Source organism: Nicotiana tabacum, chromosome 14 (assembly GCF_000715075.1).
Source record: "Nicotiana tabacum cultivar K326 chromosome 14, ASM71507v2, whole genome shotgun sequence".
NCBI classification, from domain to species: Eukaryota; Viridiplantae; Streptophyta; class Magnoliopsida; order Solanales; family Solanaceae; genus Nicotiana; species Nicotiana tabacum.
Genome location: NC_134093.1, coordinates 3,865,759 through 3,937,847, shown reverse-complemented (window position 1 = coordinate 3,937,847; position 72,089 = coordinate 3,865,759). Strand labels below are relative to the sequence as shown.

Here is a 72,089-nt window from a genome sequence, read left to right as displayed (position 1 = left end):
TATCGACTACTTTTATAATTTTAATGAACTTTTACACATAAATTTTATTTCGGGTCGAAATTTATGGGTTCAATTGAATTCGTTACTAGTACACTACATCCATCCGGCCATGCTCGAACATGAAACCTCTAGCTAAAGAGGAAGGAATAGTTCCCGTACCATCACAATCTTTGGTGGTTCTCTCTATTAATTAAATAACTGTTGCATTTTTCTTGAGGGGCGATGCATATGTGGTTCAGAATTGAACATATCATGCTATATTTGCATTTATCTATCAGCAAACATCTTTTGTCTTTCATTTAAATTTTTTTTTCCATGAAAAAACCTAACCTAGTGTCTTAGAGTTATTTAGTGTCTCCTCAATATATTACTTTAAGAGCATCTTACATTGTTTTCATAGAAGTGTTGATTCACTAGTGCTAGCAATTTATTTACACAATAAAACATATGATACGTATGAATTGAAGGGTTTTTTATATTGAATACAGAGTTTTACTTTACTACTCACTTCATCTCAAATTATTTATCATGTTTCTCTTTTACAAACCTAAAACATTAATTAGAAGGAATTTTGAATTATTTTACCCTTATCTATATCTTAAAATATAATCTATTTTTATTAAATATTTATTCTATTTATGTTCATCTCCTTCTTCAAGAATAATTAATATTAAGGGTAAAATGTAAAAAAATAATTAATTTTATCCTAAATTTCTATAATGACAAATCATTTAAAATAATTATTTTTAGAAATCACGACATATAATTTGAGGCCGAAGGAATACAAATATGGGGTTCAAATTCTTATCACATTTCTCTAAAAGAATGTTTTTTATTTTGTAACTTGGGTATTAATGACAAGTGGTTGGGTGGTGGGTCTAAGAAAACTTTGCTAAGTCAACTGACAAATCTGTCCCATGCTTTTAATTCGTCGGGCAGCAACAATATGTACGTGGCTTTTTTGACTCATTTAGTGTGCGTTTTTTTTTTTTTAGGTCCGATTAATTTAGATTTGCATTTGTATCTTTATTTTGGAAGTAAAGTATTCAGTATCAAACACAATTATATTTCATGTCTCAAATTGGAGACCTTTGTAATACTAGCTAGGTTAGGATATACTTTCCCTCAGCCACCTAAAACTAAAGAATGAAAACTTTTATCTAAGTATTATCAAGATAATAATTTACCAAACTAAAAAGGTTTATATTATATGTTAATTCACCATGCAGTGGTGGATCCAGAGACTACTAGCCTGTTTGGCCAAGTTTGTTTTTGGGCCAAAAATATTTTTTTTCGCCAAAAGTACTTTTGACCAAAAATTGAGGTGTTTGGCCAAACTTTTAGAAGGAAAAAAATTATTTTTGAGGAGAAACAGAAGCAGTTTTTAAGAAGCAGAAAAAAGTAGCTTCTCTCCAAAAATACTTTTCTGAGAAGTACTTTTGAGAAAAATAAACTTAGAAGCAGTTTTCAAAAGATTGGTCAAAGACTAATTACTACTCAAAAGTGTTTTTCAAATTAATTAGCGAAATATAAACTGCTTCTCACCAAAAGCACTTTTTTAAAAAGTACTTTTGAAAAAAATACTTCACAAAATAAGTTGATTTTAGAAGATTCGCCAAACAGGCTATACGTCGGTGCGTCTAAATCAGATCCCATACAATTCATAGTCTCATATTATATTTAGGAGTATATCCGATCCACGGATTCTTAATTATCTAATTTGCAATTTGGCAAGCGGCAGGCCCTAATAGAGACCCAACCTGTAGTTTTTTTAAATAAAAAATTTAATGTATTAGTATAGGGGAGAAGGAAAGCCGAAAGGAATGCTACGTTACTGACAGAGTTTGAACTTTTTATCTCAAGTGTGAAAAATAGAGAATTCACCAAGTAAGCTAGCGTTCAATCCGACTTAACAAATAGTTTGGACATAGGGAGGCCTAGAATTTTGAAAGAGAACAGTGGTAAAGCAGACTTGGGCTTCTGAGTATCTGATTACACATGATTTAACTTATATATACTGTAAAAATTGTAAAAATAGCACGGGCTAGCCTGATTTCGAACTGGTCGTTCAAAAATAACCAGCATTTGCAAAGTCATTGAAAAATAGTTACTATTTTGTTACAACACGGAAAGTTCCAGCATAATATACTGGAGATCGGTGCACCTGTGTATGAACTTCCAGCATATTATGCTAGACCGGTATATTATACTGGAACCCCAGTATATTATGCTGGAAGTCCAATATATTTATGCTGGAACTCCAGCATAATATGTTGGAAGTCCAGTATACTTATGCTGGAACTCCAGTATAATATGTTGGAGTTCCAATATACTTATACTGGAATTCCAGTATATTATGCTGGAGTATTTTTCCGTATTTTGAACTGTATTTTCGTTCAAATTTATCTTTACATGAAAAGTGACTAATTTCGATTAATATTGAAACTGTGACTATTTTTGAATGACCACTTGTAAATATGACTATTTTTGATTTTCTCCCGTAAAACATATACCATATCTGTGCATTTTAGCGTATTGATCTAATTTATAGACGGCCTTCTAACCTTGTCAAAATTGCAAGAGTTGTTTAGTAGGCATGTTTTCTCTAAACTTCTGGTGTTTATTAATTAATAGGTTGAACTCCTAGATAACGTATACAAATAAAACTTTGACAACTTCTGTGGGTCTCCAATTAATGTATTCTGCCAAAATTTTATCTAAACATTTATATGTTATTGCATATTTGCATGTTACTTTAATTTTAAAAAATCGAATGTGTTTACTTTTATGCAATGTCGGTGTAACGAATTTTGCCACTAGTAGATCAGATCATTTAATAAGTAATAGCAAGTTATTTATATATATAATAAGTATTGATTCGTAATCCAAATTAAATGATAATAACATTCTATAATAGATCAAATTAGAGTTATTTACAGTGTGTCTAACTTATATTCAAAAGGAATCCAAATTAAATGATAAATAATATTCTATAACAGATCAAATCACAGCTCTTTACTCGTGTATCTAACTTATATCCAAAAGGAAACAATATTATACTTTCATATATGGTGTACATAACGAGTAATATCCTACTAATAATTTTTGTCCAACTCAATTGTGAAATCAAGACTATTCATTACTCTCTTCACTTCCCAACTAAATACTGGTCCATATACTCCATAAATGCACCCCTTTGTTTTGTCCCCTCACACCTCCAAATAATGTCCTTCTCTTTTATCTGAAATGCATTCAATTCTTACTATAAATAGAGACCAATTATGCATCAGTTTCTCCATCCTTAAATTTCAAAGTATCATAACTAAGCTTGGCTACAAAAAAGAAAAATGGGTTCCAAGGCATTTCTGTTTCTTGGCCTTTGTTTGGCCATTTTTATAATGATAAGCTCTGAGGTTTTAGCTAGGGAGTTGTCTGAGACTTCCACCACTTCAGAAGAGGACTGTAAGAACCCTCTCATTATTTTCTCCCTATTATTATCTGTATAATTATTTAACCTTTCAAATTAGTGGTTAACGTACGTGCAACTTGTAGTAAAGGTATTATTTCCTCTAAAGCAAGTACTTAGGTTTCGTTTGGTAAGGTGTATAAGAATAGTACTAAATATTGTGTATCAGTAATGCTGAGATTAGTTATGTTAGGATTATTTTTTGTGGTTGTTTGATTTGGTATATTAAAGGTTTTGAAATGACAATTCTGTCTTTATACATGCTTATCTATGTATTAAAGACTATGGTATTGCTAATGCTATGATTTTTGTTATATATACGAATAATACTGAATATGGTGTATAACTAATATAAATATAAGTTAAAAAACACTACAGAGCAAGAAATTAACAGTACTAAAGTTAATACATGTATTATTTTTCCTAATACACCCTATCAAACGACCCCTTAGAGTTACACGTCTGGTGTTCCTAATGCTAGCTTGATCATGAATCTTAGCAAGTTTTATAGTATTTCATTTGACCTTAACATAGCAAATATTATAAATGTGCTTGTATCACGAAAAATTACATATAAGTAAAGGATTTAACAGTATAAAAGAATCTTATGTGATCTGATCTGCATTCGACCTAATACTACAAAACAATTTCACCATCGACGTGTAGAAATTAAACTTGTAAGATTATGGATTACGGCAAAATTGTGTTAATTTTCTAGTTTAGAGTTGAAAGAGAAGGTGAAGTTGTCCCTTTGACCTATAAATCACGGGTTCGAACCGTAAAAGCAGCCGCGAATACTTGCACTAGGATAGGCTGTCTACGTCACATCCTTGGGGTGCGACCCTTCTCCGGATTCTGCGTGAATGTCGATGCCTTATACACCGGGCTGTCCTTTGCTAGTTTAGAGTTAGTACAAGAATAAAACAGCTAATAAAAATAACATACCTTTTTTCACACAATTGATGCAGCAAAGAAATCCGATAACAAGAATGAAGTGCATGAAGCTCAATATGGTGGCGGATACCCCGGTGGTGGCTACCCTGGCGGTGGATACCCTGGCGGCGGATACCCTGGTGGCGGCCGTGGTGGCGGTGGATACCCTGGTGGCGGCCGTGGTGGATACCCAGGTGGCGGCCGCGGTGGTGGACGTGGAGGATACTGCCGCTATGGTTGTTGCGGCCGCCGCAATTACTACGGCTGCAGCAGGTGTTGCTACTACAAAGGTGAGGCCATGGATAAAGTGACTGAAGGGAAGCCTCAACACTGATCATCGTGTAATATATAAAACCTTTGTAATGGCAAAGCTGTAATAGTAATGCTCTTTCTACTTCAGAGCTTGCTGTATTAAGTATGAATAAAAGCCATTATCTAATATGTTTGTTACACAATTGCGTGATAATATATTTCCTTAGTGTTCTTTCTCATTTCCTGGAAAAAAAACCTCCCCTTCTGTCTTTGGTCATAGCTTCCTTAAAATATAAAATTTGCACAAGACATACAAGAGTTAAATATACACATAACTAATGTATTCAAAGACTTCTAATTAGAGGCGGATTCAGAATTTAAATCTGATTAATTATTTTCAGACTTTAGGTTTTCATTGCACCATTACATTTCTGAAATTATTGGTCCAAAATTTAGTAACTTTTATGATTTAACATATTTTTAACTATGCTCAAAATCGAGAATATTGGGTTCAATTGGATTCGTGCATCTACTACTACTTCTGATTTGTGACGAAAAGATCGAGCCCTGGTGTCGATTTGAGGTTCTCTAGAAAAAGAAAAAGTTTTAATGCATGTAATTTTTGCGGCAAAATATCACGTCATTAAAAAATTTGGATTGACGTCGGGTAAGTTTACTAAGGACAAAACGATTCTTATCAAGAAGTTTTCTATATTCAAGACTCGAATCGAAACCAAGACCTTTAATATGAAGATCACAGAGAGGGCGGATATGGGATGTTAATTACGAGTTGATACGAATTCAATGGAGATGTACTCTGAGCCACCTGCTCCACTGACCCAAAGTCTATTTACTTCCTCCATCTATTAGTAGTTATTTTTACTTTAACATTTCTCGAAAAGTTATTTAAAATAAAAGAATTTTGTATTCTCTTTTGTTTTTTTTTTTCTTTCCTCCTATAATTTAGATTAACCTATAACGAATACTAATGGCGGAGCTAAAGGGATATCACGAGACGGTATCCCCTTCGCCGAATAATTGTATTGTGCAAATACGGAATAAATTATTTTTTTTCTGGCTATATACTATTGAATCCTTGTGACATGAGAGAAGATTTTAGTATAGTGGTAAAAGAGGTTTAAAAGTTATTTTATTACATTTACAAATACTAGGTGTGACAGTTCTGTAGTATCTTTTAAATTCCCCTATACAGGAGCGGAACTTGGTGGCGGGAATGAGGTTCGGCAGAACCCCCTTCGCCGAAAATTACACCGTATAAGATTTAAAAAAATACAATATATAAGGTATTGAATCTCCTTAACGTTTTTAGGTATTTACTTTTTAAAATTTTTTGAATCCCCTTGGTAAAAAGTTTGCTTTCGCCATTGACTAACGCGATGCTCTACATAAACTTTTGATGCAGCAACGAATTGAAGCAACAATATTGAAGCCAAGAGAGTCATGTTACATGGGCCTGAAATGACTCTACTGTTGTTGACTGGCCCTGATGGTGGTGCACTAGCTGAAGACTGAGCAAAAGACGGGGATAGCCCTGATGACCCTTCCCCGAATGCTGACCTACCGCCACAAAATGAATTCCCAAAGTTTCCCACGGACCGGGCCTTATTGCTACCATCTCGCTCTATTTTGTTCTTCAACTTACGGTTCTCTGTAGCTTGAGGAAATGCTACCATCTTTCCATAGTTCATGTCATAATTCAACGCAGTTGTAGCGGCCTCATTGATAACCAAGGGGCTAAGGCCCTGCACAAACCTGCACACTCTAGCCTCCATAGTGGGCAACATGTGAATAGCATACTTGGACAGGCGCACGAACTCCATATGGTACTCCGACACACTATTGCTACCCTGTTTTAGGTTCTCAAACTCCACGACACGGGCTGCCTTAGTCTCGGCAGGCAAGAAATGATCCATGAAAGCGCCCGCAAACTCAGTCCACCTCGCTGGAGGGCTCCCCTCCTCACGGGAGTCCTCCCACATCTCAAGCCAAGAATAGGCCACCCTTTTCAGGTGGTAGGAGGCCAACTCCACTCCCTCTATTTTAGTACCACGCATAACTCTGAGGGTCTTGTGCATCTCATCAATGAAATCCTGGGGATCCTTCTCGGGATCAGTACCCGTGAACACTGGAGGATCTAACTGAAGAACCCTGTTAACCCTGGAACCAATAGAGTCCCCTTGCTGACTAGAAGAAATGGGAGTAACATTCGACCTCTAGGCCTGGGAAGCCACTATCTGAGCCAACATCTGTATGGCTTCCCTAAGATCCCCATCAGAAACACCGGGACCAGAAGCTGGGGCTGGAGGTGGAACCGGAATATCAGTTGGAGGATTTGTCGCACCCTCATCAGGTGTAGGAACTGGTGCAGCCTGAGCAGGAATAGTAGAACCATGCGGTGTAGTAATTGGGGGAATATCCTCACCCCTCTAGTGTTCACCCACATCATCTATGATAGAATCAATTTCCACTCTGGGGGTAACATCGGCTTCTTCGCGTTCGCGAATAGGAGAACGCGTTCGCGAATAGGAGAACGCGTTCGCGAAGGTTGGAAGACTTTTGTCTTCGCATTCGCATGCAGTGGTCCGCGATCGCGCAGAGGTAAGGCTAGAAGGAGCATCATGCATTATTTCTCTTCGCATTCGCGAGTGCACAGACGCGCTCGTGTAGAGTCTGAAGATCTTGGTCACTGCGTTCGCGACCTTTATGTCACATTCGCAAAGCACGTTTTGGCAATTGAATGTTTTGCTCTTCGCGATTGCAATGGATGATCCGATCGCAATGCATAATTCACTGGGCAGAATATAAAGAATTCTATTCCGAGGGTTTGACTATTTTTATCATATCTTGAGTTGTAGACCTCGGATTTGAGCGATTATTTTGGGGTTCTTCACTTGTTGGTTGGGATAACTGTTATTTACCCGTATATGATTTTATTTCATGATTCCATCTTTATTTTTATAAATTATTAAATTAGTGGTTTAAGTTGGGGAAAAATAAAAATTTGTGAAAACTTTCAAAAATGTAAAATGATGATTTGAAGGACGAATTGATGTCGGAATTGGATAAATTTGGCATGGTTGGACTCGTATCATAATGGGTTCAAATTTTATAAATTTTATCGGGTTCCAAGGTGCGGGCCCGGGGTTGACTTTTTAGTTTTCCTTAAAGATCGAAGCTTTATTATCCATAATTGTTTCCTATGGTTTTTATTTGTAATATTAAGTTATTTAGGCTAGATTTGAGCCATCCGGAGGTTGTTTCACACGAGAAGGTCATTTTAGAGTATCGGTCTAGCTTCTTTGAGGTAAGTATCTTGCCTAACTTTATGTGGTGGATCTACCCCTTAGGACTTGAGTCATTTGTGCTATTTGTGTCATGTGGAAGCCGTGTATGCAAGGTGACGTGTACGTACTCGGGCTTATTTGTGGAAATTAAGCGGTCTAGACTCTTAGACATCTTTTATGTACTTATTTGGAATTTTCTAGCACATGTGTGAAACCAAGGGAGTCTTTCCCACTGTAGTGGAAACAGATTCACAGGTATTATGTAACTTATTTAAAGACAAACAACTTCGCTACTCATATCTTCTTCATGACTGCAGTTTTCTTCTTGATGCTATTGGAGTGTCAGAAATGACACATGTATACTGGGAAGGCAACACTGTAGCAGATACCTTGGCCAAGTATGGAAGCACCAGACAACATGTATCAACGGAGGACGATAACATTATGTACTGGGAAACACCTCTAGCTTTTATTTAACCAGTTTTTATTAAAGACAAATTAGGAAAAACCGCAATGCGGTGTATCCCTATGCTATATAATAACTAAATTGTTCCTATGCTTTTAAAATAATAGACTCTCCTTTTTTCAGCAAAAAATAAAAGATAAGAGAAAATAATGGCAAAGCGAGGAATTTCGTCAAGAATGTTAAGGAGTATTCCACATTCAATATAATGTATACAAAGTAATATTTGACCTATATACACAGTACAATTCTTAAGCGAAAGGTGTTTAACTGGCCTCCCTTGACCTATGTAGCTCCACCATTGGGAAAAAGTACAACTAATTTACAAGTAGTTGTTAGTGTATTTTAAATTCACTAATATATGGGCGGAACTAGGTGGAAGGAATGAGGTTCAATGGTGTCATTCAGCGGTTTGAGACCCTGAGCAGCTTCACTTCAGGTATTATGACTTGTACGCGTGGTCGGAATTTAATTTCGGGAAGTTCGGAGTTGATTTGGAAAGAAAATTCTAATTTCGGATGCTTTAAGTTGGGGAATTGACTAAAGGGTATTTTTTTAGTAAACGACCTCTGAATCAAGATTTGAAGGTTCCAAGAGGTTCGTATGATTATTTTGGACTTGGACGTATGTTCAGATCGGATTTTGGATGACTCGGGAACATTTCGGCGCCTATTGTGAAAGTTGGCATTTTGGAAGGATTTTATAAATTTGGGTTGGAGTGCATTTAAATTTGGAAGTATTTTATAAATTTGGGATTTTTAAGTCTGTGAATAGCTCCGTATGGTGATTCTGGTATTGGGAGCGCATTCGGATGTGGATTTGGAGATCCGTAGGTCAATTCGGGGTCATTTGGGGAAAGTTAGAAATTTGAAGGCTTTTGAGAAGTTTGACCGGAAGTGGACTTTTTGGTATCGAGGTCGGATTCCGATTCCGGAAGTTGGAGTAGGTCTGTAATGTCGAATGTGAATTGTGTGCAAAATTTGAGGCCAATTGGACGTGATTTGATAGGTCTAGGCATCGGATATAAAAGTTGGAAGTTCAAAAGATCATTAATCTTGAATTGGGGTGCGATTCATGATTTTAGCATTGTTTGATGTGATTTGAAGGCTAGACTAACTTCGTAATGTGTTTTGGGAGATGTTGGTATATTTGGTTAAGGTCCGGGGGCCTGGATGAATTCCGGGTGGTTAACGGATCTAATTTGGAGTTGAAGAAAGAGCTGAAGCAGCTGGTGTCTGGTACAATCGCACATGCGAGAAAGGGCCGCAGGTGCGGCGTTATGGTCGCAGAAGTGATCCTGGACGACTTGGGAAAAAGGGCCACAGATGCGGAGTTGGGGGCACTGATGTGCATCCGCATGAGCGGTCAAATCTCCACAGAAGCGTGACCGCAGGAGCTGGTTTTTGTCCGCAGAAGCGGACTTGGCTGGGCTTGATGGAAAGCCGCACCTGCGATGGAGAATGTTCGCAGGTGCGGAGCCGTAGAAGCGGCTAGTGGACCGTAGATGCGAAAGTCATCTGGGAAGAAGGGTTCTTTTAAAATCGGTATTTGGCCCATTTTCTCTCATTTGTCATTTCGTTGGGGCGATTTTGGAGAGCTTCAAGGGGAGATTTTCATCAAGCATCGCAAGGTAAGTGATTCCCACTTATTATAAGTTAAATACATGGATTCTATGAAGATTTAAGCATGAAAATTAGTAGAAATTGTGGGGTTTTGGTAGAAAACCTAGAATTTGGTATTTTGAATTTTGATCATGAATTTGAGCATGGAATGGGAAATAAATTATATATTTGAGTTCGTGGTGTCATGGGTAAAGTTTATCTTTGAAAATTTTTGAAATCCGGGCACGTGGGCCCGAGGGTGATTTTTATCGACTTTTCAAGCGGAGTTAGGAATTTGTTATAAATTGGATTATAATAAGTATTAGAGTGTATATTTATGGATTTGCACGTTTATTGACTAGTTTTGGAGCGATGGGCATTGGTGTGAGCCGTTGGAAGGGCTTTGGAGCCGATTATGGAATCTCGGAGCGAGGTAAGTCTCCTTTCTAACCTTGTAAGAGAGAATTAATCCCATAGGTGAATTAATTTAATATGTTCTTCTATTTGTGGGGGCTACGTACGCACGAGGTGACGAGAGTCCGTGCGTAGCTACTATTATGCTCATGTCCGGATAGTTTAGGACCCAAATCATGCTATACTTGTGATATTTGCAACCTTATTGTTATAAATTGCTTAAAACATATTGAACTTAGTAAATGAATTTTTAAAAGGTTAAACTTCCCTTTTCTTGGCCGTTAAATGAGAATTGACATTTCTTGGATAATTGCTCCTTAAAGAATTCTTGATTGACTGTTGAATGTGTTTATCTTTTTTGGAGCGGGCCGAACGCCTCAGCAGATTAAATAGATGCATCTATGGTTCGCGCCATTCGACCCTTGGCAGTGCACAATTTAAATATTTATGTTGGAGCGTGCCGTAAGACCTCAGCATGATTTGCGAATGATTTAAATGATTTTTTTGGAATTTACAATAAATGATATTGCCTCCTTCGCCTGAGATAAATTGTTAAATAATGGAAAATAAATTTGGAGAGTTCTTAATTATAAAAGAACTGCTTATTTACTTCAAAATATTGGGCTTGCAACCATATTATTTAATCCATGCCTAATTTAATTATATTATTTTATTTATTTATAGCACATAGTAAGTATCGAAGTTGACCCCTCGTCACTACTTCTTCGAGGTTAGGCGGGATACTTAGTGGGTACGCGTTGATTTATGTACTCATACTACACTTGCTGCACATTTTTGTGCATGTGCATATATGTCTAGTGGCCTTATGAGTGCAGAGGCGCGGTTATTGCGGGGACTTAGGTGAGCTGCATTCCACATTACGAGTCCGCAGCCAGCAGAGTCTCCCACAGAATATTTATATTTTCTTGTCCAATTTGTATTTCGGACAGATGTTGTATTTCATTTTACAATCTTAGTTGAGGCTCATGCACTTGTGACACTGATTTTGCGGCAATTATGGGTTGCACTGTATTGGAATTGTTAAAAATATTATTATTTATTTTGTAATTTTCATCTTTTATCATTTAATTGAAGGAAATATGATTTCAAAAATATTAAAATGAGAACCAAGTGAAGTATTTATTTTTGGCTTGCCTGATAGTGGTGTCCGGCGCCATCACGACCTTTAATGGATTTTGGATCGTGACAACATGGTATCAGAGCTTTAGGTTCACGTAGGTCTCACGAGTCATGAGCAAGTCTAGTAGAGTCTTGCGGATCGGTTTGGAGACATCTGTACTTATCTTCAAGAGGCTACAGGACTGTTAGGAGCACTTCCCTTTCTTGATTCCTCATCGTGCGATTTGAATCCTTTGAGGATTATGCCTTCATTTCCTTCCTATTTGATCTTATACGATGTGAAGCATTTGTTATAAATTTGGAATCGAGGAATTTTAATGGCACTACTGATGTAGAGCAGGATGTTTCTCCCTGCGTATTCGATTGAGCTAATGTCATCGCCTTGCGGAAGGATGTTCTGTCATCTCAGCTCAGTAGCTGTATTTTCTGATTGTTTTGGGGTTATGCACCAATTGCTATGATGTTCATGAGTTATTATCGCATAATATTAAAGTAATGATAGGATGCTTGTCTATGTGTAGGGGCAGTGAATGATTTGAAATGAGGTTTTTCTCTATGCCTGATTTAGAGGTTCAGTGTTTTATTTCCAGCGGAGGATAAGCAATCGGATTAAGCACCTTCCACTTCCAACCAAGAGGTTGTGAGTTCGAGTCACCCCAAGAGCAAGGTGGGGAGTTCTTAGAGGGAGGGAGCCGAGGGTCTATCGGAAACAGCCTCTCTACCCCAGGGTAGAGGTAAGGTCTGCGTACACACTACCCTCCCCAGACCCCACTAGTGGGATTATACTGGGTTGTTTTTGTTGTTGTTGAAACGCAATCGGACTAAAAATGTTGAGGCTTGGGTTGATGGAGTAACGAGAATTGGTGTTTTCGAGCGTGTTAGAATCTTCATCCGTGATGTGGTGTCGCTGTCCTTGCTGAATGTGTTAAGTTTGCTAGTGTTATAGTTTCTTCAATTCGCCTTCGGGACAAGGTATTGTGAAATGGTGACGGAGAAGCGGTTGTCAAAAATAATTGGGTGTAGCGATTTTGGGATCGAATCGGTATTTCTAGGGTTGATAGCTCGAGAAAAAATGATCTTCGGAAAGGTTTAAAGTTGGTAGCGATCGATCGGGTCAAGTGCTACAGAGATAGATTTTAATTTAAGGAAACAACTGGGAAGCGAAGGATGAGGAAGGACATGTGGGAGGTGTCTTGCGGTGATTAAAATTCTAGAAGGCCAAGTGTGAGAAACAAAAGTCGAGTAGTTGCTTAAAGGAGAGGGTTTGACCAAAGTGAAAGAGTGGCAGAGTAGCATATGAGTTCTATGGTATGATAGTTACACGCCATAGGGAAAGTTTGGAGTGATTTGGGATTCATGGTGGATAGTGACTAGGTCTGCAGGCTTAATTTGGAATATTGGCTACTATATTGAGGAAGATTGGTATGACAGGAGGGAGTTGTTTAATAGGAAGCAGGATACAACATGACTTTGGATTGGAATGTATTTTCGCACCTTTAGTTTATGTCCATGAGGAGTGAACGGACTTGTACAGCTGGTGAATGGGCACGGGCTCATGATGGTTTATTGGTTTCATGGTAATTATACTCGGTGCGGCATTGTTGGAAGGTGTCGGCATGGAATTTCCACATGTAGCTTATCTCCGTTGAGCAGGTTAACGGTTGCGTGGTGTTGATGGAGCTTCTACGAAGAATTTTACTGGTTACCCGGTGAGAGGTCAAACATGTGAATATGGCTAGTGATTCAGAATGTTCATGAAATGGTAAACAAGAAGATTTCGAGGAATTTGGCGGGTCGATTGTGTGAGGTCATGTCAATAGGGGATAAGGAACCTTGGTAGGTTCTAGGGTTATGTAATGGTAGCTTCAAGCTAAGTGGGAGGGCCCCACCGCCTACTATTGGATTGCATAGTTGTCTACTTGTGAGGTTTCTAGTTATAGGCATATTGGTGGGTTATTACGGCTAAGGAAAGATAACGTCAATGGTGAATTGAGCAAAGGATATGAGGAATATGTGCTATAATTGGCCTTATCAATACATGTTCAGGATTTGGGAAAACTCGAGATTTATGCTTCGTGTAGATGTGATGTACTGAGAGGTGATTCAGCCGGGTGCTTCTTTGAGAGGGCGTTTATGTGCTAACGGAGCCTTGGAGTTGATTATATTCAGGACTAGGTCAGAGTGGGTGGCTCTCAACAACGGTCCTAGGGATTCAAAGTTAATGTGTGGTGTCTAAGGATTTCGAGTTCATAGTATAGTTAAGTATCAAGATTTTGTAGTGGATTATGAAAGGGGTTGGGAGCGTTCTACGTTACCTTCGGTCTGCGGTGTAGCATTGGAGGAATGGGGGAAAGTAACTTCGGATTCATAGAAGAATTTTCAGAATGGGTGTACCAGTTGGTGTTGTTATTGTGCGCTCAAGGAGGTTATGAGATGGTTCGTGGGTTTTGAGACAATGTGGTCTCGTGAAATAGGGTCACTCAGGACAAGTGTGGATTTAGTTCGTTAAGTTTGAATGGAGCTATTTTTGTTATTTCTAAGGCAAGTAGAGAATAAATTGGAAGGAAGCGGGATCGGTTAGTAATGGTTGAATCAGCATGACTGTGGCAGTGATCAGTTTCTTTAGCGTGAAGTTTTACATGTGGTTGCGACGGTATGTGCGAGGCTTGACAGCCACCGTAATTTGATTTATTCGGAGGTATTCAGTTATTATGGCTTATTATGAGTAGATGAATCCCGGAAGGGACATGGTGGTTTAGACCACTACGTGGGGTTGTATTTTCTGCGGTTGTGAGAATTCAGTTACGTGTTGCAATGGATCTTCTGAAATGACCTAAGTAAAGAGGTTTTTATATGACGAAGTGTTTATTCCATTAGTGGATCAGGGGTTATTATGGAATTCTGGTACTCTCATGTATTGGCATGTTAGGTGCAGTGAGCGGCATGAGAAATTAAAACTGAGAATCAAGATTATGGTTCGGCGTTGACAAGAATGTCAAGGGCTCGGATGAGCATGGAAGAATTCAGATATTTAGAGTAAGCTGGTATTGTCTTTAGCATCACCTGAGATCTGTGTCCCGTGTAAGAGGCTATGTGTACTGAGTTGTGGATTCTGGATTTGCTTTACAACATTAAAGTGGCTGGCAGTATGGAGGTGCATACCTGTTGCCTGGTGCGGAAGGTCATGGTAGTCGTCCCACGGGAAGATTGTGTAAGTGTGACATGTAGTCACCTGATTGATTATAAAGATTGTGGTACTATCGCTAATGTGAGAATTTATGCCTGAAGGGCGCTTGGTTCATTTGATTGTGAGTTGTGGAAGTTTGTTCCGGATTCAATGGTTGTTCTTGCGTGTCATGGGAAAATGGTCATTGTGGATCCTTGAAAGGGTATTAGCCCAGTGCGGTACGATCTAAATCGTCTTGAGGTCCGTGGATGGATCTTAATGTGAATGTGGGCTCTATATCAGGCTGGATGTGTTTATTTCAGTATAACGTTGTTTTCGGAAGGGTCTTCGGGCCTTGGATGTTGTTTCTGTACTTAGCTATTCCGTGTAATCTATACTATACCAAGTGGGTTGTGAGGTGGTTTGATTATTCGCACTCGTATTGAGATCCCGTATGGTTTGTGGTATTATGTGAGCAGGATGGCTCTCGAGATGCAGGTCATATATCGCACCTTAGTAGTGCTTGAGTTTTGTAGCGCGTGACGCTACCCGTCTCCTCAGGATTTGTATTATGCACTTAGCGTGCTTGTGGTTGATATTTGGGTATTTCTTAGGTATGAGCATTTTAGCTCGGTAAGTATTTCCTTATAGATTATTATGTGTGGATCGGGTGGCATGCCACCATAGGTATGTTGTTTGGATCGGGTTACATGCCGTAATGGTATCGTGTGGATCGAGTTGTACGCCACAACAGTGTGATGTTGAGTACAGTTTCCCATATCTATTATTGTGTGTTTTGCTTCTCATTTCTGGGGAAGGTTCATAGTACCTTTTCGGTTGTTTAATTAGTTACGTGGGTTGAGAAGTTCTTTCCAGAGTTTGTTCTCCTTATGTACCACATTCGAGTTCGTGGATTGTTGGCACATGGTGGCATCATATGAGACCTTTGGTGGTGTTTGTGGTGGCTTATTGCCGGAACAACTTGTACTGCGTGAGACAAGATTTTTGGACCTGGGATCAGTGCGATTAGATTTATATGAAGTATATTAAAGGGCAATTATTGTTGTGTGGTTCAAAACGAGGTCGTGGTTCTTGTCAGGAGAATAGACTCAATGATTTGTTGACTCGGCAGTTGGTTATGAGTTTCTACACCTCTTCCGTCGTGGCAGTATTGCAAGAGTTGGAACGGGACTTATATGTGTCATGAGGTGTGTTATGAGCATAGGATTCGTGGAATTTTGGCTATTAGTATTAGAGGATGTGGTTATGGTCATGTAAATTATGCGGTGCATGGTGTGGATTCAGCAAAGGTATGCAGGCATGTATTTGTGCATCGTGTAGTGATTGATACGGTGTTCAAATGATGGGAGCAGGCCTGGCAGAAAATTCCGAATTTTGGAATTTGGCTCTAAGGCTAATTTGACTAAACAAAAGGGGAATCTTCAGATTTGCCCGAGCAAATGTTCTCAACTGAGTGGTGGTAGCACGGGTAGGTGCACGAGGTTTTAAACATTGATTTCAGACAACTCCAAAGTAGTTCTTAGCACGTTCGCGGACGAACGTATGTTTAAGTGGGAGAGAATGTAATGACCCGATCGGTCGTTTTGAGACCCTGAGCAGCTTCACTTCAGGTATTATGACTTGTACGCGTGGTCGGAATTTAATTTCGGGAAGTTCGGAGTTGATTTGGAAAGAAAATTCTAATTTCGGAAGCTTTAAGCTGGGGGAATTGACTAAAGGGTGATTTTTGAGTAAACTACCTCGTTATCGGGATTTGAAGGTTCCAACAGATTTGTATGATGATTTTAGACTTGGACGTATATCCGGATCGAGTTTTGGATGACCCGGAAATGTTTCGGCGCCTATTTTGGAAGTTGTCATTTTGGAAGAATTTTATAAATTAGGGTTGGTGTGCATTTCAATGCTATCGATGTCCATTTGGAATTCTTGTGTCTGGGAATAGCTCCATATGGTGATTCTGGTATTGGGAGCACGCCCGGATGTGGATTTGGAGGTCCGTAGGTCATTTCGGGGTTATTTGGCGAAAGTTAAAAATTTAAAGGTTTTTGAGAAGTTTGACCGGAAGTGTACTTTTTAGTATCGGGGTCGGATTCTGATTCCGGAACTTGAAGTAGGTCCGTAATGTCGAATGTGACTTGTGTGCAAAATTTGAGGTCAATCGGACGTGATTTGATAGGTCTCGGCATCGAATGTAGAAGTTGGAAGTTCTAAAGATCATTAATCTTGAATTGGGGTGCGATTCATGATTTTAGCATTGTTTGATGTGTTTTGATGGCTCGACTAAGTTCATAATGTATTTTGGGACATGTTGGTATATTTGGTAAAGGTTCCGGGGGCCTCAGGTGGATTCCGGGTGGTTAACGTATCGAATTTAGAGTTGAAGAAAGAGCTGAAGCAACTGGTGTCTGGTGCAATCGCACCTGCGAGAAAGGGCCGCAGGTGCGAGCCTGCAGGTGTGGCGTTATGGTCGCATAAGCGGTCCTGGACCACGTGGGAAAAAGGACCGCAGATGCGGAGTTTGGGGCGCTGATGAGCATCCGCAGGAGCGGTCAAGGCTCCACAGAAGCGTGACCGCTGGAGCGGGTTTTTATCCGCAAAAGCGAACTTGGCTAGGCTTAATGGAAAGCCGCACCTGTGATGTGGAATGTCCGCAGGTGCGGAGCCGCAGAAGCGGCTAGTGGACCGCAGATGCGAAAGTCATCTAGGAAGAAGGGTTCTTTTAAAATCAGGATTTGGCCCATTTTCTCTCATTTTTCATTTGGTTAGGGCGATTTTGGAGAGCTTCAACGGGAGATTTTCATCAAGCATCGCAAGGTAAGTGATTCCCACTTATTATAAATTAAATACATGGATTCTATGAAGATTTTAGCATGCAAATTAGTAGAAATTGTGGGGTTTTGGTAGAAAACCTAGAATTTGGTACTTTGGATTTTGACCACGAATTTGGGCATGGAATGGAAAATAAATTACATATTTTAGTTCGTGGTGTCATGGGTAAAGTTTATCTTCAAAAAAATTCGGAATCCGGGCACGTGGGTCCGAGGGTGATTTTTATCGACTTTTCAAGGGGAGTTAGGAATTTGTTATAAATGGGACTATAATAAGTATTAGAGTGTATATTTATGGATTTGCACGTTTAGTGACTAGTTTTGGAGCGATGGGCATCAGTGTGAGTCGTTGGAAGGGCTTTGGAGCCGATTATGGAATCTCGGAGCGAGGTAAGTCTCCTTTCTAACCTTGTAAGAGAGAATTAATCCCATAGGTGAATTAATTTAATATGTGCTTCTGTTTGTGGGGGCTACGTACGCACGAGGTGACGAGAGTCCGTGCGTAGCTACTATTATGCTCATGTCCGGGTAGTTTAGGACCCAAATCATGCTATACTTGTGATATTTGCAACTTTATTGTTAATTTAAATTGCTTAAAACATATTGAACTTGGTAAATGAATTTTTAAAAGGTTAAACTTCGCTTTTCTTGGCCGTTAAATGAGAATTGACATTTCTTGGATAATTGCTCCTTAAAGAATTCTTGATTGACTGTTGAATGTGTTTATCTTTTTTGGAGCGGGCCGAACGCCTCGACAGATTAAATAGATGCATCTATGGTTCGCGCCATTCGATCCTCGGCAGTGCACAGTTTAAATATTTATGTTGGAGCGGGCCGTACGACATCGACATGATTTGTACATGATTTAATTGATTCCTTTGGAATTTACAATAAATGATATTGCCTCCTTGGCCTGAGATAAATTGTTAAATAATGGGAAATAAATTTGGAGAGTTCTTAATTATAAAAGAACTACTTACTTACTTCAAAATATTGGCTTGCAACCGTATTATTTAATCTATGCCTAATTTAATTATATTATTTTATTTATTTGCAATCCATAGTAAGTGTCGGAGTCGACCCCTCGTCACTACTTCTTCGAGGTTAGGCGGGATACTTACTGGGTACGCGTTGATTTACGTACTCATACTATGCTTGCTGCACATTTTTGTGCAGGTGCATATATGTCTAATGGCCTTGTGAGTGCAGAGGCACGGTTATTGCGGGGACTTAGGTAAGCTGCATTCCACGTTACGAGTCCGCAGCCAGCAGAGTCTCCCTCAGAGTATTTATATTTTCCTGTCCAATTTGTATTTCAGGCAGATGTCGTATTTTATTCTACATTCTTAGTTGAGGCTCATGCACTTGTGACACCGGGTTTTGAGGCGATTATGGGTTGCAGTGTATTGGAATTGTTAAAAATATTATTATTTATTTTGTAAATTTCATCTTTTACCGTTTAATTGAAGGAAATATAATTTCAAAAATATTAAAATGAGAACCAATTTAAGTATTTATTTTTGGCTTACCTGACAACGGTGTCAGACGCCATCACGACCTTTAAAGGATTTTGTGTCATGACAACATGATATCAGAGCTCTATGTTCACGTAGGTCTCAAGAGTCATGAGCAAGTCTAGTAGAGTCTTGCGGATCAGTACGGAGATGTCCGTATTTATCTTCGAGAGGCTACAGGACTGTTAGGAGCACTTCCCTTTCTTGATTCCTCATCGTACGATTTGATTCCTTTGAGGCTTATGCCTTCATTTCCTTCCTATTCAATCTTATGCGACATGAAGCGCTTGTTACTAATTTGGAATCAAGGAATTTTAATGGCACTACTATTGTAGAGTAGGATGTTTCTCCCTGCGTATTCGATTGGGCTAATGTCGCGCCTTGCAAAAGGATGTTCTGTCATCTCAGCATAGTAGCTGTATTTTCTAATTGTTTTGGGGCTATGCACCAATTGCTATGATGTTCATGAGTTATTATCGCGCAGTATTGAAGTAATGGTAGGATACATGTCTATGTGAAGGGACAGTGAATGATTTGAAAGGAGGTTTTTCTCCATGCATGATTTTGAGGTTCAGTGTTTTATTTCCAGTGGAGGAAAAGCAATCGGACTAAGAATGTTCAGGTTTGGGTTGATGGAGTAACGAGACTTAGTGTTTTCAAGTGTGTTGGAATCTTCATCCGTGATGTGGTGTCGTTGTCCTTGATGAATGTGTTAAGTTTGCCAGTGTTATAATTTCTTCAATTCGCCTTCGGGGCAAGGTATTGTGAAATGGTGACGGAGAAGCGGTTGTCAGAAATAACAGGGTGTAGAGATTTCAGGATCAAATCGGCATTTCTAGGGTTGATGGCTCGAGAAAGATGATCTTCGGAAAGGTTTAAAGTTGGTAGCGATCGATCGGTTCAAGTGCTACAGAGATAGATTTTGATTTAAGGCAATAACTGGGCAGCGAAGGATGAGGAAAGACATGTGGGACGTGTCTTGCGGTGATTAAAATTCTAGAAGGCTAAGTGTGAGAAACAGAAGTCGAGTAGTTGCTTAAAGGAGAGGGTTTGACCAAAGTGGAAGAGTGACAGAGTAGCATATGGGTTTTGTGGTAGGATAGCTACACGCCTTAGGGAAAGTTTGGAGTGATTTGGGATTCATGGTGGATACTGATTAGGTCTGCGGGCTTAATTTGGAATATTAGCTGCTATATTGAGGAAGATTGGGTGTGACAGGAGGGAGTCGCTTAATAGGAAGTAGGATACAACATGACTTTGGATTGGAATGTATTGTCTCACCTTTAGTTGATGTCCATGAGGAGTGAACGGACTTGTACAGCTGGTGAATGAGCACTGGCTCATGATGGTTTATTGGTTTCGTGGTAATTATACTCGGTGCGCCATTGTTGGAAGGTGTCGGCATGGAATTTCCACATGTAGCTTATCTCCGTTGAGTAGGTTAACAGTTGCGTGGAGTTGATGGAGCTTCTACGAAGAATTTTACTGGCTACCCGGTGAGAGGTCAAACATGTGAATATGGCTAGTGATTCAGAATATTCATGAAATGGTTAACAAGAAGATTTCGAGGAATTTGGCGGGTCAATTGCGCGAGGTCATGTCAATAGGGGATAAGGAACCTGGGTAGGTTCCAGGGTTATGTAATGGTAGCTTCAAGCTAAGTGGGAGAGCCCCACCGCCTACGATTGGATTGAATGGTTGTTTACTTGTGATGTTTCTAGTTCTCGGCATATTGGTGGGTTATTACGGCTAAAGAAAGAGAACGTCAGTGGTGAATTGTGAAAAGGATTTGAGGAATGTGTGCTATAATTGGCCTTATCAATACATGTTCAGGCTTTGGGAAGACTCGAGATTTATGCTTCGTGTAGATATGATGTACTAGAGAGGTTATTCAGCCGGGTGCTTATTTGAGACGGCGTTCATGTGCTAATGGAACCTTGGAGTTGATTATATTCGGGACCAGGTCATAGTGGGTGGCTCTCAACAACGGTCCTAGGGATTCAAATTTAAAGTGCAGTGTCTGAGGATTTCAAGTTCTTAGTATAGTTAAGTATCGAGCTTTTGTAGTGGATTATGAAAGAGGCTGGGAGCGTTCTACGTTACCTTCGGTCAGGGGTGCAGCATTAGAGGAAAGGGGGGAAGTAACTTTGGATTCATAGAGGAATTTTCAGAATGGGTGTACCAATTGGCAATGCTATTGTGTGCTCAAGGAGGTTATGAGATGGTTCGTGGGTTTTGAGACAATGTGGTCTCGTGAAATGGGGTCACTCAGGACGAGTGTGGATTTAGTTCGTTACGTTTGAATGGAGCTATTATTGTTATTTCTAAGGCAGGTAGAGAATAAATTGGAAGGAAGCGGGGTCGGTTAGTAATGGTTGAATCAGCATGACAGTGGCAATGATTAGTTTCTTTAGCGTGAAGTTTTACAGGTGGTTGCGGCGGTACATGCGAGGATTAACGACCGCCGTAATTTGATTTATTCGGAGGTATTCGGTTATTATGGCTTATTATGAGTAGATAGATCCCGAAAGGGACATGGTGGTTTAGACCACTACGTGGGGTTGTATTTTCTGCGGTTATGAGAATTCAGTCACGTGTTGCAATGGCTCTTCTGAAATGAGCTAAGTAAAGAGGTTTCTATATCACGAAGTGTTTGTTCCATTAGTCGATCAAGGGTTATTATGGAATTCTGGTACTCTCACGTATTGGCATTTTAGGTGCAGTGAGCGGCATGGGAAATTGAAACTGAGGATCAAGGTTGCGGTTCAGTGTTGACAAGAATGTCAAGGGCTCGGATTAGCAGGGAAGAATTCAGATGTTTAGTGTTATACCCCATATTTTTGTACGTGAAAGTACGCCATATGTAAATTGATGAAAGCTCGGAAATGAGATATTATATCCCGCATTTTTCGTACGTTAAAGTTTTATCGTAAGTTAATCAACATAAGTTCAGGAATGAGATTGTTTTAAGATTATAAGCATTTTATGCTATTTCAAATAAGTAATGAGTAAATTCGTGAAGGTGAGAGGGTAATCAAATCGAAGAAAATGAATTTCGTCGAATTTCGACATTTTGGGATAAAATACGGCCGAGCTAAAATTCCCGGTATTTATGTACTAGTACCATACAAAGTACCACGTGACCATGATAGTAAGGTGTATAAGGTGTGTTAAAAGTAAGTAGTAATTTAAGTAAGTTGAGATTAGCTTATTAATTACAACATTTGGATAAGTCTAACCCCCCCTAACATGGCTGCCCAAAGGGGCCTTGATGATGAGTATTAACTCACACAAAAAAAGGTGGCAAATTTTGGAGGGGTTCTTTGCTAAGTCATCACCTAGTGGGGCCCACACCCACTAAGGTAAGACTTCTTAAATTCAACTAATTTCATACAAGAATATGATCATTTCACAAAGAAAGAGTACGGTGCAATACAAGAATGATCAATTCACAATATTCAAGTCTAATTCAAACGTGAATTAGAACTAAGGAAAGTGACGGATTTTGGGTAAATTTTCGTACAAAGTTACACTGCATAATAGCAACGGGATTTGCAATTCTAAGAGAGTACGGTACAATCTTTCTCAAGAACAACGTACGGATTTTCTCCTACTTCGATCTGCCATTACGTGTTGTCGCAATCAACGGGTGTTAAAGGGATTGTCAAAAGAATTGGTTCAGGCATGTTAAGGCTAAGCTCTTCCTTCATTTTGCATGATCTCGTAATTACACAAGTTTGCTAACGAGGTATAAAGAAAACATTCATGTCCCGAAATTTACGTATATTTTTCCTAGTCTTGTAAGTACAATGTTCAATTGAGTATTTCCTTCTTCCAGTCAAGAGAGCAGAGAGTCTATATATACAATATTAGAGTATTTTTATTACTATCGAGCTATAATCGATGGGCAGGCCCCTATTAGGCAACCTCTGATCAGATGGTAAGTTATATACCTAGCCTACTATGGCCGAGCACCTATGAGCGAGCCCATTTGGTCGAGATACAAAGCCTAGTATGGCCAAGCGCATATGAGCGACCCTAATACGGCAGATCGGTTTTATATATATACCAAGCCTTATAAGGCCGGACAACTCTTTTACTTACTATATTGAGAGAGTTGAGCCAGTATCAGCAGTTAAGCATATCTTCAGATTATCATTGACTTCCAGTTGCTTTCAGTTATTATATTATCAGTTTAGTTTCAGCTTGCAGTATATTGCCTTACATACTCGGTACATTATTTTGTACTAACTTCCCTTTTCTGGGGGGTGCTGTATTTCATGCGTACAGGTTGAGACAGACAGACGGATAGACCTCCTCATTAAGCGTTGCACGAGTTCAGCTTGATCGGTAAGCTCCATGCCTTTCGGAGTTGTCGGGTCTAGAGCTTTATGTACATCTTTTGTATATATGTATATATGTTATGAGTAGGTCGGGGAGCTGTTCCGATCACAGTATACCCACCAGTAGAGGCTTGTAGACATATCCTGTCAGTTAGTGTAGTATGTTGGGCTGGTAGGCCTTTTCTATATATTTTGTTGGTTTTCCAGTTGTAGTAGTTATGGCGGCCTTGTCGGCCCAACTTTATATTGATATTTAGTCAGCATTCGCAGTTGTCTTGCAATGCAGCCCATGGCCAAAGTATGACATCACATGTATAGAGTTCCTTAGTCGCAAGTTGGTACGCAAGGTTAGGTGAGGCACCGGGTGCCGGTCTCGCCCCTAGGTTCGGGGCGTGACAAAAGTGGTATCAGAGCAGTTCCGTCCTAGGGAGTCTACAAGCCGTGTCTACTAAAGTTTTGTTTATGGGTGTGTTATGCACCACACTTATAAGCAGGTGGCTATAGGGCATTTAGGACTGTCACTCTTTCTTCTTACTCTAGATCGAGTGGTAGATCTCACTTATAAGAATTCAAATTCCGAACTTCTATTTTATTCGTAATAAGACGATGCCTACATTCAGAAAGACGATCGATAAGAGATATAGCTATGGAAGTGTTGAGTTAGAGGAATTCGATTTTGCATCTTGCTTATGATGAGTAAATGAGAGGTCTTCAGCAGATCATGCGTGTACTAAAAGGTGTACGGTTCTTGATAAGGAGCTTTTAGGAATGAATACTTATCCACTCTTACGGTAAAAAGGAATAACGGAATCGGAAGTTAGACACGAGTTGCAGCAAGTAAAAGAAGCAAGGTGAAGAAGGGTACGAGGTACCCAGTTAATAAAGATTATCATTGTTTACCATTCAGGAAGGGAGATATAAGCATTTTGAATTACCTTCAACAGTATTAGATGTACGTACAATCAGCCACACCTATCTCAGTCATGCCCTATGGGAGATAACGGATACGGTTTAAGAGAATGACAGGATAGCAGGATCCGGCTGGGGTTAGAGTAACCCAAAATGATGAATGGATGGTTTGCGTTAGTTGACATTTTTGAAGGATATTACAAAGGTGCTAATGGATCTCCTTGTGAGATACCTAGATGGTGCACTCTAAAATAGTACAGCTAGATATGAGTACTACAAAGACGTGCACTGGAATCTTGGAAGGGGTAAATATTACCTTAGTGTGGATCCCGTCCCTAGTAGAGAAAGAACGTTTGGAAATTCGAAGAGCCAATGGATGGAGCAGGGGGAGCTAAAAGCAAAAGAATGTTTTGTTCGAATTTTCAGAATAAAGTGATAAATAGAAATATTAGCAGGGAAGTACGAAGAGGGATAATGAAACATTATGAGTGAGATGTGATACATGGATGACAACGGTAGAGTGTTACATAATCTATAGTCAAATGAAGAAAGAGATGAGAGGTGATGGGCCTTAAGACAACAAAAGAGTATAGGCCATACAGTCATATCCTCATTTCGAGAAATAAGTTCGCGACTCTAGCGTGATTAACAAAAGGGAAAGTTAGACCCCGGAGTAATAGAAATCAGTATGGACTGGTGAACAAGATAAACTAAACATGAATTAGGAACTGAGTAATTTGATAATAGTCAGTATCATGAGAATTTCAGATTACATTCCGGCAATAATAGAATGGACAACAGAAGAAGGTCCATGATGAATTCAAAGAATGGTTAATAAGGGAGACGCTTCCCTAAAGCAAGCAATATGAGCAAAGTTAAGCTTAAGGGACTATATGTGCCAGTTACACTAAGTGTCACCATCACGAGTGAGGAAATTTGTTATCCTTGGAACAGAAGGATTACCGCAAGGCGAGTAAGGGTCATTGATAATGTGAAAGGACGCCAAAGATGAAGATGAAAAACATCTATAGGTAGGTCGTCATAGCTCCAAGTCTTAGTATTCCCCTAAAGGGGGGAATATGGAATGATAAAGGAAAAATGCAATAAAAATGAGAAAGGGATAAGATTACACTTGTCCAAATATTACAGATATGCTATGATTTCAGAACGTTATGTAAGCACGACGTCAAAAAAAGGAAGTAAGGGTTCCTGCCCGGGATGTTGTTGATAGATAAGGCGCCAGTACGTGAGGAAAGATAAAGAAAGGAAATAACCCAAGAAAGATTACGCGGAATATGGATATGAGAATGGCCCGGCGAGTAGTTAGTAGTTGATTCAGGAAGAGCCTAGTCATGACTAGACAAGAAGTTACAAACATATCAGCAGATCATGCAAGATAAATGTAGTAAACTCCAACATGGAGAATTCAGCCTCGCAGTAATGTCATTATAATACTTAAGATATATTCAAATAGGAGTCGGGATAGTCAAAGGTACCGTATGAGTATTACGGGGATAAAAGAAAGTGCCACCGGGAAGGCAGTCAAAATATCAGTTCAGAAGCAACCCTACAAGCACGATGGAACGAAGGTAAGCAACTACGGATGATTATAGGTAAGGAAGGACATCAAAAGGTCCGTAATAAGCTCACAGCTTTACGAGAGTCGAGGGTTCTCCCTAAGTACTACAATGAAAGACTAGCCGAGGAAATAAAGAAGAAGGCTTCAACCTAAGCATAGTGACCTCAAGAGGAAATGGTCGTGTAACAACAGTCTCACAACAACATTGTATGCACTCCATTAGAAAATGGCACCTACCGTGGCTAATGAACGGGAAGTAAAATCAGAAGTGATATCCAAGATCATATGAGTTGTATGGAATTCCAATATGTGTGGGCACTAAGATAAGCTAAGTATGCACACGCAAAAGGGAAGAAAGACCAGGAAAAGTACAAGCTTACATTTAAAGAAAGCTGAGAAGGAACAAGAGGAATTATTCGATCAAAGATCCGGAGTTAGTTACGTTATGGTTGCACTTAAGAGTTTGGAGTTTTTTTACATGCAGCATATACAGCCGTGGAAGATTCCGGTATAAGTTAAAAGAAAGAATTGATCCCAACTCATAGATCGAACTGTTAAAGGATTATATCATGGATATTCCATAGCACCCATGAAAGGCTAAACATAATAACTAATACCATGAACCGTAGATCAAGAGATAGCTTAAGCCTACATAAAGGCTGATCAGAAAAAGGATGAAACTAAAGAGTTACATCAATGAAGTAAATCAGGAATCTGATTATTGGACCCAGAAAATTATAGAAATCGTGATTGAGCACATTACAGGGTCACTCTTAATATCAGAAGTACAAGAGGGATAGTACAACAAACATATTCTATAACAGCCCTACGATAAAGCCGGTTAGAAAAGTATCAACCTTATAAGAAGTCAGTATGAAGCTCCCACCGGATTGTGTATGCACCAGAGGTGCAAGTATTATAATACAGCTTCAAGTTATAGACATGAATTACACCTAGATGGAAGGGAGGTCATGAAAGAGATAGAATATACGATGTGAGATTTTAAGGTAAGTAAGGTAAAGGTGAACAACGTACAACATACTCAAAGGCAGAAGATCGTGAATAGTCCATACTTCGGATAAAAGGCTAGAAGCATGGGGATTCACTATCTAGGAATAATAGTAGCATCGTCAGTAGCATATCTTCCAGCCTATGGTCTAGGTATCGAAAAACCAGATTAAGAGAGTAAAGAAGAGTTAGAGACGATATGATGTTTCGCTTGATGTTCGCAAATGACATAAGGAAATCTATGATGCAAGCAAGTTGGAAGGTTGCAAGTAAGATAAATAGATATGTGTAGGTCGCAAGCTATTGTATGATGAAGGCACAAGGTTCTAGAAGATAGGAGTAAGGATAAGAACGGGCGAGTGAGAAGGTAACAAAAATGGATAAGTCCTCGGGATTAAGCCCATGAAAACAATAAGAGCAGATGGTTTCTCTAAGTTATACAAAGCTCACTATAGCCTGAATGAACTCAAAGGAGTCGAAGACTAATAGCATTTAGAAGAGATGGAATGCTGCTCTGGTAATAGAATGAGGGTGTAATTATGATAGATAAAGGATGACGTTTGGGCCTTCGATTGAGTAATTATCTGACGAAGAAAAGAAAGGGATCCCATGAATTGGACAGGATTAAAATACCCATATTAGGTGAATCATATTGGGATGTTGTGAGATACCGTTATGAAAGCATGGTATCGCCCTAGGTGGATCAGTCTAATCATTTCAGATGTTCCCCGATGAAACGTGAACCCTAGCGGCAGTGTTACATAAAAGTTTAAGTTATCAGTGGTAGATTATAAATCAATATTGAGGTGAATCAACAATGGATGGATAAAAGTTATAAAGTATGAGATGAGATTAGGCCGTCATTCTTAAGATGAACAGTAATATGGAAGCAGTAAAGGATATGGATTTATACATACTGGATAAGCAATGAAAGTAACCTGGAATTTGGTAGCAGACCTCAGTAACGAGAGATTGAGGTAAGAGTTATGGTATAGTATGACTTACTTCGATACAGTAAAGTCATACGGATGGATAACCAGGTCTATGAAATAAGATATAGCAATATTCGTAAGTTCGACAAAATACCAAGCGAAGAACTTCAGTAATGGCTAAAAATCGGAGGGAAAAGGAAAGAAGAGACGCGTAAGCGTAAGCTCACTTACAAGGTCAGAGTCGTACAGACTGCATGATAGAAGGTAGAAATAGTTACGAGATTGGAAGAATTAAAGGGCGGGGGAGGGAATGCCCTGGCCTTTGGAATTATTCACAGAACAGTTGCCTAGATGGCAAGGAGAGTACTAAAGTATTCGGAAGACATAAAAATGATAAGTGCACCGGTAAACATTCAAGGACAAATGTTCCAAATGGGGGAATAAGGTTACACCCCATGTTTTCGTACGTGAAAGTATGCCATAAGTAAATTGATGAAAGCTCGGAAATGAGATATTACATCCCGCATTTTTTGTATGTTAAAGTTTCATCGTAAGTTAATCGACGTAAGTTTAGGAATGAGATTATTTTAAGATTATAAGCATTTTATGCTATTTCAAATAAGTAATGAGTAAATTCGTGAAGTTCGACATTTTGGAATAAAATACGGCCGAGCTAAAATACCCGGTATTTATGGACTAGTACCATACAAGGTACCACATGGCCATTATAGTAAGGTGTATAAGGTGTGTTAAAAGTAAGTAGTAATTTAAGTAAGTTGAGATCATTCTTAATTATGTGGATGATTGGGTAATTAATAATTTTTGGTGAGAGATTAGCTTATTAATTACAACATTTGGATAAGTCTAACACCTCCCTCCCCCCTCCCCCAACGTGGCTGCCCAAAGGGGCCTTGATGATGAGTATTAACTCACACAAAAAATGTGGCAAATTTTGGAGGGGTTCTTTTCTAAGTCATCACCTAGTGGGGCCCACACCCACTAAGGTAAGACTTCTTAAATTCAACTAATTTCATACAAGAATATGATCATTTCACAAAGAAAGAGTACGGTGCAATTTCATACAAGAATGATCAATTCACAATCTTCAAGTCTAATTCACAAGAAACGTGAATTAGAACTAAGGAAAGTGATGGATTTTGGGTAAATTTTCATACAAAGTTACACTGCATAATAGCAACGGGATTTGTAATTCTAAGAGAGCATGGTACAATCTTTCTCAAGAACAACGTACGGATTTTCTCCTACTTCGATCCGCCGTTACGTGTTGTCGCAATCAATGAGTGTTAAAGGGATTGTCAAGAGAATCAGTTCAGGTATGTTAAGGTTAAGCTCATCCTTCATTTTGCATGATCTCGTAATTACACAAGTTTGATAACGAGGTATAAATAAAACATTCATGTCCCGAAATTTACGTATATTTTTCCTAGTCTTGTAAGTACAATATTCAATTGAGTATTTCTTTCTTCCAGTCAAGAGAGCAGAGAGTCTATATATACAGTATTACAGTATTTTCATTACTATCGAGTTATAATCGATGGGCAGGCCCCTATTGGGCAACCTCTGATCAGATGGTAAGTTATATACCGAGCCTACTGTGGCCGAGCACCTATGAGCAAGCCCATTTGGTCGAGATACAGAGCCTAGTATGGCTGAGCACCTATGAGCAGTTATATATTTATAACGAGCCTTATAAGGCCGGACAACTATTTTACTTACTATATTGAGAGAGTTGAGCCAGTATCAGCAGGTAAGCATATCTTCAGATTATCATTGACTTCCAGTTGCTTTCAGTTATTATATTATCAGTTTAGTTTCAGCTTTCAGTATATTGCCTTTCATACAAGGTATATTATTTCGTACTGATGTCCCTTTTCTTGGGGCACTGCATTTCATGCGTGCAGGTTAAGACAGACAGACGGGTAGACCTCCTCATTAAGTGTTGCCCGAGTTCAGCTTGATCGGTAAGCTCCATGCCTTTCGGAGTTGTCGGGTCTAGAGCTTTATGTACATCTTTTGTATATATGTATATATGTTATGAGTAGGTCGGGGAGCTGTTCCGATCACAGTATACCCACCAGTAGAGGCTTGTAGACATATCCTGTCAGTTAGTGTAGTATGTTGGGCTGGTAGGCCTTTTATGTATATTTTGTTGGTTTGCCAGCTGTAGTAGTTATGACGGCCTTTTCGGCCCAGCTTTATATTGATATTTAGTCAGCATTCGCAGTTGCCTTGCAATGCAGCCCATAGCCAAAGTATGACATCACATGTTCAGAGTTCCTTAGTCACAAGTTGGTATGCAAGGTTAGGTGAGCACCGGGTGCCGGTCTCGCCCCCCAGGTTAGGCGCGTGACATTTAGAGTAAGCTGGTATTGTCTTTAGCGTCACCTGAGATCAGTGTCCTGTGTAAGAGGCTCTGTGTACTGAGTTGCAGATTCTCGATTTGCTTTACAGAGTATAGAGGTGCAGACCTGTTAGCTGGTGCGGAAGGTCGTGGGAGTGCGTCCCATGGAAAGATTGTGTAAGTATGCCATGTAGTTATCTGATTGATTATGAAGATTGTGGTACTATCGCTAATGTGAGAATTTATGCCTGAAGGGCGCTTGGTTCATTTGATTGTGAGTTTTGGAAGTTTGTTCCGGATTCGATGGTTGTTCTTGCGTGTCATGGGAAAATGGTCATTGTGGATCCTTGAAAGGGTATTAGCCCAGTGCGGTACGATTTGAATCGGCTTGAGGTTCGTGGATGGATCTAAATGTGAATAAGGGCTCTGTATCAGGCCGGATGTGTTTATTTCAGCATAACATTGTTTTCGGAAGGGTCTTCGGGCCTTGGATGTTATTTCTGTCGTCAACTATTCCGTGTAATCTATATTATACCAAGTGGGTTGTGAGGTGGTTTGATTATTCGCACTCGTATTGAGATCCCGTATGGTTTGTGGTATTATTTGAGCAGGATGGTTCTCGAGACACGGGTCATATATCGCACCTTAGTGGTGCTTGAGTTTTGTAGCGTGTGACGCTTCCCATCTCCTCAGGATTTGTATTATGCACTTAGTGTGGTTGTGGTTGATATACGGGTATTTCCCATGTATGAGCATTTTAGGTCGGTAAGTATTTCCTTATAGATAATTATGTGTGGATCGGGTGGCACGCCGCCATGGGTATGTTGTTTAGATCGGGTTGCACGTCGCAACGGTATCATGTGTGAATCGGGTTGCACGCCGCAACAGTGTGATGTTGAGTATGGTTTCCCATATCTATTATTGTGTGTTTTGCTTCTCATTTCTGGGGAAGGTTCATAGTACCTTTTTAGTTGTTTAATTAGTTACGTGGGTTGAAAATTTCTTTCCAGAGTTTGTTCTCCTTATGTATCACATTCGAGTTCGTGGATTATTGGCACATGGTGGCATCATATGAGACCTTTGGTGGTGTCTATGGTGGCTTATTACCGGAACGACTTGTACCGGGTAAGACGAGATTTTTGGACCTGGGATCAGTGTGATCAGATTTATATGAAGTATATTAAAGAGAAATTATCGTTACGTGGTTCAGAATGAGGTCATTGTTCTTGTCAGGAGAATAGACTCAATGATTTGTTGACTCATCAGTTGGTTATGAGTTTCTACATATCTCTTCCGTCGTGGCAGTATTCCAAGAGTTGGAACGAGACTTATATGTATCAAGAGGTGTGTTGTGAGCATAGGATTTGTGAAATTTCGGCTATTGTTATCAGAGGTTGTTATTATGGTCATGTGAATTATGCGGTGCATGGTTAGGATTCAGCAAAGGTATGCAGGCATGTATTGGTGTATCGTGTAGTGATTGATACAGTGTTCAGATGATGGGAGCAGACCTGGCAGAAAATTTCGGATGTTGGAATTTGGCTCTAAGGCAAATTAAACTAAACAAAAGGGGAATCTTCAGATTTCCTCGAGCAAATGTACTCAGCAGAGTGGTGGTAGCACGAGTAGGTGCATGAGCTTTTAAACAGTGATTTCAGACAACTCCAAAGCAGTTCTTAGCACGTTCGCGGACGAACGTATGTTTAAGTGGGAGAGAATGTAACGACTCGTCCAGTCATTTTGAGCTCTAGCATGTCATTCAGCGGTTTGAGACCCTGAGCAACTTCACTTCAGGTATTATGACTTGTACGCGTGGTGGGAATTTAATTTCGGGAAGTTCGGAGTTGATTTGGAAAGAAAATTCTAATTTCGAAAGCTTTAAGTTGGGGGAATTGACTAAAGGGTAATTTTGAGTAAACGACCTCGGAATCGGGATTTGAAGGTTCCAACAAGTTTGTATGATGATTTTGGACTATGTCCGGATCGGGTTTTGGATGACCCCGGGAATGTTTCAGCGCCTATTGTGGAAGTTGGCATTTTGGAAGGATTTCATAAATTTTGGTTGGAGTGCATTTCAATGCTATGGATGTCCATTTGGGATTTCTGAGCCTGGGAATAGCACTGTATGGTGATTTTGCTATTGGGAGCACGTACGGATGTGGATTTGGAGGTCCGTAGGTCATTTGGCGAAAGTTAAAAATTTGAAGGCTTTTGAGAAGTTTGACCGAAAGTGGACTTTTTGGTATCGGGGTCAGATTTCGATTCCGGAAGTTGGAGTAGGTCCATAATGTCGAATGTGACTTGTGTGCAAAATTTGAGGTCAATCGGACATGATTTGATAGGTCTCGGCATCGAATGTAGAAGTTGAAAGTTCGAAAGATCATTAATCTGGAATTGGGGTGCGATTCATGATTTTAGCATTGCTTGATGTGATTTGAAGGCTCGACTAAGTTCGTAATATGTTTTGGGACATGTTGGTATATTTGGTTAAGGTTCCGGGGGTCTCGGGTGGATTCCGGGTGGTTAACAGATCGAATTTGGAGTTGAAGAAAGAGTTGAAGCAGCTGGTGTCTGGTACAATCGCACCTGCGATAAAGGGCCGCAGGTGCGAGCCCGCAGGTGCGGCATTATGGTCGCAGAAGCGGTCTTGGATCACCTGGGAAAAAGGGCCGCAGATGCAGAGTTGGGGGCGCTGATGCGCATCCCCAAGAGCGGTCAAGGCTCCGCAGAAGCGTGACCGCAGGAGCGGGTGTTTGTCTGCAGAAGCAGACTTGGCTGGGTGTGATGGAAAGCTGCACCTGCGATGCGGAATGTCCGCAGGTGCGGAGCCGCAAAAGCGGCTAGTGGACCACAAATGCGAAAGTCTTCTGGGCAGAAGGGTTCTTTTAAAATCGGGTTTTGGCCCATTTTCTCTCATTTTTTATTTGGTTGGGGCGATTTTGGAGAGCTCCAAGGGAAGATTTTCATCAAGCATCGCAAGGTAAGTGATTTCCACTTATTATAAGTTAAATACATGGATTTTACGAGGATTTAAGCATGAAAATTAGTAAAAATTATGGGATTTAGGTAGAAAACCTAAAATTTAGTATTTTGGATTTTGACCACGAATTTGGACATGGAATGGAAAATTAATTATATATTTGAGTTCGTAGTGTCATGGATAATGTTTATCTTTGAAAATTTTTGGAATCCGGGCACGTGAGCCCGAGGGTGATTTTTATCGACTTTTCAAGTGGAGTTAGGAATTTGTTATAAATTGGATTGTAATTAGTATTAGAGTATATATTTATGGATTTGCAAGTTTATTGACTAGTTTTGGAGCGATGGGCATCGGTGTGAGTCATTGGAAGGGTTTTTGTGCAGGTTATGGAATCTCGGAGTGAGGTAAGTCTCGTTTCTAACCTTGTAAGAGGGAATTGAATTAATTTAATATGTGCTTCTATTTGTGGGGGCTACGTACGCACGAGGTGACGATAGTCTGTGCGTAGCTACTATTATGCTCATGTCCGGGCAGTGCACAATTTAAATATTTATGTTGGAGTGGACCGTACGACCTCGACATAATTTGCGCATGATTTAATTGATTGCTTTGAAATTTACAATAAATAATATTACCTCCTTGCCTGAGATAAATTGTTAAATAATGGAAAAGAAATTTGGAGAGTTCTTAATTATAAAAGAACTGCTTACTTACTTCAAAATATTGGGCTTGCAACCGTATTATTTAATCCAGGCCTAATTTAATTATATTATTTTATTTATTTATAGCCCATAGTAAGTGTCGAAGTCGACCCCTCGTCACTACTTCTTTGAGGTTAGGCGGGATACTTACTGGGTACGCATTTATTTACATACTCATACTACACTTGCTGCACATTTTTGTACAGGTGCATATATGTCTAGTGGCCTTGTGAGTGCCGAGCTGCGGTTATTGCGGGAACTTAGGTGAGATACATTTCACGTTACGAGTCCGCAGCCAGCAGAGTCTCCCTCAGAGTATTTATATTTTTCTGTCCAATTTGTATTCCGTACAGATGTTGATTTTATTTTATATTCTTAGTTGAGGTTCATGCACTTGTGACACCGGATTTTGGGGCGATTATGGGTTGCACTGTATTGAAATTGTTAAAAATATTATTATTTATTTTGTAAATTTCATATTTTATCATTTAATTGAAGGAAATATGATTTCAAAAATATTAAAATGAGAAACAAGTTAAGTATTTATTTTTGGCTTACCTGACAACGGTATCCGACGCCATCACGACCTTTAATGGATTTTGTGTCGTGACAAGCGGAACCCCCTTTGCCGAAAATTACACCGTATAAGATTTTTAAAAATTCAATATATATTATAAGGTATTGAATCTCCTTAACATTTTTAGGTATTTACTTTTTTTAAATTTTTTAAATCCCATTAATAAAAATCTTGCTTCCACCACTAACTTTGCATAAACGTTTGATGCAGCAATGAATTGAAGCAACAATGCTGAGGCCAAGGGAGTCATGTTACACGGCCACCATTTACTGCAAAAGTTTGGTAGAATCATCGGACTTGGCAAAGATATATGGTAACTATTGTTCAACCTGTTATGGCCTTTGTGTCTAACGCTTGTTTTTTAGATTATACTCTTTCGTTTCAATTTATGTGAACCTATTTAATTGGGCATGATGTTTAAAAAAAAACTTTTGAATTTGTTATAAAATAAGGTACAAATATGTTATCTGACGATAAATCATTGTATAAATGTAAATTGTTTCTAAATACGAAAACGGATCATTCTTTTTTGGTACGGTTTAAAAAAAATATATATTTATGTATATTGAAACGGAGGAGTATATGACAGTCCTATTCCGAATTTAGTCAAATTTCAATAGAAATACTAAATATAGAGTGAAAACCCTTTTAAAAAAAAAAGAAACTAGCCTCTATTCATTTTTCACTAGTTACATTTTTAGTTTGTGTCTTGTTTTGTTTTGTCCTTGCTGTTGCAACTTGCAATAAAGTCTAGGTCGACGTCTTGTCTTGTTGTGGTACTGCATGTACTTTTAATTCGTGAAAAGAATAGTGTTTATTTACCAAGTTGACTATTCATGTTTTGCCAGCGTATTGTGTTTAATAAAAGAGTGACTTGACACCTCTCTTTGACCAAGGATCCTATTTTGTTTTTCTTTCTTTTTTTGTATTTTCTTTTCATTCTTTTCATTTAAATTGTTTTGTAATTGGAAATTGACTCTATCCTATTTATTACATCTCATTATATTTATTTAAGTTTCAAAAGAAAATATTAACGGCCAAATTTCTCATTTCTCTCACCTAGCCGTTACTATTTACACATATAACTTCCCTTCGTCCATAAAGACTTCCATTACTGGTTCATATAAGATCTCAAAGAATTCCTAAGAATTTACTTGATTTAACCATTCTGACCATTAGTAATAAACACATTTATTAATAATTACTAATACACTTAATACTTATTCTATTACAATTACTTAATATACGTTACACTTTCTTTTCCTATTACTCAATGTAAGTTACTACTTGTATTTTGGATACTATAAATACTAAAGCACATCTTCTCTTTTTCGACACTTTTGTGTCTTCTTCTTCATTGACCATTCTTCTCTGTTTCACTAGAAATCCTTTGTATAGAATTTTTTTTTTTTTTTTTTTACTTTTTCTTCTCATTGTTGGTGTTTTTGCCACACACACACACACACAATATATATATATATATTGTTACTCTTTTAGTATGTTGCAGGCTTGTAGTTATAGTGTGAATTACATGTAATAAGTAATAAGTTTTCCTTTTTATCCTGCATTAGAATGCTCTAATTTTTTTAAAAAAATAGGAATGATTGTGATAAATTTTACATTGAATTTTGATTATTGAGAAAGTATGAGTACATGCTCAAAACAAATGATAATTTGAGATAATAAGATTATTTTTCTCATCTGAAAATAATTGATATAATTTGTGTCCTGGCACCTTTTAGTGGCCTTTTAACAGTTTTAAAGAGACAATCTCGCCAATTTCTTTATATCTATTACGCTTCTCTGTGTGGTTTACAACTATATATATCTTAAGCAGTATTTTTCTTGACTCCTTTTTGGCTACTATTTTTCAAGTTAAAAAGTTTTTTTTCAACTTCCCAAAAGTTGATTTATGACAGTTTTTGGATGAAATTTTTTCTTTCACACACAAAACTTTAACATTTTTTTCAAATAACATACATGTCCAAACACAATTTCAACTTTCAAATATTATTTTTCAACATAATTTCAATTTATTTTTTTTCAAGTTTTAATTAAATATATGTTCAACTATGTATTCAGTTCTGCTTATGTTTTATCATGCATTTTCATAAGTGAATTTCATACTTTTCTTCATGCAAACATTTATACTATAAAAGATATATTATTCCTAAATACAACATGTGATACGAGATCATTACATTGTAAGTGTACCTTATTATGGACTTCACCAAAAATAATTAAGGAAGTAATGATATGCAATAAATAAATAAAGTTGAAAAAATTAAACTTGACTCAAGACACATTATGGGAAACGCGTTTCTTTCACGATCTATCTTATCCTTTCATCGATAGAAGTTAGCAATAGCATTATTCTCATATTGGCGGAATTATTATGGTTGTTTGTCTCCTTATATGGTTACAGACTCTCGAGATAATTCACATTTCAAGACTAGCTATTTTTTAGAGCTGAATTATGTTTAAAATTCATTTCTTCGTTCGAGCATGCGGGGTATTAAGCAGGGGCTGATCAGGAAGAGCATTAGTCGCGGGTTCGAACGAACTCAACTTAAACCTTGTATTTGTATTAGTAAATACATAAAATATCTATAAGTATTTAATTATGAACCTAATAACTAAGATAAACTATGAGTTCGTGATAAATTAAGAATTTATAAACTTTAAATCCTAGCTCTGTATCTGGTGTTAAAGTTTTCCACATTTGTTGAGGGATGAGTTGTTATATGGTCTGGGCAAGAGTTGGAGTCACTCGGCCACCAATTATCTACATTTGGCCCATTGTTTCCCGTTAAAACAATTCGCCCCAAGTTGATCTATTTGTCAAGTGGCTATGTGACGACCTTCTTTTTGTTTTTTCTTAAAAATGCCTTGGATATTCGTAGCCGCTATCGTTCGGGTGCGCACTGGATAACTAGTTCACTATGCAATTGCTTTCAAATCACACAGATATAAACCGCATTAAGCACGTTCGGTGCGACGAGCTCTGATTGAGAAGACTGCTGGTGAGGAGAATCGATCTCAGATCTCCCATGTGGGAAACCACTCACCCAACCAACTCAATCAACGTTGGCAGGCGTGACTTCACAATTGGTCTTTGTGAAGAGTTTCTTTTTGTCATTTTTCTCCCTTGTTTAGAACAAGTTGTTCTGACAAGTTCTATAAATAGAGGAGAAACATTGTTTTCCTTTTTACAGAAAAAAAAATTGAAACTCCAAATAGCTCATCAAAATGTTTTCCAAAACTAACCTTTTTCTTTGCCTTTCTTTGGCTATTTTGCTAATTGTAATATCCTCACAAGCTGATGCAAGGGAGATGTCTAAGGCGGCTGCTCCAATTACCCAAGGTTTATTTACTTCTTCAATCTATTAATACTCCAGTAGTTATTTTCATATTTGACATTTTGAGTCCGCAAAGGATGTTATAAATGTTTAAATATTCATGTAATATTTTTCTTTGAATTTTGTGATCTTAAATATGTCATAATATCTTATACAGAAGTCTCATTAATGAAAAAATCGAAATTTCGGAATTAAAAAATTATTAAATGTTGGTGGCATTCTTTGTTGAAGAGGATTTAAAAGAAAGGCAAAACACATGATTGAAACGAAGGGAGTATATGTTTACATAAGTATTATTTAATAATTTGCTGAAAGTTTAATGGACATTTTGAAATTTTGACATTCTACATCTAAAATATTTACTAATCTTAAGATATCGCAACACCGCAAAAGTTTCTTCTTTTTATCTTTATTGAATTTGGTGATTACCTCTTATAATAATTTAAATTCTATTGCTAGAGGAAGGACAATTCAATTTAATTATTTATATCTCTGCAACATGCATTCTTACATGCGGCCATGATTCTTTCTTCATAGAAAAACACGTGAAAATATTTTTACTTTTGGAGAGAGGTAAGACTAGAACACTCGAAACCTTGTTTCTGCCAATTGTGTGATCAATAACAATAACAACAAATTTAGAATAATTTCACAAGTGGGGTCTCAAAAGAATAATGTTTATGCAAATCTTACCCTTGTCTTGAAAAAGTAGAGAGACTGTTTCTGATAGACCCTCGACTCAAGGAAGGATGAAAAGGCAGTAGAAATAAGCAGTAATACCAACAAGATAATAAGATAATCGAATCGAAAGAACCAGTAGGTAGTGGAAAAAAACTGAAAATAAGAAAATACAAGACTTACTGGTAGTGGAAAAAAACTGAAAATAAGAAAATACAAGACTAACACTGATATTACTAGTAAGGACAAGAGAGATGCGCGACTGCCTACTAACCTTCTACCCTAATTCTCGACCTCCACGCCTTTCTATTAAGGGTTTATGTCTCCGGTAAGCTGAAGTAGTGCCATGTCCTGCCAATTGTGTGATCATTTTATTTAAAATTAGACGAGGAACACGTTCATCCTAGTTTATTTATGTCTGCAACGCTGAGACCTAATACTATCACATCTTAATTTCCTCCTTTATTGGTTAACCTATAACTAATACATTACACTACATAACCTAATTTGATGCAGCATTGAATTCAAACAACATTACTGATCAGAAGACGGGTGCAGGAATCATCCGTAAAATACCGGGTTGGATACGAAAAGGTGCAAAACCAGGAGGCAAAGTCGCCGGCAAAGTTTGTAAAATTTGCTCATGTAAATATCAGATTTGCAGCAAATGTCCTAAATGTCATGACTAAAGTTAGGCCTCGAGATTATGTACTCTTGCTGGTGTGAGTTTAGTTTTGAGAAAAAAGGGAAAGTTATGAATAGCCTAATATAATTCTATTCACTATGTTTTGTTAGTAATTCTTATTGTTGCAACTTGCAACAAGTCTTTGGGTCAAAATGTACCTCTTGTCTTGTAGTCTTTCAATTGTATGGTACTGTAATTGTATGGTACTGTACTGTATTTTTCTTTAGCCACTTGATATCTGAAATCAAATCCGATTAAATCTAATTCGCGTTGCATAGGTTCTACTTTGGTCAGACCTCTCTATAACAGTATCCGTATATAACAGTCTTTCACTATAAAAATCAAGTTTTTCTTGGAACTGATTTTTTATGTTATGTTATAATATATGTTTTTTTTAACAGCACTTCACTATATATAGCAGCCAAAAAATATCGGAACAAACGAGGTTGTTATCGAGTGGTTTGACTGTACAAGAAAACGGGTTCTTATAAAAAGGTTTATCATTTTTCGAGTTCGAACCTAAGATCTTTGATTAAGTTGAGTATAGAAATAACCTTTATCCTTAGTATATATACCGGAATCTTGAACATGGTAATCTTATGTATCAGCAATTATATAATAATTACTTGATCCCGAAGACATTATAGGAGCTTAATTTGGAAGAGCAATTTGCTCCGCAGATAAATTGATTTCTCTTTCTTTGCCCTCTCTTACAATAATGGGGCGGTAGTGGATTATGCCATATTCAATATTTACAGCAAAGATTACATATAGGATACCTCTAACATGAATCCAGCACTCCTTTACAAGCTAATTATTAATTTTGCCTTGAACAGTATAAAGTTTAATCCGAATACTATTCCGTAATCATATATTAGTCTCATAGATATACTATTCCGCAAATTTAACCCCTTTTTATAATGAATATTGTTAATCAGTAACTTATGCAATACCCTTTTACAGTCACAGATTTCTCTCCTAGTAGGGTTAAAAGAAACAAGGAGGAGAAATGACAATGAAAAGATGAGAGAAAGCACAGTCACCTGCTTTTTGCGGATGATACTATTCGCTGGTGCTGACCTACACAATGCCAACACTATCATTAATATATTCAACTCTCTCCACCTCCAATCAAGGCAAAAAATTAATTTCTCTAAATCAAAACTTTTTTTCTCCAAAAATGTGCCGCTCGCCACTCAAGAGTGCCTTACCAGTGCCCTAAACATCCGCAAGGCTACCAACTTTAGTAAATACATGTGATTCCACCTAACTAACAATTCCCCCAAAGGCAAAGACTATCAATTCATAATTGATAAAATGAATAACAAGCTCACAGGATGGAACGCAAACACTCTCAACATGGGAGGTAGAACCACACCTCATACACTCTGTACTAACCACCATTCTAAACTATTCCATGCAAAATAACCTACTGCCAACCTCTACTAGGAACCACATAGTTCGTATCCAACGAAACTTCCCATGGGGTTCAACTAAAGAAAAAAGAAAAGTCCACCTTGTTAATTGGGAGACTATATAACCACTCCAAAAGAGCTCGGAGGACTTGGGCTTTATAAAATTAGTGAAAAGAATTATGCAACGCTAGCAGGACTACTTTGGCGATTCCATTAGAACAATCAATCACTCTGGGTAAAACTTCTACAAGCAAAATATGTCCAACATAGACGAGTAGACACACTCGACGCAAAACCTGCTCTTTCATACATTTAGAATAGCATGTCAAAAGCAAATTCTCTATTCAACATAGGAGATTGGAAAAAAATAAACCTCTGGCATGACAACTGGATCCCTAATAATACCTGTTTAAGATATTCAATTCCGGAACCTCTACAATACATGGAGGAACAACAAAAAGTGTCTTCAATCATTACAAATCATTCATGGAATTATGATACATTATCTCTACCACTACACCATGATACCATACACAAAATCAACAAGATCTACATCCCTTTCTCACAAAAACCTGATCAATCCCTCTGGACCCAAACACCCCTTAGAAACTTTACCACAAAGTCAGCCTATCTACAACAACTACAAATCAATAACCTAATAAAACCACCAAACACCTTTATTAACACTTGGATCTGGCAACTCAAGTGTTTGAACAAGCTGAAATACTTCATGTGGTTACTTGTGCACCACAAGTAACCTACCAAAGAATTCCTATTCAAAAAAAATATACTCCAAAATAACCTTTGCCAATTCTGTCCAACAGAAGTAGAAGACATATATCACATCTTCTTCGCGTGCAAAAATTCATACCACTTATGAACTTTATTCAATCTCCAAAAATCACAAACGCACAAATTTGTCCACTGGTTAAAGGATACGTGTATCAAAGACACTACCATCAACACAACAAATGCCTCCATCAAAACCCCAAACTCCACCTTAATACCTTTCATACTGTGGAACACTTGGCTTAATAGGAACTCTAACCTATTTAACCACACAACCTCAATCGCTTTCCAAACCAAAATTAAGACCCAAGTTGCTGAATTCATCTCAATCGCACAAATCACTGCGAACCCAAAACCTAAGCTTCACATACCAATAAGATGGCACTCACCTACTAACCATTACAAGCTAAACATTGATAGAGCTTATGATCAAAATAATCAAAATAGTGGCACTGGTGGAATCATCAGAGACCATAATGGTAATTGGATAGTGGGATTCGCGCACAAGGCAGCTATAACAGACGCTCTCCATGCTGAACTGCTAGCACTAATGACTGGACTAGAACTATCCTTCACAAAAAATTGCTTTCCCACTGTAGTGGAAACAGATTCACAGGTATTATGTAACTTATTTAAAGACGAACAACTTCGCTACTCACATCTTCTTTATGACTGCAGTTTTCTTCTTGATGCTATTGGAGTGGCAGAAATGACACATGTATACCGGGAAGGCAACACTGTAGCAGATACCTTGGCCAAGTATGGAAGCACCACACAACATATATCAACGGAGGAAGATAACATTATGTACTTGGAAACACCTCTGACTTTTATTTTACCAGTTTTTATTAAAGGTAAATTAGGAAAAACTGCAATGCGGTCTATCCCTATGCTATGTAATAACTAAATTGTTCCTGTGCTTTTAAAATAATAGACTGTCCTTTATTCAGCAAAAAATAAAGATGAGAGATAGCAATGGCAAAGCGAGAAATTTCGTCAAGAATGTTAAGGAGTGTTCCACATTCAATATAATATATACAAAGTAATATTTGACCTATATACACAGTACAATTCTCAAGCGAAAGGTGTTTAACTGGCATCCCTTGACCTATATAGCTTCACCATTGGGAAAAAGTGCAACCAATTTACAAGGAGTTGTTAGTGTATTTTAAATTCCCTAATACATGAGCGGAACTAGGTGGCGGGAATGAGGTTCAGCGGAACCCCCTTCGCCGAAAATGACATCGTATAAGATTAAAAAAACTTCAATATATATTATAAGGTATTGAATCTCCTCAACATTTTTAGGTATTTATTTTTTTAAAAATTTTTGATTCCCCTTGGTAAAAATCTTGCTTCCACCACTGACTAACGCGATACTCTACATAAACTTTTGATGCAGCAATGAATTGAAGCAACAATATTGAGGCCAAGGGAGTCATGTTACATGGCCACCATTTACTGCGAAATTTTGGTAGAATCATCGGACTTGGCAAAGATATATGGTAACTATTGTTCAACCTGTTATGGCCTTTGTGTCTAACGCTTGGTCTTTAGATTATACTCCTTCCGTTTCAATTTATGCGAACCTTTTAATTGGGCATGATATTTTAAAAAAAACTTTTGAATTTGGTGTAAAATGAGACACATATATTTTGTCTAATTATAAATCATTGTATAAAAGTAAATTATTTCTAAATACGAAAACGGATCATTCTTTTTGGTACGGATTAAAAAGAAAATAGATTTACGTAAATTGAAACGGGGGAGCATATGACAGTCCTATTCCGAATTTAGTCAAATTTCAATACAAATACTAAATATCGAGTGAAAAACCTTTTTTTTATTTAAAAACTAGCCTCTGTTATAAGAAAAATCAAATTATGGTGGATGTCTACTATTCCTCCATGATATTCTCAAATACTTAATGACATATTCAATGACATATTTCTATGCTTAATGACATATTCAATAACATATTTTTCTTCACTTTTCATGCCTATATAAAGGCCTTGTAATAGATAAAAAAAATACACATAATTGAAGAAGAAAATCTCTTCCTTCTCTCTATCTCCATTTCTTGTTCATGTTTTACTAAATTGCTTTTATTTCATAACAACATATCTTGTTCATGTTTTACTAAGTTATTTTTATTTTATAACACGTTATCAGCACGATGCCTAATCAATTGAGTTACTTATATCTACAAAATTGTCCTACATCATAAAAGGCATGTTCCTGCCGTGCCTAATATTCATCTTGAAGAGATAAGCTTTTCTTTCTCATTTAGCAATTTCAAAGAATGGTATCAAACATAACTGGAGTAACAATAAGGTTGAGGAGACCAGTACACTGTGATAAGGCATATAATGCTAATGCTAAGATATGTTTTCTAATCCTTTTTAATTAATTCATTTTCTTATTCATTTTTCTCATAGGTTCTTTATTTGTTATGAAAGTTTCCAATGCTAAGTATTTTCTTCTTACAAATCCATTCATATTCTTAAGTGTTTTACTTTATAAAGGAAAATACTTAAATGTAAACTAATTACTACTCCATATTTTACTTATTTTATTTTGTTGCATTATCAATATCCATTTCAATGAACGAGTTTCTAATATTTATTGTAAGTTTGATCTGATCTCTTTCATCTCGTATCCTAGTTATATAGATCTTATTATAAGAATCATAAGTATATAATGATGCAGCCAAGAGTTACGTACTAAACCAAAGACCAAATGAAGTACAAGAAATTGGGGAGCTACTACAGCTTTTGCAAAGTCATTTGAGGAACTTTGGTTCCTTAGTTAAAAAAAGCAAGAACCTTATGTAAAATTTCCCTTAACTGAACATTTTCCTATAAAATATATGCTTGACCATCATGCGCCATTCTGACTTTTGAAAAGGTAACGTGAGGTAAGTTTCTCTCGGGTAATCTTAATAGCACAACTAGCATACATTATTGATAAATAAATATACGATCCAAATAGAAAAATATTTTGAATTAGCATTGGCCGATCAAAACTTTTAATTCTCGTATATTGAAAAATTGAGTGAGTTTGTATCTCTGCAACCCAATTTTTTATTATTTGTACACGATATTCTTAGTACACTCCATTAAATAAAAAAAAGAGTTTAGTTTCTTATGACTTAAAATACATAATTGCTCCTATTTTATAACTGATATGGGAGGCAACAAGATGGTAGAGTCATTCCAGTATTTTTTCAGTTAAAGTTTATGCTATATCTCTTCGTTTTTCTTGAGAGCATAATACTTAGTTTCCATAAAAGTGCATGGTAACTAGTAGTACTATATTATTCTATTTGATATATTATTTTTCTTTAATGTTCTAGTCATATCACTTTGATCTTGAAGTAAGCTTATTGTAGCAAAGACCACATGTGAATTTTCAATATTATTTTGTATTTTCATATATCTGTTTGACACTAATTACTTAGCTGATTTGAGTAAACGAAAGTCTATTGTTGAGAATTATATCCAAATGACATTATGAATAGTTTAACTCAAGAGGTAAACATTGCCTTCACAATAATAATAATAATAATAGTTCTTCAAAATGTGAAGGTAATGTTTACCATCAAGTTGGTATGCAAAATAATAAAGCTCGCCGCCGATTATGATACATACATTGAAGGCAATGTTTACCATCAAATTTGTATGCAAAATAATAAAGCACGCCGCCGATTATGATACATTCATTGAAGAGAATGTGACTTGTGATAAGCATTGAGAATGCAGACCCATTCCTAAAGGTGAATGTTGTAATATGTTATAAAAGTAATGAATAAAGACATGCAATACATGATTGGATGAATACCACACAACTCACCTCTGAGGGAGGTTTGAGTAAAATAAAGAGAATAAATATTATTGTGCATTTACATGAATATGTCATTGGTCGCGTACATGTGATACGCCAAAAAACATATTTTGTTGTGCCTTATAGAAGGTTATTAAAGGCAAAATTAAAGCAAAAAAAAATATTTTTCTTATGATGATTTTGACAATGACAATTTATTATGATATAATTTTCTCCATGAAGGAGACATTTACTATATGAATAGTGTGACAAAAGATCTTGTAGTACAAAAATTATTAAGAGCTCCGAAAAAAATTAATTTGTTACTACCCGGATGAATAAAAGTATTCACGACATTGATATTGTAAAGTCTCAAAAGAAACTTTTTGAGTTTCAAATGTATTAGTTAAAGTGGTTGGCATATTGAGACTATAAATGAAAGGAATATTGAATATTTTCATATTTCTATAATCATAACGGATAAATATGAAAGATTACCCGATTTTCTTTCTATTTGTACTACACAAATATAAGCATGATGATGGAATCATATGTCACAAGTAAACTAGAGGTTTACTAAAACAAATATTAGTTGGCATGACTGGTTGACCAGCTCGGTTCAATTATAATGCGAAAAATTAATTGAGAATTACATTGACATATATTGAAGAAATATAAGATTCTTCAAGAATTCTCTTGTGCTGCTTATTCTCATGATATATCAGTTAAAGTTGGGATTGAATCCTTTGATTTACTAATAAAAGGTGATAAATATATGGGCTCAGTCACCTGCCATGTCGACCGTTTACTATTATATGATTTTAATAGATGCATCTATTCTTTGGTCACATGTGCATTTGTTATCAACTTGCAGTTTGGCTTTTGCAAGATTGATTGCTTAAATTATTAGAGCACAGTTCCAAAATATAAATTATGATTATTTATCTTGATAATACTGGTTCAAATCAAGTTGGTTTAGCAGAAATTGTATGCCTCCAATTATAGCTAAACCATTAGTTATGAGAACAAAATTGCCAAAATAAAATTTGGTATGTGATGTATTATTTAATATACAACAGCACTTGTACGCATCTAGCCAAATTTAGATAAGTTCTCCCTATCATAATCGGTTCAGGGTCAGGAACCAAATAATTTCCATCTAGAAATATGAATGTGCTATATAATTTAATTGTTCCACCACAATATACAAAGATGGATCCCCAAATAAGGCTAGGGATATGTGTCGGTGATCCCAACAATAGGGGGAGAAAATAGGTAGCTGAAAAAGTAATGCATGTAATGAATTATTATGAGTACATCTAAATCCTCGTATGAGAAAATGTGATCTTGAAGTTCAAGGGATAATTCATTTGCAAAATATTGCCAGACGTATTTGCTGACCCAAAGTTAAATATCATATTAAGCTGCTAATGCTCCAAATAAAATAAAGTTCATAATGAATAGAGTCTATGGCATGCATGAAGCATAATAGACTAATCTGTTCCAAAGATAAAACTCTTTGAAAAAGGAGAGGAGCAAATGTTCAAGATGGTCATAATAAGGAGGCAAGTGCTCTAGAAGAGCACCACGACATAATACTTCATAAGACCTCATGGGAAAGGCTCAGGTACCTGAAAATAATAAGATAAAGAGATCTCAATAAGTTATGTCTTTATTGGGTAATAGTAGAACCGATATAAAATGATCGTCGACGATATTGTTAATATAATGTAGCGCTCAATATTATTAATATTGACGAGGATCTTGAGCTCAAATCTATCATGAAATTTGGACAGATAAATGATTGGCCAAATAAAAAATACGCAATGAAAATTGATTTCACCTGAAAATTATGAAGTTGGACGGATAGTCCCAACACCTGAAAGTATAAAGCCAGTGGAGGTATAAATGCGTTCTTGTGCGGAAAAAAAAGGTCAAGTCGATAAACATAAAGACGACTTGTGTCACTAGAAAATTTGTAAATATCCTTGCATTGATTATATAGAGACATGTTCTCCTGTGGTGGATGTCGCCATTTCAGGGTTTAATCTGGCAATACAAGAAAAATGTGATATGCGTATAATGAAAATCATTGAAGGATTTAAATTGTTCTGAAGCATATTAAGGTTTCTAAGAAATTTATTAAATAAAGTTTCAAAAATCCTTATACGGATTGAAACAATCAGGGCGCATGTGGTATAGTCACCTGAGTGAGTACCTGCTGAAAGAAGGGTACAAGAAGGATTCAATTTGTTCTTGTATCTTTACAAAAAGATTCGGATCTAAATTTGTTATAATCACTGTGTATGTTGATGATTTAAATATCATTGGAACTCCTAGGGAGATTCCTAAAGCACTAGACTATTTAAAGAAAAAATTTGAAATGAAAGATCTTGGAAAGACAGAATTTTATCTTGGTCTACAAATTGAGTATATAAAATATGGAATTTTTGTCCATCAATCAGCATACACCAAAATGATTTTAAAGCGATTATATATGAATAAAGCACATCCATTCGGACCTCATGGAAATAATGAAGAGCTTATTGGTCCTGAAGTACCATATATTAGTGCAATTGGTGCACTAATATATCTTTCTAACATTACAAGGTCTGACATAACTTTTTCAGTTAATGTCTTAACAAGATATAGCTCTGCTCCGACAATGAGACATTGGAATGGAATCAAACACATATTGCGGTATCTAAAAGGGACTACTGATATGAGATTATTTTATGGCAATGATTGTAGTCCCGATCTTATTGGTTATGCCGATGCTGGGTATTTATATGACCCACACAAGGCTCGATCTCAATCAGGCTATGTGTTTACATATGGAGGCACTGCCATATCTTGGTGATCGACTAAGCAATCAATCGTGGCTACTTCATTTAATCATGCTGAGATAATTGCTATTCATGAAGCAAGTCGAGAATGTGTATGGTTGAGGTCTATAATACATCTTATTCGAGACAAATGTGATTTGAAGTGTGACAAACTACCCGTAATTTTGTATGAAAATAATGCAGCATACATAGCCCAATTGAAGGGAGGATTCATAAAGGGGATAGGACAAACCAAATTTCACCAAAGTTATTTTTCACACATGATCTTCAAAAGAATGGTGATATCAATGTACAACAGATCCGTTCAAGTAATACTATGGCTGATTTGTTCACCAAATCTCTACCGACGTCAACCTTCAAGAAACTTGTGTTCAAGATTGGGATGCGAAGGCTCAAGGATGTGAATTGATACTCTCATCAGGGGGAGTTAATACGTGTTGTACTCTTTTTTCCTTACAAGGTTTTGTCCCACTGGGTTTTCCTTGCAAGATTTTTAACGAGGCAACCAAAAGGCGTATTTCTAAACATGTGTACTCTTTTTCCTTCACTGGGATTTTTTCCCGATAGGATTTTTTCCTAATAAAGTTTTAACGAGGCACATTATCTATGGACATCCAAGGGGGAGTGTTATAACAAAAATCAAATTATGGTGGATGTCTACTATTCCTTCATGATCTTCTCAAATGCTTAATGATATATTCAATGACATATTTCTATACTTAATGACATATTCAATGATATATTTTTCTTCACTTTTCATGCCTATATAAAGGCCTTGTAATAGATAAAAAAATACACATAATTGAAGAAGAAAATCTCTTCCTTCTCTCTATCTCCATTTCTTGTTCATGTTTTACTAAATTGCTTTTATTTCATAACAACATGTCTTGTTCATGTTTTATTAAGTTGCTTTTATTTTATAACAGCCTCTATTCATTTTCCACTTGTTACATTTTCAGTTTGTGTTTTGTTTTGTTTTGTCCTTGCTGTTGCAATTTGCAATAAAGTATAGGTCGACATGTCTTGTCTTGTAGTCTATTAACATTGTGGTACCAAGTTGACGATCATGTTTTGCCAGCGTATTGTGTTTAATAAGCGCAAATTAAGTAATATTAAAGTGTCCAATAAGAGCAAGCCTATTAGTTGAAATGTCAAAAGTTGGTATCAAATTTAGTTAGCAAGTCTATTAGTTATTTATGCTCCCGTTTGGCTATACATTTTGGCTACTATTTTTTAAGTTAAATTTTTTTTTCTACTTCCCAAAAGTTGATTTACGACAGTTTTTGGGTGAAATTTTTTCTTTCACTCATAAAATTTTAATATTTTTTTTTTCAAATAACATGCATGTCCAACCACAATTTCAACTTTCAAATATTATTTTTCAACATAACTTCAAAAACTCTTTTTTCAAGTTTTAATTAAATATATGTTCAACTATGTATTCATTTCTGCTTATATTTTATCATCCATTTTCATAAGTAAATTTCATACTTATCTTCATGCAAACACTTATACTATAAAAGATACTATATTATTCCTAAATACAACATGTGTTACGAGATCATTACATCGTAAGTGTACCTTAGTATGGACTTCACCAAAAATAATTAAGGAAGTAATGATATGCAATAAATAAATAAAGTTGAAAAAGTTAAACTTGACTCAAGACACATTATGGGAAACACGTTTCTTTCACGATACATCTTATCCTTTCATTGATAGAAGTTAGCAATAGCATTATTCTCATATTGGGGGAATTATTATGGTTGTTTGTCTCCTTTTATGGTCACAGACTCTCGAGATAATTCATATTTCAAGACTAACTATTTTTTAGAGCTGAATTATGTTTAAAATTCATTTCTTCGTTCGAGCGTGCGGGGTGTTAAGCAGGGGCAAAGGAAGAGCATTAGTCACGGGTTCAAACGAACTCAGCTTAAACCTTGTATTTGTATTAGTAAATACATAAAATATGTATAAGTATTTAATTATGAACCTAATAACTAAGATAAACTATGAGTTCGTAATAAATTGAAAATCTATAAACATCAAATCCTAGTTCTGTATCTGTGTTAAGGTGTCCCATATTTGTTGAGGGATGGGTTGTTATATGGTCTTGGGCAAGAGTTGGAGTCACTCGGCCACCAATTATCTATATTTGGCCCATTGTTTCCCGTTAAAACAATTCGCCCACAGCCGCTATTCTTCGGGTGCGCACTGAATAACTAGCTCACTGTGCAATTGCTCGCACATCACACAGGAGATATAAACAGCATTAGGCACATCCGGTGCGACGAGCTCTGACTGAGAAGACTGCTAGTGAGGGAAATCGATCTCAGATCTCCCATGTGGAAAACCACTCACCCAACTAACTCAATCAACCTTGACGGGCGTGACTTCACAGTAGGACTTCACAGTAACTCAATCAACCTTGGCGGGCACATCATTTTTCTCCCTTATTTAGAACAAGTTGTTCTGACAGTTGCACGAGACATTATTAAGTTCTATAAATAGGGGAGAAACATTGTTTTCCTTTTTACAGTAAAAAAATTGAAACTCCAAATAGCTCATCAAAATGTTTTCCAAAACTAACCTTTTTCTTTGCCTTTCTTTGGCTATTTTGCTAATTGTAATATCCTCACAAGCTGATGCAAGGCAGATGTCTAAGGCGGCTGCTCCAATTACCCAAGGTTTATTTACTTCTTCAATCTATTACTACTCCAGTAGTTATTTTCATTTTTGACATTTTGAGTCTGCAAACGAATGCTATAAATGTTTAAATATTCATGTAACATATTTCTTTGAATTTTATGATCTTAAATATGTCATAATATCTTATACAGAAGTCTTATTAATGAAAAAAATCGGAATTTCGGAATTAAAAAGTTATTAAATGTTGGTGGCATTCTTTGTTGAAACGGATTTAAAAGGAAAGTAAAACACATGATAGAAACGAAGGGAGTATATGTTTACATAAGTATTATTTAACATTTTACTGAAAGTTTAATGGACATTTTGAAACTTTCTGAGACATTCTACATCTAAAATATTTAGTAATCTTAGGATATCACAACACCGCAAAAGTTTCTTCTTTTTATCTTTATTGAATTTGGTGATTACCTCTTATAATAGTTTAAATTCTATTGCTAGATCAAGGACACTTCAAGTTAATTATTTATATGTCTGCAACATGCATTCTTACATGCGTCCATGATTCTTTATTCTTGGCCACGTGAAAATATCTTTGTAAGACTTGAACATTCGAAACCTTATTTCTTCCAATTGTGTGATCAATAACAATAACAACAAACTTAGAATAATTCCACAAGTGGGGTCTCGAAAGAATAATGTTTATGCAAATCTTACCCTTCTCTTGAGAAGGTAGAGAGACTATTTTCGATAGACCCTCGACTCAAGGAAGGATAAAAAAGCAGTAGAAATAAGCAATAATACCAGCAAGATAATAAGATAATCGAAGCGAAAGAACCAGTAGGTAGTGAAAAAAAACTGAAAATAAGAAAATACAAGACTAATTAACACTGATATTACTAGTAAGGACAAGAGAGATGCGCGACTGCCTACTAACCTTCTACCCTAATTCTCGACCTCCACGCCTTTCTATCAAGGGTTTATGTCTCCGGTAAGCTGAAGTAGTGCCATGTCCTGCCAATTGTGTGATCATTTTATTTAAAATTAAATGAGGAACACGTTCATCCTAGTTTATTTATGTCTGCAACGCTGAGACCTAATACTATCACTTCTTAATTTCCTCCTTTATTGGTTAACCTATAACTAATACATTACTCTACATAACCTAATTTGATGCAGCAATGAATTCAAACAACATTACTGATCAGAAGACGGGTGCAGGAATCATCCGTAAGATACCGGGTTGGATACGAAAAGGTGCAAAACCAGGAGGCAAAGTCGCCGGCAAAGTTTGTAAAATTTGCTCATGTAAATATCAGATTTGCAGCAAATGTCCTAAATGTCATGACTAAAGTTAGGCCTCGAGATTATGTACTCTTGCTGGTGTGAGTTTAGTTTTGAGAAAAAAGGGAAAGTTATGAATAGCCTAATATAATTCTATTCACTATGTTTTGTTAGTAATTCTTATTGTTGCAACTTGCAACAAGACTTTGGGTCAAAATGTACTTCTTGTCTTGTAGTCTTTCAACTGCATGGTATTTACTGTATTTTTCTTTAGCCACTTGATATCTGAAACCAAATCCGATTAAATATAATTCGTGTTGCAAAGGTTCTACTACAGTCACACATCTCTATAACAGCATCTGTATATAACAGCCTTTCATTATAAAAATCAAGTTTTTCATGGAACCGATTTTTTATGTTATGTTATAATATATATTTTTTTTAACACCACTTCACTATAACAGCCAAAAAATATCGGAACAAACGAGGTTGTTATCGAGAGGTTTGACTGTATAAGAAAATGGGTTCTTATAAAAAGGTTTATCATTTTTAGAGTTCGAATCTAAGATCTTTGATTAAGTTGAGTATAGAAATAACCTTTGTCCGTAGTATATATACCGGGATCTTGAACATGATAATCTTATGTATCAGCGATTATACATAATCCTATTAGTTATTCATGCTCCTCCCGTTTGGCCATTGATTTTGGCTACTATTTTTCAAGTTGAATTTTTTTTTTCAAATTCCCAAAAGTTGAATTATGATAGTTTTTGGGTGAAATTTTTTATTTCATTCACAAAACTTAAATATTTTTTTTCAAATAAAATGTATGTCCAAACACAATTTAAACTTTCAAATATTATTTTTTAACATAACTTCAAAAACTCTTATTCAAGTTTTAATTAAATATATGTTCAACTATTTATTCATTTCTGCTTATGTTTAACATGTATTTTTATAAGTGAATTTCATACTTATCTTCATGCAAACACATACTATAAAAGACATATTATTCCTAAATACAACATGTGATACGAGATCATTACATTGTAAGTGTACCTTAGTATGGACTTCACCAAAAATAATTAAGGAAGTAATGATATGCAATACATAAATAAAGTTGAGAAAATTAAACTTTATGGGAAACACGTTTCTTTCACGATCCATCTTATCCTTTCTTCGATAGAAGTTAACAATAGCATTATTCTCATATTGGCGGAATTATGGTTCTTTATCTCCTTATATGGTCATAGACTCTCGGAATAATTCATATTTCAAGACTAGTGTTACCCTTAAAATTGGATAACAATTAAACTTAAAATATGGTTCTAAGGACACGTGATTTCACCTAATACCAAATGATAAATGTGAAGATGAACAATAGAAATTAACAATAAAGTAAAGCAAACCAGTGTTAGAATGAAACTCATCCCTCGAGTTTGGACATCCTCGAACTGATTGGTGCAAGAACTATGAAAGTATAGCAAGCTGAATAACAATTGTAAGAACAATAAAGAGAATTGTATTGCTTTTTATGTCTATCAAAAGGTGCTTAACCAAATGGTTAATACTCTCCTTTATATAGTAGATGAGTTCTACTTATGGTATAACTCTAATTATAGAAGGAAATCCCATGATTAGCTAATTAACCATTTTTTATTTGATCTGTTCCGATATTTACGCCATGATCCTAGACCAGTCACCGAGATTTACGCCGTGATCCTCGACCAGTCACGGATATCTCGCCAAACTGTTATTGTGCTATCTTCAATCTTGCTCGATGTCTGTCTTGTTTGGCTTCGATCCCTACTAGCTTCGATCTTATCAAGTACCTCGGTTCTGAACTCGGTACCCTATCCTCGTGATACGGCCTATTCCGTTACGAGGCCATCCTTCGATGCAAACTCCCCGTCTTGGTCAAATAGAAAAATCGGGTGGGCCCAATTTTAACCGTATACAGATAGTGCCTTCGTATTTTGAAATATAATGACAAGGAACGAACTGAGTCTTCGATTCTCTAGCTTGACCTATCATGATGTCATCATTGTCATGATGTCATCCTCGTAAATGACCGAAAACGACCCGTCAGTACGGTTCCCCAAGTCATTAATGAGTGTCAGTTGGTGGTCGGCCACTAGTACTTTTGAACCGTCGCTGTAAATCCCATAAATAGGCCCTCTCTTCATTGATTCAAATTTTACTTTCACTTTCTTCTCCAAAGCCTTTACCTCTCTCAAGTTTCTCCATTTTATGAAATCCTCAGGTTTTGTTGTTAACCCCTTCTGAAAACACCAAGTCCTACTACTTCCTTCTTTCTTCAAACTCATACAAAAAATGGCAAAAACTCAAATACGGTACCACAAAAAGAAGTTGCTTCATCTTCTCAACCGGCCGGCGGAAAAATGCGGTGGAACCCCGTATTGAAGAGTGTATTCCCGGGGTTGCGTGTTAAACTCCAATTTTAAAACCGATAAGGCTTCGTCAGTTCCAGGGAGATGCGAGCCTAAAGATAATTATGCTCAATAACAGAGAAATACCTCGAGCGGGTAAAGAAAGATTGTAACTGGGGGGGGGGATAAAGAGGTGGTGATCCTTACCACTGAAGAGGACATAACTACCCATGTAGAAGGGTTTTTAAGTATTTATACTTACCCTTTCACGCTAGGCCCCATCGTCCCCATCATCGTTGATTTTTATCGTCAGTATCAAATAATCCCAGGCCAAATCCATCCTTCTTTTTGGCGAATTTTTATTCTGCTCCGATTCTTCGTGAGCAAAGTCGAGGGGATGACTTTCACCCTCGACCACCTCATTAGGTTATATAGCCCCCGTCTCTATCGAGGCAGGTTAATAAAACTCCAACGTCGGGCCACCAATATACTGTTCTCGAGCATAGACGAGCAAAAGGACCGAGGCTGGATTGGCTGGTGTGTTCGAGTGAGGACTTCCGACCTAATCCCGGCTGAGAAGATACCATATCATTAGAGATGGAATATGAAGCGTAAGTATAATCCCACTGTTAGTTCTTATTTATTGTTTTTCCCCTTTACTTCTTCTTATCGATATTCCTTTTCGTGATGTAGCGGTTGCTTGGATGACTCGTGCAATTCCTATCTCGAGAGCTGGGTTCGGGACCTGGCCCCGAGCTTTATGTATGTCGAGCGCTCATGGCGCGATTTATTAAAGGGCCGATGGGAGGCCAAAAATCATGGTAGGCCTCCTTTTCATATATCTGATGATTTGATCAAAATGTCTCTCTTATACTTAACCAATTTTCTTGCATGTAGGCTTGGGCAAAGATGCGGTCATGAGGCCCCCATCTGGCGAGGAAAAGACTTCGGCCCCGGTTTCAAAACTGGCGAAGGACAACAAGATAAAAAAGGCCTCTGCCTCTGAGGATCCAGAACTTAAGAAAAGGATGGCTCATAAGCCGAGGAAGAACATCATCCCTCTGACTGAAGAATCTGTTCGGCATATAAGGGATGAAGACGAAGAAGAAGAAAATGACGGATTCATACTGGTCGCCTGGGTGAAGAAAACCATCGATGCCCAAAAGGAGGCTGGATCGATGGCGGTTGATGAGGCTCCGCCTCGAACTGAGGGGATATCGGAGAATGACTCGGGAAAAGTCCCCGAGTTGTTGAAAATCGAGGATGCCTCCAACCAAAGTGAACATACGGTGGGTACATCTGAAGGGACCAGCCCTGAAGCCCTCCGAACTGAGGAGAACGCCCCAAGTGACTCACTTGGGGCAATAGTAATCAGAGACTCGCCCACTCTCCCTACATTTTCCGAAAGGGCGATTCGGGAAGCCCGAGCTTTGGGGACCCTCAAGGTAGACGAAGCTCATGAGGGAGAGGACCCCTTCCGTGATTTGTTTACAGGTATCGAGGATGCTGCCGGCCCGAGTGATGCATCGGATCTTTTCTTCAAGGCTCAATGAGCCTTGAATTAGGTAGGTCTCGATTCCCTTTGTTGATGTCATATTCTTCTATTTTCTTCATAACTTTTTCACTTTTTCATATAGGCTTTAGCTCTTCATCAGTAGGCGTTAAGTTTTGGGCAGAGCTAAGCCGATGTGAGGCTGACTTCCGAGGGCTTTCGAAGGAGAGAAATGCCCTCAAACTTCTTAGTGGGCAAAAAGAGGAAGAGATCAAGGATCTTCGAGCCGAGTTGGCCAAGGCTCACCAAGACCAGACAGACCTGATCGGGTAGGTAATGAAAATTTTAAAAACCCATGGGCTTGATTCAGGAACGGTGGCTAATATTTTAGTCTCACAGCTACAACAGAAGATTGAGAGGATCGAGCAGTTCCACGAGGAGATCAGTACGATAAAGGCGGAGTATTTGGGGTGGAAAGAAGGTATGGACCGTCTTGCTGCAGAAAAAGAGACTGTTCAGGCCCAATTGTCATCGATCGAAAATCAGCTCTGAGGCCTGAAGGAAAATAGTTCAGCTCAGGCAAAGAAGATAGGGGAGCTCGAGGCTCAGTTGACTTCCGAACTTGCAAGGGCCAAAACTGAAGCCGAAAAAGCAAAGGCCGAGGTTGAGGCGATCGTGGCCGTCTACCGGGCTGATGCTGAAGCTACTCAAGCCCAAGCGAGAGAGGCTACCAAGACCGCTCAAACTCGAGCATATTGGATTGCCGAACTCGCCAAATGCCAATCTCGGAGGGAAACCCTCGAGGAGATCCACGCTCGAGGTTTCAATCTTACCAAACAAGATAGTAAAGGCTAGAAAGCATGAAGCCAAAGCTGGAGCGCTGGCCACTTTCGATGATGATGATGATGATGGCAGCAAAAGCGGGTCCGAGAATGGGGAGGACCTCAATGGAGAAGAAGCTGCCCCGAAGGAGATTAGGAACCTTAGGATTTTTCACTTTTGATCTTTTGTATAGGATCTTGATCGGACCTTGTAAATATTCTCATATATATAAAGATCTCTTTCCTTTCCGACTTATCTTTATTTCATTTATGCCTTGTGAAAGTTTTGTTTTAGTTATTCCTTATGAAAGTTTTGTTCATAAGTTCGAGGCTTAGGTAATTTGATCGAAACCGAACTAGTGTAGTTTTTATAATCGAGTGAGTACTTGCTCGAACTCGGACTAGGGTGACCCTTAGGTTTTAATTGAGTGAGGATAATTTCTTTGAACTCAAAAATAAATTGGCCCTTTCGGCTCTTGAATTAGGCTGATACGTCCATAGCAAAATAATGTCTCCCTCCCCCTTTTCGGCTTGAAAAGTTTATCGTTATATAAATTCTGTTGTGCTTTAACACAAAATAAAGGATTTGCTCGAGAGTTCGAATGGTTCCGTACCCATTAGGATTTTCAAGGGTCGATATTATCGAGACCCTTTATTTTGTAATGCCTTAGCATAAAAAAGAATTCGAGAGTTCAAATGCCTTTGTATCCATTAGGGTTTTCGAGGTTCGATATTATCGAGACCCTTAGAAATTTAGCCGAAGGTAGCCTTTTTTAACCGGTTGGTGAAAATATTCGAAGGCCTGTTTAATAACGAAAATCAAACATCTTTGAACCGTGTTGATTTGGTCGCCTTTATCTTATCAGGGTTGATTTCGATACCCCGATTTGATACATAAAGCCGAGGAACTTGCTCGAACCAACCCCGAATGCACATTTCTCCGGGTTGAGTTTCATGTTGTATTTTCTTAGTATATCAAAGGTCTCATGCAACTGTGTCAAATGGTCCTCTGCTCGCAGGGACTTAACTAGCATATTGTCAATATAAACTTCCATTGACTTACCTATTTGTTCTTCGAACATTCGACTTACTAAGCGTTGATATGTGGCACCGATAATTTTTAGTCCAAACGGCATTACATTATAACAATAGATGTCGTACTTAATGATGAACGAAGTTTTTTCCTGATCCTCCGGGTTCATTTGTATTTGATTGTACCGGGAGTAGGTATCGATGAAACTAAGGATCTCGTGGATGGCTGTGGCATCGATTATGCGATCGATATACGGCAGAGGAAAAGAGTCTTTAGGACATGTTTTGTTTAAATCTTTATAGTCTATGCACATCCTAAGTTTATATCCCTTTTTAGGGACTACGACTATATTTGCTAACCATTCGGGATATTTACCTCCCGAATGGACCCTATTTTGAGAAGTTTGGTTACCTCGACCTTGATGAATGCATGTTTTACCTCGGACTGGGGTCTTCTCTTTTGTTTTACTGGGCGGAACTTCGGGTCCAAGCTCAGTCGATGTGTAGCGATTTCCAGCGGGATCCCTGTCATATCTAAATAGGAGCAAGATAAACAATCCATATTATCGATAAGAAATTTAATGAGTTTTTCCCTGAACTCGGGGGTTAACTCCGTACCCAGGTATACCTTTCAATCGGGTAGATACTCGATCAGTACGACTTGCTCCAGCTCTCGACCGTCAATTTGGTGGCATCGGAATCCTCGGGGATTATGAAAGATTGAGGGATCCAATAACCATCGTCCTCGTTCGTTCCTTGCTTCTCTGATTGAGTCGAGGCTGGTAGCTGTGGTTGCTATTTAGCTCCCTATTTTTCTTTGGACTCCGATCCTTTTGTTGACGACAGTGTCGATATCGGTATCACTTCATCGACCGCGAACATCCTTTTGGAAGCATGTTGTTCCCCATACACCATTTTTACTCCATCTGATGTTGGGAACTTCAGCATTTGGTAAAGGGTTGAGGGGACCGCCCTCATATTGTGAATCCAGGTTCTTCTGAGCAGTGCATTGTATCTCATATCTCCTTCGATCACATGGAACTTTGTTTCTTGAATATTTCCGGCTACATTTACTAGTAGGATGATTTCACCTTTAGTTGTTTCGCTTGCCATGTTAAAGCCATTGAGAATCCGAGATGCGGGTACGATCTGATCTTGTAGGCCGAGCTTCTCCATGACCTTCGATCGAATAATATTGGCCGAACTTCCTGAATCAATTAAAACACGTTTAACCTGAATTTTATTCATAAGGATAGATATTACCAAAGTGTCATTATGGGGTTGTGAAATCCATTCTGCTTCCTCAACATTGAATGATAAAGTGCCTTCTAGCACATAGTCCCGAGTTCATTTTTCTCTGGTGATTGATACTTTAGTGTGTTTGAACACGGGCCCTTGTGGAATATCGACCCCACCAACGATCATGTGAATCACGTGCTGTGGTTCTTCCTGCTCGGTCTTCTTGTTTGTGTCTCTGTCTCTGAAATGGTTTTTAGCTCGGTCGCTCAAGAATTCTCGAAGGTGACCCTCGTTGAATAAACGGGCCACCTCTTCCCTTAGTTGTCTACAGTCTTCGGTTTTATGACCATGTGTACCATGATATTTGCATGTTTGATTGGGGTTCCTTTGTGATGGATCGGTTTGTAGGGGTCTGGGCCATCTAGTATCTTTGATTCTCCTAATGGCTGACACAATACCTGATGCGTCGACGCTGAAGTTGTATTCTGACAGTCGTGGTGCTTCTGTGGGATTGGCATATTTATCGAAGCCACTTTTTCTCATGAGCCCTCGAGAGCTCTGTCTTCGATCGATCCTTCGATCATTTCGGATGGGATTGCATCTTGAGCCATTGTTTCTACGATCTGCTTTGTATGGTAGATACCGATCTCTGCTCGATCGGGGTTCTCTATCGATATCCCATTGAAATCTGCCGACGGGCCTGTTTGGATAAGCGGATTCGGAAGTGGTCCCCAATTGATCATCCTCCACCCTGATCTTCGACTTGCACTGATTATGTACATCGGCCCAGGTTACCGCAGGATATGCAATTAAATTCTTCTTTAGCTGTCGTGATGCCACCGAACTTCGTTCGTTCAAACCTTGAGTAAAGGCCTAAACAGCCCAATCGTCTGTGACCGGTGGTAGTTCCATGCATTCCATCTGAAACAGAGATACAAATTCCCTCAACATTTCATTGCCTTTTTGTTTCATCTTGAAGAGGTTCGATTTTCTAGTCATAACCTTTATTGCTCCGGCATGTGCATTTACGAAGGAGTCTGCAAGCATGGAGAAGGAATCGATGGAATTAGGCGGCAAATTGTGATACCATATCATTGCTCCTTTCGATAAGGTTTCTCCAAATTTCTTCAGTAGAACAGATTCAATCTCATCGTCTTCTAAGTCATTTCCCTTTATTGCGCATGTATAATAAGTGACATGCTCCTTAGGGTCATTGGTCCCGTTGTACTTAGGAATTTCTGGCATTCGGAATGGGTTTCGGTGCCGCACTCGGAGGGAAAGGCTTCTGTACAAATTTCTTTGAATCCATACCTTTTAAAATAGGCGGCGCCCCTGGTATTTGGTCAACCTGGGAGTTATATGTCTCTACTTCTTTGTCGTTTGCCTTGATTTTTTTTTCTCCCGATTCAATATGTTTAGTGAGCTCCTCGAACATTTTCATAATGGCAGGGTCAGTCCTCGATTCGTTGGCATTCGACCTTTCTGGCACAGGCTCGGTCCTTTGAATAACTTCTGGTTAAATCCTACTCGGTGTTCGGTGTTGATTTTGTATTTGTGCTATAGCGGCCTGTTGAGCCTACAACATTTCGAATACAAATTGGAGGCTAACTCCACCATCTTCTACACCCTTTGTACCGCGACCACCTGATCGAACTTCCCTGTGTATACTACCTTCGGGCTCAATGCCAAAATTTGCATTTAGGACGACATGTGAACTGACATCGATGGGATTTGCAATTAGTACTCCCTCGAGGTCGGCCCGAGGCACCTCGATTCCTGGGGCGGCTATGTTGTCATTTTCCCCTTGAAATCCAAGGTTGTTGTCACCATGTGTAGGTGCTGCTTGTGAGTTTGATATGTTTGTCCTGAAAACAAAGATTCTTGCGAGAACAAGTATAAAGCAGTGTGTGTTATTGAAATTTGTATTAAGCAATCACTATTATACTTAGCTCCACGGTGGACGCCAAACTGTTTAGCCTTAAAATTGGATAACAATTAAACTTATAATATGGTTCTAAGGACACGTGATTTTACTTAATACCAATTGATAAATGTGAAGATGAGCAATAGAAATTAACAATAAAGTAAAGTAAACTACTGCTAGAATGAAACTCAGCCCTCGCGTTTGGACACCCTCGAACTGATTGGTGCAAGAACTATGAAAGTATAGCAAGCTGAATAACAATGGTGAGAACAATAAAGAGAATTGTATTGCTTTTTATGTCTGTCAAAACGTGCTTTACAAATGGTTAATACTCCTCTTTATATAGTAGAGGAGTTCTACTTATGGTATAACTCTAATTATAGAAGGAAATCCCATGATTATCTAATTAACCATTTCTGATTTGATCCGTTCCGAGATTTACGCCATGATCCTCGACCAGTCAACGAGATTTACGCCGTGATCCTCGACCAGTCACAGATATCTCGCGAGACTGTTATTGTGCTATCTTCGATCTTTCTCGATGTCTGTCTTGTTTTGCTTCGATCGCTACTAGCTTCGATCTTGATAGGTACCTCAGTTCTGAACTCGGTACCCTATCCTCGTGATATGGCCCATTCCGTTACGAGGCCATCCTTAGGTGCAAACTCCCGGCCTTGGTCAAATAGAAAAATCGGGTGGGCCCGATTTTAACCGTATACAACTAGCTATTTTTTAGAATTGAATTAAGTTTAAAATTCATTTTTTCGTTCGAGCGTGCGGGGGTGTTAAGCAGGGATTAAGGAAGAGCATTAGTCGCGGGTTCGAACGAACTCAGCTTAATTCTAACTAAGATAAACTATGAGTTCGTGATAAATTGAGAATTTATAAAATTCAAATCCTAGCTCTGTCTCTCTGTTAAGGTGTCCCCCATTTGTTGAGGGATGGGTTGTTATATGGTCTTGGGCAAGAGTTGGAGTCACTCGGCCGCCAATTATCTACATTTGGCCCCTTGTTTCCCATTAAAACAATTCGCCCCAAGTTGTACTAGTTACTGTTCTAATTAATAATCCAAGTTGACACTATTTGTCATGAGGTTGGCTATATGACCTTGTTTTTGTTTTTTCGGAAACTTTTTAGGAAATCCGCTGCAGCTATTCTTCGGGTGCGCACTGGATAACTAGCTCACTGTGCAATAACTCGCAAATCACACAAGAGATATAAACCGCATTAGGCATACCCGGTGCGACAAGCTCTGACTGGGGAAACTACTAGTGAGGAGAATCGATCTCAGGTTTCCCACGTGGGAAACCACTCGCCCAACTAACTCATTCAACCTTGCGGTGTGACTTCACAGTAAGTCTTTTTGAAGGCTTTCTTTTTGTTATTTTTCTCCCTTGTTTAGAACAAGTTGTTCTGACAGTTGCACGAGAAACTATTAAGTTCTATAAATAGGGGAGAAACATTGTTTTCCTTTTTACAGCAAAATATTGAAACTCCAAATAGCTCATCAAAATGTTTTCCAAAACTAACCTTTTTCTTTGCCTTTCTTTGGCTATTTTGCTAATTGTAATATCCTCACAAGCTGATGCAAGGGAGATGTCTAAGGCAGCTGCTCCAATTACCCAAGGTTTATTTACTTCTTCAATCTATTACTACTCCAGTAGTTATTTTCATTTTTAACATTTTGAGTCTGCAAACGGATGTTATAAATGTTTAAATATTCATGTAACATTTTTCTTTGAATTTTGTGATCTTAAATATCTCATAATATCTTATACAGAAGTCTCATTAATGAAAAAATCAGAATTTTGGAATTAAAAAATTATTAAATGTTGGTGGCATTCTTTGCTGAAGCGGATTTAAAAGGAAAGTAAAACACATGATTGAAACGAAGGGAGTAAATATTTACATAAGTATTATTTAACATTTTGCTGAATGTTTAATGGACATTTTGAAACTTTCTGAGACATTCTACATCTAAAATATTTAGTAATCTTAGGATATCGCAACACCACATAAATTTCTTTCTTTGTATCTTTATTGAATTTAGTGATTACCTCTTATAATAGTTTAAACTCTATTGCTAGAACAAGGACACTTCATTTTAATTATGTATATGTCTGCAACATGCATTTTTACATGCGGCCATGATTCTTTCTTCTCGGCCAAACACGTGAAAATATCTTTTCTTTTGGATGGCGGTAAGACCTGAACATTCGAAACCTTGTTTCTGCCAATTGTGTGATCAATAACAATAATAACAAACTCAGTGTCCAAAAGTGGGGTCTGGCAGTGGCGGAGCCACCTTGTTTGACACCCCTTCGCTGAAAAATACACGGTGTAAGTAGCTAATTTTTTTTATATGTATATATACTATGTATTGACTTACCTTAATTTCCTGATATGTTTACTTTTATATATTTTGACACCCCTTAATTAAAATTTTAGCTACGCCACTGGGGTCTGGGAAGAATAATATTTATGTAGATCTTACCCTTATATTGAGAAGGTAGAGAGACTGTTTCTGATAGACCCTCGAATCAAGGAAGGATGAAAAAGTAGTAATACCACCAAGGTAATAAGATAATCGAAGCGAAAGAACCTGTTGGTAGTGAGAAAAAAAACTGAAAATAAGAAAATACTAGACTAACATTAATATTACTAGTAAGGACAAGGGAGATGCATGACTACCTACTAACCTTCTACCCTAATTCTCGACATTCACACACTCTTATCAAGGGTCATGTCCTCGTTAAACTAAAGCAGTCCCATACTCTTCCAATTGTGTGATCATTTTATTTAAAACTTAAGTTATTAGATGAGGAACACGTTCATCCTAATTTATTTATGTCTGCAGTGCTGAGAATTAATACTATCACTGTTAGGACCAAAAATACTTTGATAAAATTTATCATCTTTTACCCAAGACATATCATGTCAAATCATCAAGAACGTAAAACTAGATGCGGAATCGTACATGAATTCATAACTTGTCGTGTTTGCGGTTTGTGGTCTTCCAAACCAAGATGTAAGAATTGCACAAACGACGGCTCACACTTTTCCAATGATGGGATATTAGAAAAGAACCATACGTCTTATTTGGGGACCATAACCCATTTATAGTTGTACATGTTTATGTAATTCTAATTTAGTCCATCATTAAATTAGAAGTTATATCCGGGTATCTACACATAAGACCCCATACTTTAGGAGGTGTCTTATAGATCCATTTAACTTTAAACCTTAACCGATCACTTTTAATTTGGGTTAACCTTTTAACGATAGCAACCGACATATAATTATACTTAATACAAAATATATGTGCAAGTCCATAAACTCTTACAATCACATCTTAGTTTCCTCCTTTATTGGTTAACCTATAACTAATACATTACTCTACATAACCTAATTTGATGCAGCAATGAATTCAAACAACATTACTGATCAAAAGACGGGTGCAGGAATCATCCGTAAGATACCGGGTCGCCGGCAAAGCTTGTAAAATTTGCTCATGTAAATACCAGATTTGCAGCAAATGTCCTAAATGTCATGACTAAAGTTAGGCCTCGAGACTATGTACTTGTGCTGGTGTGAGTTCAGTTTTGAGAATAAAGGGAAAGTTATGAATAGCCTAATATAATTCTATTCACTATGTTTTGTTAGTAATTCTTATTGTTGCAACTTGCAACAAGTCTTTGGGTCAAAATTTACCTCTTGTCTTGTAGTCTTTCAACTGTATGGTACTGTACTGTATTTTTCTTTAGCCACTTGATATCTGAAACCAAATTCGATTAAATCTAATTTGCGTTGCATAGGTTCTACTACAGTTAGACCTCTTTATAATAGCATCTTTATATAATAGTCATTCACTGTAAAAGCCAAGTTTTTCTTGGAACAGATTTTGATGTTATGTTATAATATATGTTTTCTATAACAATACTTCACAATAGCATCCAAAAAATATCTGAACAAATGAGGATGTTATAGGAGGTTTGACTGTACAAGAAAACGGTTTCTATAAAAAGGTTTATCATTTTTAGAGTTGGAGTATTATCACTTTTAGCCCGCGTTAGAAACTATTTATATCCGGTAGCCGAAAGTATAAAATTTATATAATATTTGTACATAACATATATAATATATATATATATATATATATATATATATATATATACAAATTTTATACATTTTTCGGCTATTATGTTTACAGCGGCTATACAGTGTCATTTGTTCTTTAAATAGAGTTTGAACCTAAGATTTTTAATTAAATTGAGTATAGAAATAACCTTTATCCATAATATATATACCAGGATCTTGAACATGGTAATCTTATGTATAAGCGATTATATAATAATTACTTGATACCGAAGACATTATAGGAGTTTAATCTGGAAGAGCAATTAGCCCGGTAGAGTGAGAAACTGAAGGAAAGTATGAATTGTTAATCACTTTTGCTAATGGATTAATGCCATATTCAATATTTACAGCAGAGATTACATATATATACACTCTAACATGAGCTAATTATTAGTTTTGCCTAGAACAGTTTAAAGTTTAGTAAGAAGACTATTCCGTAATCATATATTAGCCTATATCATCTGAAGAGCTGATACTATTTCGTTTATCAAGAATTTAGTTATTTAACAAAGATTAGTCGTATATAACCTTTTAAAGAAAATCATATTGTTTTAGAAACCATATTTGACCGGCGATAGTTCCAGGAAGGAGAGAAGGAGAAAACAAGAAAAAGAATCCTAATATAAAAATGAGACTTTTTCATTACCGAGTAAGCTTAGATCCAAAGTATAAGGAATGGTAAAGTTGTTCAATCATGAATAGTACAGGAGCAAATTTAAACGTATTTTTATAATGAATATTGTTAATCAGTAACAATATTCAATATAATGTACAAAAAGTAATATTTGACCTATATAGCTCCACCATTGGGAAAAAGTACAACCAATTTACAAGGAGTTGTTAGTGTATTTAAAAAGGTTTTCAAATGGCTACAATTTTCCAAACCAGAATGAGGCTGCCAAAGATCTAAGAAAATGTGTATCATTGAGGAATAGACCCTGTCAAATTTGAGAAAACACAATTTAAACTTAAGTGAGCCGTGGGTATAACAGAAGTGAAGTAATAATACATTGAAACCTATGATATAAAAATAGCTGACAGTCATGTACATCCCATTGTGACTGAATGGCTGTTTCAAAGACGAGCAACAGATGTTATCAAATTGGCTCAGATCAGAAAATATGAGGCAGAAAGACAATAAAAATGGAAAGACAAATCTCATACTCACTTCTAAACAGGAAGCATTGGCAAACCGTAAGTGCCTTCCTCACTGCCTACAAAATGACTAATTTTAGCTATGACTATTACATCATAAGCTCTTCAATGACCGAAAGAATTGCTCTACAAAATCTTTTAAACAAATCTTCGGGCAAAAGTACAGCAAAGTGAACCGAGGGAGTACTTGTTTAGTCTTCTTCTAGTAAATTCATGTCAATTCCAAACAGAATTTTACATTTATATATTCCCGTAATAGAAATATTTTATAGCCACACAAATGTTATGACATATTTAATTAAGGCTATGAGTTTCAAAAACATTATACTCACATAAATATTATGGCATATTTAAGACTACATATTTCAGAAGTCTCCCGTTCTTTCTAAATTTTGTGTTGAGTCAAACTATGACAAACAGATTGAAACAAATGGCGTAAATAACTACAGACAAATAGCCAGTTATCCTAACTCCAATTGAGGATGAGATAGTCAGTTGGGATGAATCAAAAGAGAATGGAAGAAAACTACAACGATTGTGTTTTTACTTTGGGAATTTAAAAGAAATATAACAAATTCTTAGCATAAAATCCAATATTACAGTTGTGGCAGAAAAATATTTATTTTTATAGCACACAGTTCCATTAAATAGGAATATTAATTATTAATCCCTAAACATAAGCAATTTGAATGGAAAGTCAATAATTCTTTGTACAAAAATCATGCCTTTCTTTTCTCTTTATCTATTAGCTTTCCTTCTTTTTCTTCATCTTCTTAATTTTATTTTCTACCGAAACCAATATATTTTCTAAATTTGTTCTATTTATTTTCTTTTTAATTATCTTTCTTAAGTTTTTCTCTTACTTCTTTCTTCCTTTCTTAACATAAAGATCTTATTTCGATAATAAAATATGTTAATATATACAAAACGTATATATAAAAACTATACATTGAATTAACACATATAAAATATACAAAATATTATACATAAAAAATACATCTTCAATTAAGATGACACTTACGCATGTGAAATATACATAAAAACATATCATAAATTAATTAATATGGCATATAAGTATACAAATATTTTATATATATATATATATATATATATATATTAATATGGCATATAAATATACAAAAAACATATACATATAAAATACATCCTGAATTAAAATGGCACTTGACATATAAAATATATTTGAAATATACATTAAAAATAAATCTTAAAATAAGATGTCACTTCACAAATAAATATACAAAAATTATATACATAAAAATACATTTTGAATTAAAGTGATACTTGATATACAAAGTATAAAAGACGTATAAATCAATATATCTTGAATTTAGGTGGCATTCATATATGCAGTATATTTTCAGAAATGGAGTGAAAAAGATGAATGTTGGAAAAGGATAATGGATCATATGGACAAAAAAAATATTTTTCGTGATTAGTGAGTCATCTAACTTATTAAATGTTGAGCTTAATTTTTATAATATGCTAATAATGAAAAACAATGCCCTTTATGGAATAAACAATAAATAATATTATTTTTTTAAATAATAGTTAAAAAGATTCAAGCGTGTAAAAAACTCTTTTTACTTGGCGTAAATCCCAGAAAAGAACAAATGTTTATTATTATTGCAACAAGAGGAAAATAAAAAACTAAAGGTGCTAGTTATGCATGATAAAAGCGGAAAATAAAAAAATTAGCCTCTTCTATACAATGTGTGATTTATTTAAATTATAAAGTTTAATTAAGCCGATGATGAGGTGAACCTAGTAAGCAAAAAGAAAAAACCAAAAATCTCAACTTTGCTTCATCCAACTCCTTCTGTACTCCTCTAACAGGAATCCAAATAGACTGCATAAATAACAATATGTTGGTCTAACAAAAGATCGAAGTCATGTTTTATTGCTAAATTAAAACATGTTCAAATTTATAGTTTATTGCTTCATTTATTGATTAATACACAGTGAGAAAGAGAGTAAAAGAACGAAAGGTGATGCCTTGTCATATTTATCGTTTCATGGTGAGGTTGAGAGTAAAAACACGAAAGGAGATGTCATGCCATTATTATTATTTCATGCTCAGGTTGAGAGTAAAAACATGATGGATGATGCCGTACCATCTTTATTCATAATGTTTATCCTTTTTCATTGGTTCATGATTTATTTACATGTCTTTTGTTGTCGTTCCTGTTGTAGTTATTGTATCTTGTCCCCCCTTTCGCATGTCCCCTCCGAATCATACATATTAAATCTTTATTTGTTACTATGTTGCACATATATCTACGTTTGTACATATTAAATTACGTGAGTTTCCTGTCACAGCCTCGTCACTACCTCGTCGGGGTTAAGCTCCGCACTTACGGAGTATATTGAGTCGATTGTACTCATACTATACTCTGTACTTGTTGTGCAGATTTGGGTACTGGTCCCAGCTGTACGTTAGGCGCATCAGCTCGAATTATCACATTTGGAGACTCGAGGTAATTTGCTTGCGTCCGCATACCTTAAAGCCCCTTCCTCTTTCCTCATTTACTGTTTATTTCATTCGAAACAGTTGTATTTATGTCAGACTCTGTTTGTAGAACCTTTAGTAGCCCTACACTTGTGACTCTACTTCTAGGATTGTACTTAGATATTTTTGGTTATTTTACCTTTTCACAGATCATTCTAGTTTTATTTGAGTTTAAATAAGTTTTAATTACTTGAATTATTTAAAATGGCATACAATTTACTCTAACGTTGGCTTGCCTAGTGAGTGAAATATTATGCGCCACCATAATCCCGAAGGTGGGAATCCCGAGTCGTGACAGAAAATCTATATATGTTTTGTATATATATACATTGTCACAACGCCTTTTTCCCGAAGGCGTATGGGATAGGGGAGTTTTTTCAATTAAAGTGACAATATTCGAAACGGGATTATTTATTTGATCAGAGTCGCCACTTGGAATATTTATGGTGTCCCAAGTCACCGGTTTATTTTAAATCCCAAATCGAGGAAATTTGACTCTATTTATGGTCCGCGAACACAGAAGACCGGGTAAGGAATTCTGTTAACCCGGGAGAAGGTGTGAGGCACTCCCGAGTTTTGTGGTTTTAGCACGGTCGCTTAACTAGTAATAATTGGCCTAATTATCTTATTTAAAACATATTTAAAGCCTATTGTGCATTTTTACCTCTTAACCGCTTTTAATTATTTATGGAATTATTTCTGGAACAAGACACTTGTCATTTTGGCACACGTCGCAAACCGCGCCACATGAAATGCACCCGCAATTTACGACAGGCTTATTTTTATTATTATTTGAAGTTGTGGCCGAGTCACGTGAAACGCACACTCGAATTGGGGTTACGTATCATAACTATGCCACGGGAACCGTACCCATAGTCACGATAATTTATTCATCGCGCCTAAAGCAAACTACGATGTTTGGATATTATTCAATTTTTGCTAAAGTGTGAGATTACAAGTGAGAGTCTAGAATTATGGAGTTATTGGTGGGAAAAAGCATATGCAGTGTTCTATTAAAATACTAGTTATTTTAACGAGCTCATACTATGTCTGCTGTTCTTCTTCAATAAATCTTCCAACGCATGATAAAACTAAAACTGGAGGCTACGTACATGAAGGCTAATTGAAACTATTTGCTAAACATGGAAATATCGACATAGAGGTACGAAGCCTGATTGTGTGTCCAGACATAAATGTAGAGAAGGAGGAACATGTTAGAAGCCTATAATTCCAGGTATTCTATCCACCTAGGTTCCCCAAAGATGAATCATGATCTTAAGGAGGTTTATTGGTGGAACGACATGAAAAAGAATATCGCAGACTTTGTGGCCAAGTGTCTGTATTGTCAGTAAGTGAAAGTCGAGCACCACAAATCCTAGTGTTTTACCATAGAATATACATATCCTTTAGTGGAGATGGTAAATATGGACCTTATAATAGGATTATCTCGCTTATTTGAAAAGCATGGTTTGTATGGGCGAAGGTGTAAATCGCCAATTGGTTGGTTCGAAGTTGGTGAAGTAGAGTTGTTGGGACCAGATTTGGTCAATCAGTCTATGAAGAAAGTCAAGTTGATTTAAGAGCATTTTAAGACAGCTCAGAGTTGCCAAAGGTCTTATTCGAACATGCAACATAGAGACCTATAGTTTCAAGTTGATGATTGGGTGTTCTGAAAGTTTCATCTATGAAAGGTGTTACTCCCTCTGTTTTAATTTATATGAACCTGTTTGGCTGGGCACGGAGTTTAAGAAAAAATAAAGACTTTGGGAATTTGTGGTCCTAAACAAGTCAAAAATGGGCCCAGAGTATTTGTGTGGTTATAAAAGCTTCTCATTAAGGGTACAATATTAAGTTTAAGCTAAATTATTACCAAATTTAGAAAGGGTCATTCTTTTTGGAACGGACCAAAAAGAAAAATAGGTTCACATAAACTGGAACATAGGTAGTATAAGATTTAGGAAGAAAAGAAAGATCAGTCCCTGATACATCAGGCCGTATAGGATCCTACGGAGGATCAAACAAGTAGATTATGAGTTAGAGTTGCCACCGAAAATTTCTAGTTGTACGCCTAGTATCTCCCATGTCATGTTATAACATTCAAACTAGATTCATTATGTGTACTGTCGATTGGTCTCAATTTATTTTTCTCTGTTAAGTTCTGGAAATATTATGTATTTTTTTAGTTCTGATCCTAGATTCAACATGCTTAAAGTCTGAATCTGTTTGAAGTCCTTTTCCTTGTTTGATCTTTGAAGTGATTGGAATGTTAAAATCAAGTATTTGTCTGTTGAATGCAAATGAGCAGCCTAGCATCTGATGAATGTTGTTCTGTTTCTCTAAACAATGTTCAAGTTCTATTGCGTACACTTAATTGATGCAAAAATCTGGTTTCATGTTTTCTTTCAAATAGTGGCCGAACTTAGCAAGTGAGGATAGCTTTGTAGCAAGTTTGCTTATTCTGAACAATGATTTACTTGCTTAAATGAACATCAAGTTGGAATGTGTTGTTTAATTAATATGTTATTACTGTTGTTTGTTGATACAACCAAGTTAATTTACAAGGGTAGACCAAATGACTATCTCCTTGTAAATCAAACATGGCCTTGAAAAAGAAGCACTACACCGTTAGAGATTCGAAAAAGAGAAGAAGTATAGAGTTTATATGTGTGCTAATGAAATGATGTAATTTATGTTATGACTAGCCAATTTGATTATGTAAATGGCTTTTATATCAATATCGACTGTTAATTAATCTTTTGTCCGTAATTATTCAGTGGTTAAGGCTACTGGTCCATTTCAGAGGCCCAGATGTCTGGCCTAGAATTTCGAACTCTGATGTATTTTTGATTGAGTTAATTAATTAGGAAGAGGATTTTCAAATATTTTAATAACTCCCTGCCAGTTTATTTGGCGTGGAATTTCCCAACAATTCAAGGTGTTAATTGAATTCCATTCAATGACTTTATGATCACATCATCTACATAAACCTCAATTTCCTTGTGTATCATGTCATGAAATATAGTAGTCATTGCCCTCATGTAAGTTGCCCCAGCATTCTTTAAACCGAATGGCATTACCCGGTAGCAATACGTCCCCCATGGCATGATGAATGCTGTCTTTTCTGCGTCTTACTCGTCCATCAGCATCTGATGATATCTCGCATAACAATCCACGAAAGACCCGATCTCGTGCTTGGCACAATTATCAATCAGAATGTGGATATTCGGCAATGGAAAGTTATCCTTTGGACTTGCCTTGTTGAGATCACGATAATCAACACACACCCTCGTCTTACCATCCTTCTTTGGTACTGGTACCACATTAGCTAACCAAGTGGGATACTGAGTGACCCGA

At 37.1% G+C, this 72,089-nt stretch overlaps 1 protein-coding gene and 1 long non-coding RNA gene across 2 annotated transcripts; both read left to right on the top strand.

The window, feature by feature from the left end:
• Positions 1-3,251: 3,251 nt before the first annotated feature.
• Positions 3,252-4,849, top strand: LOC107791294 (glycine-rich protein-like). The gene is made up of 2 exons (XM_075230328.1): positions 3,252-3,462; positions 4,435-4,849. Exons 1-2 carry the CDS (start codon positions 3,348-3,350, stop codon positions 4,731-4,733), a joined length of 414 nt encoding a protein of 137 aa, XP_075086429.1. The 5' UTR covers positions 3,252-3,347; the 3' UTR covers positions 4,734-4,849.
• A 32,870-nt stretch (positions 4,850-37,719) lies between these two features.
• LOC107799108 (uncharacterized) lies at positions 37,720-52,012 on the top strand. Its single transcript, XR_001651066.2, has 2 exons — positions 37,720-37,858; positions 51,914-52,012. It is a non-coding gene; the product is annotated as an uncharacterized LOC107799108 (long non-coding RNA).
• Positions 52,013-72,089: the final 20,077 nt, after the last annotated feature.

What these genes read in the sequence shown, in the direction of transcription:
- LOC107791294 (XM_075230328.1), top strand. Translation starts at nt 3,348, where the DNA reads ATGGGTTCCAAGGCATTTCTGTTTCTTGGCCTTTGTTTGGCCATTTTT. An exon ending in CACCACTTCAGAAGAGGACT is followed by an intron (nt 3,463 to 4,434) that starts GTAAGAACCCTC and finishes CAATTGATGCAG; the next exon opens with CAAAGAAATCCGATAACAAG.